Source organism: Oryza glaberrima, chromosome 3 (assembly GCF_000147395.1).
Source record: "Oryza glaberrima chromosome 3, OglaRS2, whole genome shotgun sequence".
NCBI classification, from domain to species: Eukaryota; Viridiplantae; Streptophyta; class Magnoliopsida; order Poales; family Poaceae; genus Oryza; species Oryza glaberrima.
In genome coordinates this window covers 15,895,406-15,960,601 of record NC_068328.1, presented here as the reverse complement: position 1 = coordinate 15,960,601, position 65,196 = coordinate 15,895,406, and the positions used below count along the sequence as shown (strand labels likewise).

General features: G+C 45.0%; 3 protein-coding genes and 1 long non-coding RNA gene across 5 annotated transcripts in view; 1 reads left to right on the top strand and 3 right to left on the bottom strand.

The window, feature by feature from the left end:
- LOC127768251 (3beta-hydroxysteroid-dehydrogenase/decarboxylase-like) overlaps positions 1 to 11,990 on the bottom strand; it is a 12,473-nt gene extending 483 nt beyond the window's left edge. The window contains exons 1-8 of the mRNA XM_052293791.1: positions 11,640 to 11,990; positions 6,687 to 6,776; positions 5,376 to 5,509; positions 4,277 to 4,435; positions 2,982 to 3,104; positions 2,830 to 2,909; positions 2,176 to 2,383; positions 1,483 to 1,548 (exon numbers count right to left, since the gene is read on the bottom strand). Coding sequence (XP_052149751.1) covers positions 1,501 to 1,548; positions 2,176 to 2,383; positions 2,830 to 2,909; positions 2,982 to 3,104; positions 4,277 to 4,435; positions 5,376 to 5,509; positions 6,687 to 6,776; positions 11,640 to 11,925 — 1,128 coding nt within the window. The 5' untranslated portion in view covers positions 11,926 to 11,990 and the 3' untranslated portion in view covers positions 1,483 to 1,500. The remainder of the gene's footprint in view (positions 1 to 1,482; positions 1,549 to 2,175; positions 2,384 to 2,829; positions 2,910 to 2,981; positions 3,105 to 4,276; positions 4,436 to 5,375; positions 5,510 to 6,686; positions 6,777 to 11,639) is intronic.
- Positions 11,991 to 15,078: 3,088 nt separating this feature from the next.
- On the top strand, positions 15,079 to 16,400 carry LOC127766279 (uncharacterized). The gene is made up of 4 exons (XM_052291368.1): positions 15,079 to 15,178; positions 15,880 to 16,004; positions 16,071 to 16,268; positions 16,338 to 16,400. The coding sequence occupies exons 1-4, from the start codon at positions 15,079 to 15,081 to the stop codon at positions 16,398 to 16,400; spliced, it is 486 nt and encodes a 161-aa protein (XP_052147328.1).
- A 20,918-nt stretch (positions 16,401 to 37,318) lies between these two features.
- LOC127769049 (uncharacterized) lies at positions 37,319 to 41,038 on the bottom strand. Of its 2 annotated transcripts, none has more exons than XR_008016648.1 (3): positions 40,860 to 41,038; positions 40,554 to 40,744; positions 37,319 to 37,468 (listed from the first exon to the last, which is right to left on the bottom strand). It is a non-coding gene; the product is annotated as an uncharacterized LOC127769049 (long non-coding RNA). The 2 variants fall into 2 exon arrangements; XR_008016649.1 differs by lacking the exon at positions 37,319 to 37,468 and adding an exon at positions 38,635 to 38,698.
- Positions 41,039 to 61,075: 20,037 nt separating this feature from the next.
- On the bottom strand, positions 61,076 to 61,633 carry LOC127766278 (uncharacterized). Its single transcript, XM_052291367.1, has one exon. It carries the CDS (start codon positions 61,631 to 61,633, stop codon positions 61,076 to 61,078), a length of 558 nt encoding a protein of 185 aa, XP_052147327.1.
- Positions 61,634 to 65,196: the final 3,563 nt, after the last annotated feature.

Sequence of the window (65,196 nt, the reverse complement as noted above, 5' to 3'; positions counted from 1 at the left end):
AATGATAGAAAATGAATAAATATTATACTACCTCCGTCCCAAAATAAGTGCGGCCGTGGGAATGCATGTCCAACATTTAACCATTCGTCGTATTTGAAAAATTTATAAAAAAAAATTTAAAAAACAGTCACACATAAAGTACTATTCATGTTTTATAATCTAATAACAATTAAAATACTAATCATAATTTTTTTAAATAAGACGAACGGTCAAATGTTGGATATGAACAGCGCAAAACTGCACTTATTTTAGGACAGAGGGAGTATTACGTTTTAAAATGTTGGTATACTAAGCAAATTAATACCTAATACAGGTAAGATCATGCAAAGAAGGATTTTGGTAGTAAATCGGTATTTCCTCAAATATAATGCGTAATTGGGACTAGGAAGGGTAGTTGTTTTGTGGATTCATAATCTTTCTCCTTTCAAATGGCAATTCTTTCCATGATAGCCACTGGAATAATAATGTTCACCACACACCTAGTGAAAAAAGATGAATTGGAGAGCTTTTTCATGTTATGACTTTATGTTCCGTATTTGCTTTGCCTAAGATTTGATAGTGCTTCGAAACAATTATAGTACATAGTTGCCTATGCTTTGGTAGTGTTTTTGCATGTGATTTATGTCCCCTTGTTCTTTGATAGTTAAGGCTGCATTTGAGAGAAGAGGAAAAAGAGAAGATTGAGAAGATACATAAATTGAGTATTAATTGAGTATTAATTGTTTTAAATTTTAAAAATGGATTAACATGATTTTTTAAAGCAACTTTCCTATAGTTCTGGAAGCGTACACGCAGAGAACTAGAGAAATCATCTCTCAATCCTCAGCTGCCGAATGCAGCCTAAGTCTTGAAGATACCTTGCAAAAAAGTTTTAAAAGAAGATACCTCATAAAAAATTAAAACATTGTATTTCACATGATGAAAAATTAATATTTATGTATGAGCCACAAGGGGATGTTCATAAACCAATGGTCTTCGTAATGGTGCAGACGTTTATGGATCTCCTTGAATAAACCTCGTATTGTTTGAATGCATAAGTTGTTCCCATCTCTATGTAGATCGACCCAATTTTCATAGTAGCGGTAGTTTCTTTTAAAGACCTATATCTTCACACACTACTCGTTGGTAAATAGTATTCTCACCTAAGTTAAACATAAGAGCTGACGGGCCCTAAGAACTCCCTCGCTAGTGGCTACTCTTCTAGGTTCATATACAAGAATAGGACCACCAACACTTATGTAAATTGTGCGCATGATGTCAATCCATAAAACATATTATTGTTGCACTCTCACTTTCATCTATTTATTGTTTTGATTCCCCCATTATCCACATATTGGTATTCACTAGCATAGCAAATTGTCTTCCACATTGTTTATTTGAACAATTGAGTATCACTGAGTGATCTTTCATGGTAGTGTGCTATAATACACTAATAAAAATTTTAGAGATATTTTGTTTGAGAGGGGAGGAGGGAGCATGTACCTTGCCTTCAATATAGATCTATATCTTTGGAGCAATTACATTGTTGGTTGTTATCTTTATTCCATCCTGTAGAACAAGTTTGCAAAACTTTTTGAGCATTTTAAATAAAAATAATTAAGAGTTAAACTAAACAAATACAGTAAAATGCACTTGCAGTATCCCAAATTGTGAGTTGGGTGTAATTTAGCCATGTATCTTGAAAACTGCTTAAACAAGTCATGTATCTTATTCTGGGGGTGCAAATCTCATTAACATATATAAAATAGGCTATTTGCTACCAAGTTGGACATGGGTTTACCTAAAATGACACGCTTATGAGCCACATGGACAGCATAAACTTAGAATAAAAATACAAATTAGCCCTTATATTTTCCGTGTGTGTTGCTGCATGTGAGAGCCTTCATGAAAAAGTGTTATACTGCTAGTTTATGTGTAGGTTTGTGCATGTCTATGTTTGTGAAAAGAGGCTAGGATATTGTCAAACTTGGCAACAACCATCTTGTAAAAGAAAAAAACATGGCCACAAACAACCAACTTGACATGTGTTTAATGAGATTTGTACCTCAAAACATGATGAGTGCCTTGTTCATCTAACATAGGCAATTAAATTGCACCCATGTGTTGCAACTTGTGGTATCACCAATGTTCTTTACTAAAAAAAATACTATATGTATCAAAATAGTTGGAATTTACCTTGAGTGATACAATTGGTTTGTAGCCTAGTTGTTCAACAGCTCTCTTACAATTAAATGTCCTATTTATTGAAATATATTTCAACCTTGCAGACGTCAACACTCTTGGTTGATGCATTCCATACATACGCAACACTTTGTTGTAGCTCCACTCTATCAGATATGTTATTGGTTTAATAACAGCCAAAGGAATTCTTATTCTGAATTTTCTGCAACAAAATATTGTTATCAACTACGGATTTTGATCACAATGTGGTTCACAAGTCTTACTTCAAAACATAAATATAGATAACCATATGAGCTTATATTTATGAGATAATTAATTAAAATTGAAGCTCACAATTAATAATTCCTTTTGTTGCATTACATAAAAGTAATCTCGTTGATGAGCAATCAATGGATAATTTATCATTAAACATACACATACACAAACATATGTAGTTGAACCTATGATTATACATATAAGAATGGACAGTGATACAAATTCCAAAGTGTATCTGTAGACAAACCCATATGGTGGATATCAAGATGTCTTGAATTATAACATCCAGTTTCTTTTTAATATTACATCAATTAGAGTGTATGGAGACTGCATATTTTAGAAGCTAAGAATATACTTTAGGTTATATGTATGATATCTAGGAAGAAGCATCACCTTTTATATCCAAGTTCTTCCAAAAGCATATAAAGAAAGTCCCACAAGTTCATAGGCTCCATATTAGTTATGAAGTAAGCCTAGAGAAAGTTAAATGCACCATGAGAATTTATCAGCAGTGAAACTAGTGCAATTCAATAATAGTGATATACCTTGCCTCCACTTATCTTTGAACCCTCTTTAGTCGAGAGAGTTTTCTCAGCACAAATGTGGCCATGTACCACATTTTCAACATATACAAAATCATCACAATTCATTCCATCGCCGATAATAAACTGCAAGAAGATATAGAACCCAAGCCCTTTCTATTTATTGTAGAGGAGAAATATAAATAATGTAACATGAAATATTCAATGTTCTTAGATATGCATGTATTAATGTTAGTCCACATAACCACACGAATTTTTAGTTAGCCTTGACCCCAGTGGTGGGTGCATTGTTGGGGATGATTGAGGCTCTAGCCCAACCTCCAATAGCTAGGAGTTCCTTAATATCTTTGCATCCACACTATCAGAGAAATTTACATGCATGCAAGTAGTGATGATGGGATAGTTGGAGAGATTAAGGGGGAAATACAATAAGTATGGGCTATTAGTTGGCACCTTATTAGCCGATAGTGTTGTAATCAATGATCATATTTTATTTATCTACCTGAATAATTGGGTTGGACACTTAATTAGGGGGGATTCATGGCCCCAGCCTCCATGTCGCACAACACAATAGATGCAAAAGTGAAAAACACACAACGGAGTGGCAATCGTGTGCGGTAGAGATGTGTAAACTGCATATATATGCATATATTTCTGAAGAATGCCATGCGTGAAGCGTCATCGGTCTCTTGCTTTATATGTATGTGCATGCGACTCATAACATGATTCTTTATCCGTGGCTTCATATTAATGAAACATGAATTGTATGGATGGTAGTCTGTTGATTTACTGAAAAATTTTGAGTTTCATAGTGCTTATGGATGTAGAGAAATTTATATGACATTGTTGCAGAGAATTTACAATTTATGTTATCATTTGTTTACTATATATTTTTTGCAACGCCGATTATTTGGTTAGTTTCTTACAAAGGGTTAATTAACTAGTTCATAATCTTCATATCACACACAAACCATATGCTTGATAACTGAGTAAAAATAATAATGTACCACAGTTATGGTCTGTATGACTAAATAAATTATGTACATGTTTATTTACTTAAGGTGCACATATGTCTCGTGAACTACCTATATGTATATAATTTCCTACAGAAGCAAACAATGATGCACATGCAGAATTTGGGGACTTCCATGAGATCAATATTTCAAATATTGTATATGCTAATTACTTGAGGTGTGCCCAATCAAAAGTAGTATCATTAATCTATTTTTAGAACCATTTTGTTTAGTATTTCGAAGTATGAGAGAAATTAACACGATATGTACTAGACGGCTACATACCATCGTTCTCCAATTGGAAAGTAAATGTGGTACAATGGTGTCACCAGGGCCAAAAATGCTACCAGGACGTATGGAACAAGTTAGAAGTTCACATATGCCGTTGGAATTTCTCACTAACTTCTCTGCTTCTGCCTTGCTTTGTGCATATGCATCAGGAAACTAACATTAATAAACACATAGTTAAAAACACAAAAAATCAAGTGTGAATTTTATACATACTGAAATAAATAAATATGGCTTAATTAAGTAACTATCTAAAAAAATTAGGCTAGTAGTTAAAAGTAAAAAGATCTCTCTCTGTATCCCTATGTAAATGTGTTGAAACATAGTACTATATATATACTTTTTTTGCAATTATACTTTGGTATTCAAATAGTCGTAGAAATGTTCTATGTTGTAGATCTAGCCCTTGTTCTAAGTATACAAACTACCCTCTTCAACCTACAAGTAGTGATCATCACCATAATATATTTGTTGATACCAACATACAACACAGTCATTCTTTTCTTTGTTGCTTGGAACACATAATAATTAATTATTGGTGCAATCAAGGTACATACATAGAAGGTACTACATCCATCCCAAATATAAGTTTCAACCATTCCTAACGCAAAGACCAAGAAAGAATTTAATCACCTCCTTGGTTGAATCATATCCATACATGCAAACAATGTGAATGTGGTGCTTGATGGAAGACGATTTAAAACAAACTAAATTTAAAGGACCAAGATGTGCTAGTTAATGTATGCAGGCATGCATGCCTGCATGCCTTATATTATGAAACATGGGAAAAAAATGGTTGTGCCTTATATTTTGGGATGGAGGGAGTAACAAATATTCATCATTTAGCTAACTAAAAATAGGCTGAAGGTTAGAGAGAGGTAACTAAAAATACACAGCCAAACTGTTTTGTTAGCATCGATTTGATTAAGGAAAACATTTCACAACATGGGGCATTAATTTTTTTTAGTTCGTGTACCAATGGGTACAACAAGAAATGAGATTCATAATTGTACAAGAAATTTTGTGACTACCTGAGCATCTAGTAGCATGAGCAACCAAAATAAAGAAAAAATTGCATTCAGTCACATAGTAGAACCTTGTTTGGGTATGGCATTGATTCATCTACATCAAAAAGGCCATGAACTCCGTCAAATACAACACCACTGGAACTGGTGTATATCAGCCTTTTAACCTTGCACGTTACACAAGCATCAATAACATTCTTTGTCCCTGCGTAATAACACAAAATGACTCTTTTAAAAACAAAAAAAAGACAAAAATTGAGACTAATCAAATCCAAATAAGGTGTACATTTTTGAATTAATAATAATCATGTTACCGAAGATTCAAGAATGTTATGTCTACTTTCATGCTCGTTGGACAAAACAAGTGGGCAGTGCACCCGTGAAAAAAGAATTCTAAAATTCGAAGCTTCACAGTGTTGTTGTCGCCGCGATGGTCCCACAGCGTCGTTGTCTCTGCCGAGGTCGCACAGCTCCCAAGGAGCAGAGAGACTTATATAAATGAGGAGACACGGAGTGGGAGGAGAGAAATTAAGGAGAGAGATGATGTGTGGCCGACCGATGTGATCTTTTCGATATAGGCCTCTTAACAGGTTCTCCTAGGAAAATAACTTTATTTTCACATATGAACCTCCTAAGAAGCCTGCCTGCAAAATTTAAGGAGACATGGAGAGGGAGTAGAGAAATTGAGAGAGATGACGTGTGGCCAACCAATGTGATCTTTTCACGTGTATATGGGCCTCTAGACAGGTTCTCCTACGAAAATAACTCTATTTTCGCAGATAAACCTCTTAATAAGCCCGCGTGTAAAAATTAACTTTCATAGGCGGGCCTTTTGTGGACACCCCAAAAATTCTTTTACATACCGGTGTTCTTTTAACCTGTTTGTAAAAATAGAGGTATGAAAAATATTTTAGTAATATTTTTTTTCGTTTTTTTAAATTAATTTGCTACAGTTGTGGCATAATTTAATGCCTCTAGAAAGTACTTATTCATTCTTATAGATGTAAAAGTATGCTGTTACATAAATGCCACAAGGCATAGTGATAACTTATAAAATCTCTCTTGGTTTGGTTTCTAGAGACAATTCACCAAAATACATTTACGAGCCATTTTGAAGAATGCCTCATAAAACATTTTAAAAATGACCCTATAGTATTAAAAAATATCTCTACAAGGTTTTTTTTATTGGCGAGAGGATACGAGTCCACCGAGAGGTACCTTAATATCATGTGATGATGCTTTGATGAAACAGTTCTTTATTGCACTTTCTTTATAAATAATAATATTGATGACTATTTCTGAGTCATGTAAGTAATGAGATCATATGCCCATCATGTATAAAGGGGCTTCTCCATAAATGATACATCAATGATTTTTCATACCTTCAACATTGACCTTGTAATGTAGTTGGAAGTCGTTGATGTCAGGGTTTGCAGCAGCTGTGTGAAAAACAACTTCCACCCCTTGAAAAGCTGCATGGCATGGATGACAGATTGAAAATTCTATACTTGCAGTTATAAAAAAAAATTGTTTATAGAGATAAATCATAGATTAGGAAAAAATTAGATATCAATGGACTAATATGTTTGGTGTTCGGGGTTGACACGGTTTATCACGATCATCTTACTTTGATTATAAATAATTTTAAATGATTATATTACGATAAATGAAAGTTCAATCGATAATATAAGTATATCATAAATTGTATGGTCCTATTTTGTATAGATAATATGACATATTTTCAAGTATATATATTTTTTTCTCGCAAGAGAAGTGGTGAAAGATTGAACTTGAATAACTTGTGTCAATTATTTGACAATGGAGTGGGTATAGTGTGTCATAGAAAAAAAATTGAAATATATTTTTTTTCACCTAACCGCGTGTGTGAGTTCGCTAGTTGGTTTGCAAACTGGCTTCCTAATGCTAAATTAACAATGGCCTCACGCCGAATTAAATGTTACTACTAATTGATTACTAACGCTAATTTAAGAAATAACGCTCAATTAATTAATTACTAATGATGCAAATTAATTAATTAATCGCATGGGTTCACTTCGTAGGGATGCGAGTTCGCTTCCGGGCATTTCTGTCACGCGAAGTCGTGCACTCATCACGTGAACTTGTGATGACATCACGAACATGTCACGAGTTCGAGCACTCACCGTGTTAACTCGCCGAGAATTTGCACCTTGCTTCATGGTGGTAACGGTAGTACTTACGCTAATTCTTTCTAGTAATACCGGTGAAAAAAAGGTATACTTCCAAAAGAATTTTGTGTGTGATAAGGATCCATTTAGAAATGATCGTGTCTTTTCCTACTAATGCCACGACTGAAATAGGCGAATACGAGGATTAAGTAGAAAATGTAAAACGAGAAAATAGTACGTGATTAATTAAGTTTTATTTATTACAAATTTAGAAAATGTTTTTTTATATTTTTAAGCAACTTCTATATAAAAATTTTTCGCACAAAATATACCGTTTAGCAATTTAAAAAATATGCTAACGGAAACCGAGATAGAATTTGGATCTTAATCTGCATTGTTTTTTCTTGGTGAAACTGTATGATGTATCAGTCACATACTCTCTCTCCATTTACAAGAGTTAGAAATATTTCCTATTTGAGTTCTTTCAAATAAGTTGTTTTTATTTGTTGTTTCTATGCATGTAAGAATTAAATGGAGAGGTAAGTAATTGTTTCATCGAAACCTGAGGAGTTATCTTAATATTAATGTATTGCATGCGTGCATACACTCTTTGATCTTTGTTTCATGCAAGATAAGTTAATTTCTTCTTTAGTCTTGGTGACAAAAGTAATAGGTGTAATTTTTATTTTTTTTTGGAAGGATGGAGTATTTTGTTTGATTGTGATTTTGAGTGGTTGGCTTATCATAAGAGCATTACCTCATGTCACAGAATAATTATTCTGTTGTTTATCCGCCTACTGTTAGCCCTATACTAGGAATTTAAATCAAAAAGCAAGTCAGAGGATTTTGTTTGAAAGTATTGTTGAAAAAAAGTATACTTTACTTGGAGCTTAGCCGTTTTTTATATTGATAATTGTGACGTTACACAGGGATTGTTGCCCGCGCGAATTTCATAGACTTAATTATTATGGTCCTAGTGCTATGTTTCCTCCATGATGCAACATACTTCCTCGGTTCTATAATAATTGACGTTTTGCACAAGATTAAGGTTAAACTTTTATAACTTTGACCATCAATAACTTTAAAAATATTTAGTTTAAAAAAACTAAAACAACGTATATAGATTTGTTTTTCAAAGCACTATAATAAAAGTAAACATGCATTTATTTATTGTGTATATTATAATAGAAAAATAAGGTCAAAGATATATTTTGTAGACCGTGTCATTGTCTAAAACGTCAATTAAAATGAAACCAGAGGGAGTAACCATTAATCCCATTAATTAATCCAGTTTGTGTTATCAGTCAGGTTCAAATTACAAATCCGGAATGGTAATTAATAAGTGTAGTTTCGCTAACTCATCATTGCAAATTTAAAGATTATAGTATACATGACACACATGAATTTGGACGGAGAAAATTTTATATGAAAATCCTGTAACTTTATAATTGATAACCTTTTTATTTTGGCTCATATTGAATGCCTAAATATTTGCCAAAAGCTTTGGAAAAAGGGTCTAGTTAATGGAAGAAGCATCGGGGGGCCTAATGGGCGATCGATCGCCAGGGCGATCGCCCAGCGATCGGTCCCGGGCCCCCCGCTCCTATAGACACTCCTCCCACTTCTCCCCTTCCTCCTCTTCTTCTTCTCTTCCTATTACAGTACACCACAAAAAAATTTTAAAAAAACAAAAAGTTAGAAAAATTTATGTATAAAAAAACTGAATTCAAATTCAAATTTGAATCGGGTATGTAAACTTTTGACTTATAAACTTTGGATCTATAAATTTTAGGTGTATAAACTTTAGATGTATAGAAATACTATATATATAAAATATGTGAATTATTTGAATTCAAATTCAAATTTGAATCGGGTATATAAACTTTAGGTCTATAAACTTTAGGTTTATAAACTTTAGATGTATAGAAATACTATATATGAAAAATATTTGAATTCAAATTCAAATTTGAATCGGATATTTGAATTCAAATTCAAATTTGAATAAGATATAATTCAAATTCAAATTTGAATCGTCGGATATATAAACTTTAGGTCTCTAAACTTTAGGTGTATAAACTTTAGATGTATAGAAATGCTATATATAAAAAATATTTGAATTCAAATTCAAAATTGAATCGGATATATAAACTTTTGACTTATAAACTTTTGGTCTCTAAACTTTAGATGTGTAAACTTGAGGTGTATAAATTTACTAAAATAGGAAAGTAATACGGTGCCAAAAAAGGAAACCAGGTGGAGGGAGGAGGAGGAGGAGGGGGAGGGGGATTGATCGCTCAGGGCGAGTGAGGGCGATCGCTAGCTCAGTAGCATTTCCGTGAAGCATCTGCATGCTATCTCTGCGAAGCTTGCTTACCACTAACCACCGGCTAAAAAAACCGATTACTGCTAGTAGTTTGAACTATCTCGGGTACCTACTCCCTCCATTCCAAAGTGTTTGACGCCGTTGACTTTTTTTAAAAATATTTGACCGTTCGTCTTATTCAAAAAATTTAAGTAATTATTAATTCTTTTCTATCATTTGATTTATTGTTAAATATACTTTTATGTATACATTTAGTTTTACACATTTCACAAAAGTTTTTTAATAAGACGAACGGTCAAAGATGTTAAAAAAGTCAACGGCGTCAAACATTAGGAATGAGGGAGTAGTTCTGTAGTACCGATGATTTGTTATCCATAGCCATTTTTGTAACCAACTGTGATGCTGTCACGGCCATATGGTCATTGTTTTCTTTGACATTATATTATATCAACCAAATAAATTAACATAACAAAAAGAAAAGCAAAAGCGTATAGACATTATATGTTGATGCCTTAATAATTAATTATTAGTCGAAATTCATGACGTGTACTCCCTCAGTCCTATATTAAAAACAAATCTATGATGGAACTATGAATCTAGATAGAACTAGGATATGTCAAATTTTTATATCTAGATTTATTTTTTTTAGGACGGATGAACTACTTTCTTCAAGCATGTTTTGTATTCACTTTTTTTTTAATGAAAGCATAGCTCGTATTTCTCGATGGAGAGAGCAATTGAATACATAGTTGCTGTCGAAGGGCCACGTTTGGAATTGACTGATTAGCCACACGTATAATTAGAAACGTTATTAGATATGATTAATTGAGTATTAATTAGTGAAATCTTGAAAAATGGTCTATTTAGAAAACATCATGTCATTTTGTACTAGCTAAGTGTATCGATCACCACTGATTTTTCTTGGTGGAACTGTTATATTGTACCAGTCACATATTTTATTTGATTTGATTTTAAGTGGTTGGCTTGTCATTGGAGCATTAGCTCACGTGACATATCAGAGATGCCCAATCAACTTAATTATTCTCTTCTTATGCGGATTTTTGTTTGAAAGTATATATATGGATAATTATACTCCATTTTAGTAACAATCAAACGGTGACTCATTGCACTACACCGTGGCCCACTTTTGCCAGCACTCCTTTATGTAGGGGAAATATTTGCCAAAAGCTTCGGAAAAAGGGGTCTAGGGGAAGAAGCATATCTGTGTGCTATCTCTGAGATGGTTAGCGGTAAGTAAGTTTCTCGCATATCGAGGTTGAGGTAAAAGTTGCTTGACACATCGTATTATTTACTAGTAGATTACTCGTATATACGATTTTTTTCCGTCAAAGAATTCGAATTTTGTAACCCAGTTCATAAACCACAAAATAGCAGTGATATAGTACTATACATATTGTAACTGATGGTGTTATAACCGGCAATTATACCTCCAAGCACAAGCACAATTGTTACTTACTTTGTTACCACCGGCTAAAAAACCGATACTGATATTTTCAAAACTTCTTGTATTTCCTTTTTTTTACATAATAAGCAGCTCGTATTTCTCAATATAGAGAGAGCAATTAAATACAGCGTTGTTGTCTAAGACCCGTTCTAAAGTGCTTTTTAAATGGCCGATTAGCCACACGTAAAACGAGAAATTTCATTAGCATATGATTAACTGAGTATTACTTCCTCCATTACATTTTGCTCATCTCATAATAATCATTATATAACAGGTGTCAATTCGTTTATTTCTGTCATTTTTAAAATAACCTTTTATATAGAAAATTTTCATACAAACCGTGTCGTTTAGCGGTTTGAAAAAAACGTGCGTATACAGTGAGAAGATCGAATTAATTAACCTTTGGTCAACTGCGTTATGTCGCAAACATTGACGGAGTCATAGACGGCGCGGCCGTCGCGGAGGGCCTCGCCGAGGAGCCCCTTCTCCTCGACGGGGTCAAGGGTGATCGCCGGCGCGAGGTCGGTGACCCGCACGCGCCACTCGCCGGAGCGGAGCAGCGCCGCCACGAGGTGCCTCGCCATGAAGCCGCGGCCACCGGTCACCGCGCACCACCGAGCTGCGGGCTCTTCTTCCTGCAGCCGGCGGCCGCCACTACAACCGTTCGCGGCCGGCGCCGTTTCCATCGCTCTTGCTCGACAGAAACGAGGGAGGGATATATAGCTAGCTAATAGCTAATGGTCGTATTGTGTATAGTGCGGTGATCGATTAGTGTGCTGCCGGCCGGTATAGCTGCATTATCGTTTATTTATAGGCACGGCGCTGTACATAGAAATTGCCGCGCGTGGTTCAAAATATAAAATGAGACCCTACTGTTAGGCATTATCAACAACCAGAATAAAACAGAATAGTAAATTAACAGAACAAAACAGAATATAGTGCATTTTACGTTAGGCAGATATGTACATTTTAATAAATTACGGCATTGACTTTTACGTGTGCGTGTTGGACCATTCATATTATTTAACAATACGTAAGATATATGAATAATGATTAAAATATTTTTATGATAAAGTAATTGAGCAAAACAAAATAATTTTTAATCATGCATGTACTTTTTTAAATTATAAGAGAAATTATCAATTATGTATCTAAAAATTAACGGCCGTGCTATCTATTAAAAAACGAAGGCAGGTAGTTTGTTCATCAAAGTTACACACAATAGACCAGTCTATACTTACTTTTTTCACTAAACGGTAAAGACCATGAAGAATTGTGTCTTGATCCAGTGATTTATTTCTTTTGTAAAGCAGGAAAAAAATCTGTAATTCCTAGCACATACGTTGACAGCAGCGTTATGAGACCAGTGGTGTTTGATTGAGTTTTAATTATTGCAAACTTGAAACTTGATTAATCTGATATTTTAGAACAACTTTCATATAGAAAGTTTTCGTACGAAACACACCGTTTAGCAGTTTAAAAAACGTGACACGAATATTCAAAACTTTATCCAGTTTTTGAAGTGGAAACTAACGGAGATATAGTTGTTTAAAGTGGTCCTGTTATCGTCGAACATTTAACCGAGTTCAAGAGAAAAAAGGCCGTTCTAAATAGATAACTAAAGTAGGAAGATCAAAACTTTTGAAAAATGGAAAGATATGTTTTTAAACATGTTAAACCTTATAATTAGCATAGACCACTACTAAAAAAGTATTTTTCCATGTGGTTGGGACACCTGTACACGTACAGATAGAATGTCCAATTAATTGGGGATGGGAGTTGATACCGACATGCTTCAGTTGAAGGCAACAATCCCAGTAACACTATGACAGGATGGGCTATCCATTGTGTCGTACCACTGCCGGTTAATTTATTGTGAACCGACAGTTATAGTCTGGTATGTTTAGATCCTGCCCCAAAATTTTACACTCTGTCACATCGAACGTTTTAATACCTGCATAAAGTATTAAATATAGGCTAAAAACCTAATTGCACATATTGTGACTAATTTACGAAATGAATCTTTTAAGCCTAATTGCTCCATGATTTGGCAATATGGTGCTACAGTAAACATTTGCTAATGACGGATTAATTAAGCTTAAAAAATTCATCTTGCGGCTTACTGACGGATTGCGCAATTAGTTTTTTTTATCAGTGTCCGAACACTCCATGCGACACCCTATATAATATCCGATGTGACACTCCAAAACTTTACACCCCTGGATCTTAACACCCCCTAATTACTGGGGGCTCCTGTTCCGCGCGTACGCGCCAGAAACGGAGGCGGCACGCGTTTTGACGGCGCGAAGAGCATTTAGCGCTAACTAACAGTGCTTATCGCTAACTTTTTTTTTGGTTTTTTCCGAATAAATATTCATCACGCGTCTTTCTTCCTTTTTTTAAGTTGACTGAAACAAACTTTCAATTCCAGATTTGAACTCAGATTTAAAAATTTCAAGTCAAGATTTGAATACTTTCAACTTAGATTTAAAAAATTTTCAACTCAGATTTTTAAATTTGAGTTAAAAGTTTTCAAACCTGAGTTAAGTTTTTAAATCTTGACTTAATTTTTTTTTAATTTGAGTTGAAAGTTTCAAATCTTCATGAAAGTTTTCGAATCCGAGTTGAAAGTTTTCAAGTCTAAATTGAAAGGTTTCAAATCCGAGTTGAAAGTTTCTAAATCTGAATTGAAAGTTTTCAAATCCGAGTTGAAAGTTTTCAGGTATGAATTGAAAGTTTTCAAATCTGAGTTGAAAGTTTTTAAAACCGAGTTGAAAGTTTTCAAGTTTGAATTGAAAGTGTTCAAATCTGAGTTGAAAGTTTTTAAATCTCGACTTGAAAGTTTTTAAATATGAGTTGTGTCGACGGGGGATACCCGTAGACCGGATATAGAGGGTATTGGGGTACGCTGGTATGAGGATCTACGTAGTACGACATCAAGGAAACAGGAGACAGAGATTATACTGCTTCAGGCCCCTTGATAGGTAATAGCTCTAATCCAGTTGGTATGGGATTATATAGTGGAAACCACAAGTTACAAAGGGAATAACAGAACTCGATGATATCAACGAGATCGTAGTCGAGTTGGTTCGACTAGATCACCCGGCGACTTGGCTCCTGCAGGCTCGGCTTCGTAGGCTGTGGTGGTTGTCTTGGCTATGAGATTCGATGCCCTAGGTCCTCCCGGGGGGTCCCTTTTATATCGCAGGTCGGGTGGTTTCCAAGTAGAATTCGGAGACATCGGACCCTGCATGATACAGTGACGACCCAGTCCTATACGGGTAGGAATCTTCCCATCGGTGAACTTCGTGATGAATTTCCTTAGCGCATATAGAGAACGTCCATACTCGCGCGGATATACCATATTGTCGTATAGCATATATCCAAGGGTGGAGGGTATGCCTTATCCGTAACCCTGACAGTAGCCCTTGACTTCTGCTTAAATGAACTCATGTAACCGATCACGACTTCTGATGTCAGAGTTGTTGTCGTTCTCGACTGGTCGATCTCGGTGTAAGAACCGTAGAGACAAAGAGTAGTCGACAACACCATGCGAAGTTCAACGGTTATGAGTGAATTTAAATTGATGTCCAAAAACTGCCGCGCGTAACGGACCTGGAAATTTCCGGCGGCCATCTCTCTCCTTTCCTTGGAATTCGCACCGTTGGTAGTGCGCCTATTTAAGGGAGTTTTGGGAATCCATTTTAGTTTTGGGAATCCATTTTAGAGTCCGCCTGTTACGAAAACTTTCTAACCTCTAAACGCTCTTCGTCTTCTTCGCTTCCACACAAAACCTAGCTTACTCGCCTCGGTCTCTTCTCCGGCGATCCCCGGCGGCAATGGACCTCGACAAGTCCACTTCCACCAGCGCGTCCCTGAAGAAGTTGCAGGAGGAAGGCGCTCTCCCCGGTCGTGGGACCATGGAGAGGGAACCAGGAGGTACTGAACCTGAACCCGTCCTAGGCCGCATGGTTGCGGTTGAGGACTATATTCTCTACGGTTTTCTTCCTCCGCCTTCTGAGTTTTTTCTTCTCGTCTTGAATTTCTACGGTCTTTCTCTGCTCCATCTGAACCCCAACTCCATAGCCTTCCTCAGCATTTTTTCACACCTCTGTGAGGCCTACATTGGGGTAGAGCCGTTTCTTGACCTGTTCCATTTCTATTACGAGTTGCTCTGGATGGAACCTAAAAAGGTATCCGGGTGTGTTGGTTTCCGACTTCGGGATGGCCTGAAGTCGCGATACATCCCCTTCCAGTGCCCCTCTTCTTGCAGTAAATGGCGGGCGAGATGGTTCTATCTTCAAATAGAAGATTCAGATCCAGTCTTCGTTGTCCCTGAGGAACAACCAGACAAGATTTCGTCTTGGACCGCCAAACCCGCCTTGACCTTATCCCTTCAGTCTTTCATCGATATCATCGATGACCTCCGAGAACGATGGTTGTCGGGTTATGAAGTCGCTGCCGACTTCATTGGTAGACGGATCGAGCCGCTCTAGGCTCGAGCCCATCCAGCCTTTGACTACTCTAGGCCGGAGGACGCGACCCGGGTTTCTCCTCAGGGTATTTTTCTTGCATTCCGGGTTCCCTTCCTTATGCGCACATTCCTCCTGACTTATCGGAATCTGGTTCTCAATCTACAGGTTTGAACAGCACAACTGTGGAGCGCCGTGTCGGCCAGGTGATTGTCAGCAGCCCCATGACGGCGAGCAACGTCCCCGCCCCTCTTTGTGAGAAAGGGGTGGCTGAGCGTGAAGCTGCAATCAACGTGAGTGTACTCGATGACCCTTTATTTTTTCCTTTCTGAATCGCATCGTGACTTCATGTGGTGCAGGCTCTCCCTCTGCCTGACGTCATTGGGCCGCTTGTGGACCACCAGGCGGCGGCTTCGTTGAAGGAGGGTGTCGCCCAGGAGGCGTCCGACGTGGCCATTGCTGCTGCTGCTGCCACGACCAGTGGCGGCAATGTTCTGAGGAAAGGGAGGAAGTTTTCCTCCGTGCTCGGCAACCGCCGGAAAACGCCCACCCCATTGGTAAGCCTTCTTGGTTATCGATTGCGTAGTCGGAAGATGTCATCCTCACATCGTACTCGGTTTACTTAGGCCTCGGATGCGTCTCCCCCACCTCCGCGACGGCAGAGGCTGGTGACACTTGGCGAGAAGTAAGTGGACGAAATTTGAGGTCCTTCACTTGATCAAATTCTAGCAGCTCGTTTTGATGGCCGACATGGCAATCTTTCGTAGCGGCGCGGGCGAAGGCGGCGCAAGATGGGTCCGGAGGGAACTCCAGCGCGTCTCCTGCGATGGCCTCGACAGATGTCGTGGTTGTGCCCAGGTGTCGTGAGGTGACGCCCAGCAGCCCTGCCAGCGGTCTTGTGCCCGCGCGAGGCCCGCCTGCCGATGTCCTCACCTGGGAGGAGCTCCAAGTCGAGATGGGGCGCATCATCGAGGCCGGCGCTCGCGGCATAGGTCGCGAGATTGCGGAGGCGAGGGCAGCGGCGACGTCGTCGGCGAACGAACGAGCTGACAAGCTGGCGCGTGATTTGGCGGAGGTTCGCGAGGACCTCCAGAAGATGAGGGAGCTGGTGGCCGGCAACGAGCGGCAATGGCAGGGGCTCGGGAACCGCATGTGGGAACTCGAGAACAACCTATCGGAGACCCGTGGTTCGCTGCGGGTCACCTACACCGGCCTACACCAGCTTGCCGGGGAGTGTGGTGTTACAACCACGATCCCGGCGAACCCCGATGAGTTCTCGCTGACGACTTCGCTCGCGGAGCTGGCGACGGCGATGGAGGTGATCCCCTCCAAGCATGCGGCCAGGATCGGGGAGGAGACATCCAACGGGATCTACACCGGGGCGTGCCACGTCCTCGCGTGCGTAAGGTTGGTGCACCCTGAACTCGATCTCCAGAGGATCTTGGATCAGGGGGCTGCTAACGACGCGCGTAAGGACGTGATGGAGGAAGTGGGCGATCTGGGAGAGTCTGTTCTCCCACTTTTTGAAGAGTAGGACTTCAGTTCGCCTGTACTCTTTAATCAATCATGCTCTGTAAAACTTTCGTCGGTTCCAACTGCCTTTGTATGTGTTGTTATCACCTTAGTTTTCTTTAGCATTTTGATTCCGAGTACTTTATTGTTGTGTATAGAGATGTCGATGTCGAGGATGTCCAGCAGCGCGGGCAGCCTGAGTTGCCTGTACTCGTGCTGGCACTTGCACTTGAGCCGTATGTGCCACAGGACGGCGTGGACCAGAATCTGCCCGTGGACACGGGCATGGCGACGACTTCCTTAGGTTGGTCCTTTTTGTTTCCACCCCCTTCGCTCTTCTATCTGGATTAACTTAGTTTACCATGTTCTCAAGAGAGGCAGACAGCTTGAATCAGTCGTTTCCATGCTGAGCAGACCTCGAGAATGCACTTGCCGACCGAGATCGTCGCATCCAATACTGGAGGACGAAGTTTGAGGTGGCAGAACTCGAGAGGACTATGCTAGAAGTGAAGAAGGATCGGGCCGTGGAGGCACTCCGAGGTCGCGAGGTGTGGTTCAACTCGTACCTCCGGAGTGGTTGTGCAGCCATGGCGGGAGTTTGCAAGGAACTCCGAGTGCCTCGTGGGGATCCCGAGGAATCTGCGGCCGGATACATCTCGTGGCTGAATGGGGCCTGCGCCCAGCTTGAAGGTATCGGCAAGCGTATTGACGAGGCCTTGAAGCAAGAGTGTCGTCGGTCGAGCCGATAAGCGGGAGGGCATGTGCTGGCCTGTATACGAGATCATCGTCCGCAGCTGCACCTCGCGTTCCTTCACGAAGGGTTTGCACGTTCTCAGAGGACTCCCGCGGAGATAGATCAGCTGGCGAAGTCGATGGCGCCGCTTGCGGAGAAAGTCTTCCAGTCGATGGACTAGTGTTGGCCTTCTTGGTAGTCTCTGTATCCTGTGACAAGTATCTCAGGGTAGAGTGTAATATATTTTGAATTCTTGTGTGATGTAAGAAATACATGAGAAATTGAAAAGAAATCTATCTAACTAAGCTTTCTTACTCTGGATGGAGTGTGTACGAGTGTCTTCTCACTTCGCGACTTCGATCAGTCACTTGAGTCATACACTCTCCCTAGCCCCCAGCCTTGTCATCGGAGAATTCTTCTCGGGAGATAAGGCTCTTGGGCCTTTGACCTACCTTAGTTGAACAACCACTGATCCTAGCCCCCAGCCGTGAAGTTGGAAAGTCCATTTCCAATTACACGGCTTGGTTAATACGCACGGCGAGAACTCTTACACGACCAGGTCTTACATGGTCTTTCGTCTCTACAGGATCCGACAAGGCCTTATCAGCTCTGGGCGTTCCCAGCCGAAGTTCCCTTAGGTTCCTCGGAGGCCTTGTCAAGACGGCATAAAGGGACATGAGGATAGGTTTCAACACTAGGTGTCATCTGGGTAAGGGATCATTGGGAAGGGACACTTTGATTGAAATCTGTACCTGAAAATAGGCTTTATTGAAGTTGTAAGATGTCTTACAAGTAAGGATACTATTGACTTATACATAGAATTTGCGCAATTGGTCAATGTTCCAAGAATTTGCTAACTCGCGACCATTGCCGTCTACAATCTTGAATGCGCCTGGCCGCAAGACTTGAGTGATCGTGTACGATCCTTCCCATTTGGGTGAGAGTTTGTTTTGCCCTTGGCTTTGAACTAGCCGGAGGACGTAGTCGCCGATCGAAAGTATGCATGCTCGGATGCGCTTCTCGTGATACCGGCGAAGGGCCTGTTGGTAGCTAGCTGCCCTGACGGCAACTCGTTCTCGATGTTCCTCGAGTAGGTTCACGTCATCGTTTTGCTGTTCCTCCTAATCATCGTCAGAGTACTTCTGTACTCGTGTACTCTGATGTCGTAGCTCAGTAGGGAGCATTGCTTCTGAGCCGTACACGAGAAAGAAGGGTGTCTCCTTGTTCGACGTTGTCGGTGTGGTGCGCACGGCCCAGAGTACGAAGGGGAGTTCTTCGACCCACTTCTTGTCATGTGACATGAGCCTGTTGTAGATACGGGTCTTGATCCCTTGTAGTACTATGCCATTTGCCCTCTCGACTTGTCCGTTGCTCTGAGGGTGAGAAACTGAGGCGAAGCAGATCTTGACTCCCAGTCCGATGCAGTAATCCTAGAAATCAGCGCTGATGAACTGGGAGCCGTTATCCGTTATGATGCGGTGAGGAAATCTATATCTGTAAAATATCCCTTTAATGAATTTGATGGCGTTTTCGGCCTTGATTTCCGCCGTGGGTGTTGCTTCGATCCATTTGGTGAATTTGTCGATCACCACGAACAGGAATCTATAGCCGCCCTATCCTCATGGGAATGGTCCGAGTATGTCGAGCCCCCAGCACGAGAACGGCCAAGTGAGAGGGATGGTTTGCAGTGCTTGCGCTGGTAGCCTTGTGTGTTTGCTATGAAATTGACAAGCTTCACACCGTTGTACCATGTCGCAAGCGTCTTTGAGGGCAGTTGGCCAGAAAAATCCTTGTCAAAATGCTTTTCCGACAAATGTACGACCGGCGGCATGTGATCCACAGATCCCTTCGTGTATGTCGAGGAGGAGGTGTTTGCCGTCGTTGGACGAGACGCATTTGAGAAATACCCCGTTTGGCGCCTTCTTGTATAGATCGTCGCCGATCATATAGTAGTTTTTTACTTGACGGGTTATTTTCTCGGCTTCTGCATCATCCTCGGGTAACTCGTCGCTACTTATGAATTTAATGAGTGGGGTCTGCCAGTCGTTCGTAGTCTCGATGTTGGCAACGGCACGTTCTGCCTCTGTAGCCCCCGAGCTGATGTCTGGGGCGACTGGACTATCTTCGTTGTTGGCCTCTCTCACTGATGGCTTTGTCAGGATGTCCAGAAAGGTGCTGGGTTCGAGTGGCTCTCGTTTGGACGCACGCCGTGCTAGATCGTCTGGCTCGATGTTGTCCTTGCGATATACGTGTCGGACCTCGATCCCATCAAATCTTTTTTCCACCTTCCTGACTTCTGCGAGATACTTGGACAACTCGGGGCTGGAGCACTTGTAGTCTTTGTGCACCTGGTTTGCGACTAGCTCGGAATCCCCTTTTACGATCAGTCGCTTGACGAAGTTAGAGGACCAAGGCTCAGACCTTAGTTGAGTTTTGCCTGTGGAGTGGAGCTGAAGCCCCGCTAGGATCGCCTTTTTTCCGCTGCTGTCGTTCTCTTTCGGTGTGAGGACTAAGTGCCTCTTCTGTAAGTATTTTACGCTTTATTTACGTTTGGATCTGTTTATTACTTGTCGTTTTGTGTACCCTAGCTAGTCCTGGACAGGGATTTAATACATAAAATAGTCTGGAAATTTGGGCTAAATTTCTGGGCGTGATAATGTGGTATTAGAGCCAACTCGACTGTAGGTTGAGCCAATTGGTCAAACCCTAAGGACAAGCTTTTAGAAAACCCTATTTGCAAAATGTCTCCTCTCGCCCTTCGGCATTTCTTTGTGAAACGGTTTTTCAAAATTCTCTTCCCAGTCCCTCCAATTCTCATAGTTGTTAAACCCTGGAGGACAAACCGTCAGCTTCATGCCTGTTCGGAAGTCAAGTCAAGCTTCGTGCAAAGAGCGAGAAGATCAGTTCAGAGTTGTTGTTCCGAGAAGATCAAGTGAAGTTTTCTCGGAGTTAACCTAAACCCAATCTTTCCTAGAAGAGTAGTTTCGTTAGCTTCTAGATCGTGTGTTGTTTGCTTGTGTGTAGGGGTATGATTTGCATCATTGGTTGGGATGCGACCATACTAGGTTCTTTGCTTAAGCAACTTGAACAATAAAAGTCTACTCACAACAGATCAGTAGGGAAGTGGTTTAGAACCTTATCTTTAGCAACCCCTCTCTTCCACCTCTCTTTCGTCCTAGCAGCAGATGGTCAGAATTAGAGAGAAGATCAACAACATCAATGACGGTGTATTAAAGTTGCAGATCAATGGATCAGTTAAAAGCTACAAGGTACCCCAATGCCAGAAGAACCCCAACCCGTGATCAACCTTTGGTGTCAAAGAATAGATGATTGGTGCATTGATGCAAGAGGCGCAAAGCTCGATGCAAGGTCAAGTATAGCGGAAGTAACTCAAGCAGTAGTGTGTTGAGGTCAAAGCTATTGGATCAATTCAAGACAACAAGCTACCAGTTGAACTTAGAGCACCTCGCTCTGGTCAGATTCTGGTTAGTTAAGGTCAGATGATGGATGTGTCGTATGTTGATGCAGCCACTGTAGAGTCCGAGGCAGCAGATGCAACGGCAGTGTCACCAACAACAGATGCAAGCTCCGATGCAAGCCCAGAGTCAGAATCAAAGTCAATGGCATTGTTTTCCAATGCGAGCGCCTTCAGCTCTTGCCGGTGTACAGTCGACATCAGCAGACCAGCATAGCTAAGCCACCACTAATCCCAGAAGCAACAAGTGCTACCTACAGTGGTTATGGTTTTTAAGGACAGTTTTTGCAATATATCCAACCGTTCATGGAAGATGTACGACATGTCACTTCTCAGAGGATTGTTCAACGGTAAGACGTCAGCGTCATCACATCAACAACTTTATTTGCAGCACCCCAGCTCCTCAAGTTGCGTCAATTCCAAAGTAGAGTCGGTCAGTTTAGTTTTGAGAAATCAACTATGCAACACGACACCGAAGTCAGGGCCTTCTATAAATTCGAGAAGTGTTGGTGATTTTTCAAGGACAATAGTTCAAAGGTTCCCAGTCAGGCGAAAGTATGGCTTACCTCGTCGCTGTTTCACTTGAAGGATCAACCTAGTGCAACAATTTGGGAAGTACTTGAAGGAGCCAGTTGCAAGGTGTTAGCAGAGTTATGCCGATCCCAGGTTATCCGATTGGATTCTAAGGTACACCCGTGAGGCCAGGTCAATAGTTCAGCTTAGAGAAGCAGCATCGGGGGCAGTTGCAGTTCAGACGGAAGACAGGTCAAGCAGCTTTTCGTGGAATTACTCGTCATTCGAGTCAGGACAAGTCCAAGCGGATGTAGGGTCAATGAGTTACAAATGCCAGATGCAAGTTTCATGAACAACTTCATCCTCTTCTAGCCAGCATGGTGAATTGTCAGGTTACCACAATTGCCAACCTCAACAGTTCAGTCCAAGATAAATAAGTTCCTTAAGCATCCGCAGTACTGGTCTGGGTCAGTTCAAGTAGAACCAGTCGATCAAGTCTTGGCAAAGCATAGGAACAGAAAAGTTAAATCCCTCAGTTGATCAGTCGTGCAGGTTTGGTTCATCGAGCAATCAGTCAGTTGAATCAGAAAGAGGCAGCATGTGTCAGCAGATCAGTCAGACCGCCCGCCTACACCAGCTATCTTTCTAGCCATCCCAGAATCTCGGGACGAGATTCCTATAAGGGGGGGTAGATTTGTAACGCCCCGATTTTCGGTCGGGATTAAAAATCAATTAATAATGCATTTTCTAGAATTTAAATAAAAGTTAAATCAATTTAATCAAGTGAAATAATGAGGGAATTAAAAATTTCCTTTAAAAATCATTGGTCGAGAATATTTTGTAATATTCTTTGTGCTTTAAATATTCTTTGAAATTTTCCCGTGAATTTTCGGAGCTCAAGAAGTAATTTTAATAGCACAAAGTTCATTGAATCAATTAAATAAAATGAAAAAAAAATTAAAAAATCCCCTTCCTCCTCGGGCCATTTTTGGCCCAAGTCCCTTTCCCCTCCCGCGGCCCGCGCCCCCTCTCTCCCTTCTCTCCCTCCTCCTTCCCTCCTTCCCCTCGGGCCGATTTCCTCCCCTCGGCCTGCCCTTGCAAAAAAGTCTACTTTTTCCCCCCGGTCCTCTCTCTCTGACCGACATGTGGGGCCTCAGCTTCACCCCCTTCCTCCAGCCGGCCGGCTTCAACTGCCAAAGCCGCCATTGTCGCCCCACGCCGCTGCCAAAGCTGCCGCCTCCCACCTTGCGTGCGCACGTCGACCGGGCGGATGTGGTTGCCGCCCACTCCTCCACCACTTCCCCCTCTTTTCCCCCAAAACCGGCGGCGGATCGACCCCCACGACCCCACGCCGCTCCCCCACTCCGGCCGGCCGATTCCGCCTCTCCCGGGCTCGATCCCGCCATTCCAAGGCTATAAAAAGCATCCCTGGGGCTCCCTCTCCCATTTCCCCCTCCACCCCAAGCTCGCCATGCCACCGTGCTCCCTCTCGCCGCCGCTCGCCGGCGACTTTCAGCCGCTCGCCACCGTCGCTATAGCCGTCGCCGTGCTGTGCCGCCGCCACCACCGGCTTCGCCGTGCCTCGCCGTACCCCGACCCCTGCTCCGTGTCCCTATTCTATCGCCGGAGCACCACTACCACCACCACACCCAAGCCGCCTCACCTCCACCGCCTCCAGCCGCACCTCGTCGCCGTCCTAGCAGTCGGCGCGCCACGCGACAACCTCCACCGGCTTCGCCGCTGCAAGGGCAAGCCTGGCCGCCGCCTCATTCCTCCCATTCGTCACCGGAACCACCTCCCCCACCGCAAGCCCGAGGTCGCCACCGTTTTTGCCGCCTCCGGCCGCCGTTTGGCGCTACTCCCAGTCACCTCTCGCCGCACAACCGCCTCCCACAGCGTCGCTGCGCCCTGCTGTGCCCTGGTCTCTGCTCCAAACAACCAGAAACCCACCGGAGGTCCATTCCCCTCTGTGTTCGCCAGTGGTTGTCGAAGCTCCGCCGCGCCGCCCTCCCAAGGGGCCTGCCGTCGTTGTTCCTTGCCGCCGGCCACCTTCCCGTCGCCTTCTCGCCGTTGCACGAGCTCGGTGAGCATCCCTCCCTCTCCCTCTATCTCCCCTTTGCCGGCCGCCTCGCGATGCGCCGTCGCCGCCGAGTCGCCGCTACCGTGCTCCGCGCCCGTGCCACTGCCGGATGTTCCAGGCAGCCGGCTGCCGCCTCCCCTTGCCGCGCCTCGCCACCGAACCATCGCGTGCGCCGCCGCTCCCCGCGCCGTCACCGGCTGTTGCCGTCGGTGGTCGCATGCCACCGCCGCGCCTTCGCTCGGCTGGGCCAGTCTCGGCCACGCCCGTGCCCCAGCCGGTTGCCTCCCCCTCAGCCGACCGATCGGCTTGGCCAATCTGGGCCGTCCAACCCGTGGACCGGCGGTGGACCGTCCTTGTGGTCCCGGTCCACGGTGGACCGCCTCCTTGTCTCGCTGACGTGTGGGTCCCGCTTGCCGGCGCCGCCCCTCCCCCTTTAACTGTTTGCTTAGCAATGCTTAATTACCACTAGCTCAGTTGATGGGATAATTACAGTTTTAGACCTGTTAGTATCATGACGAGCTGCGTGCTCGAGACACCCGACCATGTTCTATTGGTCGTAATTATCCAACTAAAATACGACTGAATGGTGGGCTGTAGGTACATGGTTTTGCTAGTCGCACCCATGGCAATTAAGGACCGATTCACAGGAAACCCTGGAAGACTTACAGTGCTTACCACAAGCAGGAGTGGGTAACTGCTTGATCTGAAGTATAGCTCGACCCTTTCCTAGGCACCGGTGACGAAGGTGGGCGTGATGGAGTTGGGTCGGCCAGGGTGTCCGGTTGTCCAGTTGTCGGATTCACCGTGGCACACGAGGGGACTGCCCGCTGCCTTGTGAGGAGTGGGGGTGAAACCTTAACGTGGTGTGGATGGTTAGGGGAGAGTTATATGAAGGGTCTTGTCACAATCACTCGACGTGGTGACGTGTTCATCATGGGCACATGGTGACACGGTGACATGGCGGTGGATTGTGTCTTGTGGGTACAGTTGTGCACCTCTGGCCAGAGTAAAACTATTCGAATAGCCGTGCCCGTGGTTATGGGCGATCGACCAGATTCGCCGTGATTAGTCTCACCCTTAATAAATCGACCCAATGCACTATAGTACAGGTGGGTTGGTTGGGTCTGTTCAACGTGGTGTAGCGTTGATCAGTGGAGATCTAATTTACTTTAACTACTCAACTATTTTACTTGTTTTGCTCAATAAAATGTTTTACAACTACCTTTATGCAAATAGCCTCAAGCCATTCTTGAATCCCCTTGCACGTCTGCATCGTTGGTGTGGCTTCCTGAGTATGGTGGTTGTACTCAGCCTTACTATTATTCCCCTTTTCAAAAGTGTAGTGCTTCTAAGCTGAAGACGAAGTTAGAGGACCAAGGCTCAGACCCCAGTTGAGTTTTGCCTGTGGAGTGGAGCTGAAGCCCTGCTAGGATCGCCTTTTTTCCGCTGCTGTCGTTCTCTTTCGGTGTGAGGACAAAGTGGCTCTTCTGTAAGTATTTTACGCTTTATTTACATTTGGATCTGTTTATTACTTGTCGTTTTGTGTACCCTGGCTGGTCCTGGACAGGGATTTAATACACAAAATAGTCTGGAAATTTGGGCTAAATTTCTGGGCTTGACACATCGGGAGACTGGCTTCAATGTCACTGCTGCGGTCGCCCATGGCATTTAGGTCCGACCGCGTCAAAAAAGGGCCTCCCGTCCGCCACGTCAGCACAACAAGTTTCCTTTAGACGGTGCGGTGTCCATCGGTAAATATCTACGTTTATGAGATGTCTTCCCTCAAAACTTTACTTTCGCGGTGTCCCTGAGCTAAAACCACACAATTACAATGTCATATAGTAAAAGCTAAAACCACACAATTGCGATATCCTGTAGCTAAATTTGTCACGTTTGATTTGTCTAAGTGTCGGTACAGTATGCATCTTGGTGGAACGGGCACCTGTGTGCCACCGGATCGGAGATCGATCTCTATGTGCTGACTGCTAATTAAAGCAGGGAAAACTACCGGACAATGACAAAAGGGAAACGTACCGGCCATCGCTTTGTGCTAACTGCTAATTAAAGTAGGAAAAGATACCGGAGAATATTGATAATTAGTAGGGAAAATAGAACTGTACAATGATGGGAATAGTACATCAAATTATCAAGGAAAAAGTACTAATTACCCCGAACTATCGCGGTCGACCGAATTACCTCATTGAACTACAAAACCGGATATTCTTCACCTCCAACTATGCAAATCAAATGAATTACCCCCCTCGACTCAATCCGCAGTGGTTTTGGTCCACGTGGTGTACACGTAGTATTCCAGTTAGCATTCTATTTATAAAACATGTGAGACACACCTGTTATACTCTTCCACTCTTCCTCTCTCTCACGGGCGGCAGGCGGGGGACACAGAGCGGCGACGGCTGGGGATGAGGAGGCCACCGCCAACGACCGCGAGGCAGAGGAGGCGGAGGCGAATACAAGGCCCGTGAAGATGGAGGCGGAAGCGGCCACCGCCGCGCACGTGGCGGCCCCAACGGCCTCGGCTAGCGTGGCCTCGCCGGAGTCGGACATCACTGCAGCGAAAGAGGAGCGGTAGGAGAGGTCACGCAATGTGGAGGCGAGGCGGGAGAGGTCGCGGTCTGAGTGGGCGCGCACACAGCGCGACGGCGAGGCAGGTCGCGTTGTGGCGTCGGAGCGCGGCGTGGGCCTCGGCGAGGAGCTACTTGAGCACCAGGAGCGACTCGCGGAAGCACCCGTGTGCGCCGAGTGGCCGCCTCCTCATCCCCCGCCGCCGTCGCTGCCATTTGCTGCTGTTCCGTGTCCCCCGCCTACTGCCCGTGAGAGAGAAGAGAAAGGGGAAGAGTGAGTGGAAGAGTATGATAGGTGGGTCCCATATTTTTTTAATAAATAGAATGCTGACTAGACTGCCACGCGTACGCCACGTAGACCAAAACCACCGTGGATTGGGTCGAGGGGGGTAATTCGTCCGGTTTGCATAGTTGGAGGTGAAGAATATCCGGTTTTATGGTTCATGGGGATAATTTGGTTGACCGCGATAGTTCGGGGGGTAATTCATACTTTTTCCAATTATCAATCAAGTATTAAGTATGTGAAGCGGGTGTAGCAAAGTAATCTTCACCGCCAAAGTATGTAAAGGGGATATAAAACACTTATGTCTAGGTACGCTATCATCTAAAAAAATGTCTAGGTACAATAATGAATTAAGTGTAGCAATTAATCTTCAACGCCAAAGAATGTGAAAAGAATAGGAAACTGTGCTCTTTTCCAACGCAAGAAACAGAGAAAACATATGAATAGATTTCCACGTACTATATGCATGCAAATACTATAGGATTTCGTAACAGAGTAACGCTCGAGACAATCTGTTTTGAACTCTGGATGGTTCCCAGAAACTTGATAGTTGGGCTAGTCACCCAGAACATCCTCTAATCAATTAAAATTCACCAAAAATTAAGTTGTTTTTATATGATCATATAAGAAACTAAGGCGGGAGAGGAGAAGGAAGGAGCGAGGTGCGAAAAAAGAAATGAGCCATTTTCAGTTTTATTGCTGCTTGGTCATAACTTATTTCTTGGGACCATAAAACATCAATAGCAATAGCAATATCAGATATCCGTAACAACGTCCTCCCCTAATAAAAATGAGAAAGATATTCTCCCTCCATCCCAAAATATTTAACGCCGTTGATTTTTTAAAAAATATTTGACCGTTCGTCTTATTAAAAAAATTTAAATAATTATTAATTCTTTTTCTATCATTTGATTTATTGTTAAATATACTTTTATGTATACATATAGTTTTACACATTTCACAAAAGTTTTTGAATAAGATGAACGGTTAAACATGTTTAGAAAAGTCAACGGAGAGGGAATACGTAACAGCGATCTTCATGTTACTGCCATTCCGGTGCTAACCACCATCCACCGGAGATCGATTCACGTACGTTGACACTATTTCATCGGCCCAGAATCGAATTATTATTTTTAGCTTTTAGACCTTTCTAAATTAATATTTTATTAATAGACCCTACAAAATTTTATTTCTAATTCTGAACATTTTGACCCAGTCAGAAAATTTGATGTTGCCAAATAATACTGCCACGTGGCCCACGTCATACGCATGAGCGTGACAGGAGTACCACACTGGAAGGTTATGCCACGTCGTGATCTTGTCACGCCATGATTCCTGCGCGTGGCAGACAGATGCTGCAACGCCACATTGCTCGGCGTGGCAAAAATTGGCACTTGTATAATTTTGTATTGTCATGGGCTTCTGGCGTGGCTATGCTTTGCATGCCTGATGCGCTAGTGTTTGCACTAGCTGTCAGTCTGTCACACGTGATAATTTCGCTTGCTTGGGTCTTTTATCCATGCGTATTTACGTGAGTAATTTTAATAGTTCGTTTTATTTTTAAAAAAAAATTAAAAACAGAAGTCATGCATAAAGTATTACTCATATTTTATCATCTAATAACAATAAATATGCTAATTATAGAAAAATTTTAAATAAGACGAAAAGTTGGACACGGAAACTTATACTCTCTTTGTCCCATAATATAAGGGATTTTAACTATTTATTTGTACTGTTTGACCACTCTCGTCTTATTTAAAAAATTTGTGCAAATATAAAAAACGAAATGTTGTGGCTCAAAGTACTTTAAATAATAAAATAATAAAGTAAGTCACAAATAAAATAAATAATAATTTTAAAAAAATTTAAATAAGATGAATGGTCAAACAATACAAACAAAAAATCAAAATTCATTATATTATGGGATGGTGGGAGTAGTTGCTCTTATAATGGGATGTAGTACTACGTACTCCTACTCACTCCATACTCCCTCGCTGTCACAACTCACAAGCTCGATGAGTACTTGAATCAATCTGACAAGAATAAAGGCACTAGACATGCAAAGCAAGCAAAGCAAGGCACTACCGCACTACTAGACCGCACAAGATCTGTCGCATGCACTTGTCGATAGTCCCAAAAGTTTTTATCTTTGGACACCTAACAATTTTCTTTTCACGAACTAAACATGTCCAAAGGAAAACGCTAGATAAGACGGTTTTGCATCATGAGGCTGCATCGCCACACATGATGGCTTGGCAAGACTTTGACCTGGCATAACCTTTCAAGTTCCAACATCACGCCACAGTATTATTTAGCAACGCTAATTTCTTTGGCGTGGCCAAAAAATTTAGATTTGAAAATAAAATTTTATAAGGTCTATTAATAAAATATTAATTTAAAAGTCTAAAGAAAATCCCTTCAATCCCCATATGAAGATGGATAAGCTTTACAAATAGACAAGCTCCCTTAGGATCTAGCTGCTAATTAATTGAGTCAACCGCGATCAACCTATGAAGTTAGACTGTCTCCAACAAGTGACCCATAAGAGCACCCAAACCCAAAATGGTCTCCGATAGTACTATATCAGCCTCTAACAGAGTATCTATACAGAAGACCCATTTTACGTGCTATAAGAGGCATAACTTAAATCTGAGTATCCTCCCTCCTGAAGACCTATTTGCAGTAAGGGTTCTCTTTTAGGTCTTATTGTTGGAGAAGACCAAAAATAGGTATTGAACTCTTTGACTGTAGCGCTATGCAAATATGAAATGGGTCTTGTATTTTAGGTTTCATTGTTGGAGATAGCCTTAGTAGAAAACAGCTTTCCAAATCATCGAAAGAGTTGATTTTTATCGGTTTCCGAATATTCGGGAGGCGTTACACTTGGTTTTGCTGTTAAGATAGATAATTAGAGGAGCAAAAGATGAGAGATGTAAATTAGACTTAATCCTAATAACAACCATGAACGAATTCTTAAGGCCTTCTAAGGGCCCATACATTGATTTCCCTAAAGGAATAAGTTCACTCTAGGTCCCTTCATTTGTCGTTCAGTCTGATTTTTATCCCTGAACCGAAAAATCGGATACAATGCATCCCCCAACTTACAAAACCAGTGCAAAGGAGATCCTCGACGGTATTTGATCCCGGTTTGGCTGATGTGATGCCTACATGGATCTTTTGAATAGATTTTTTTTAAAATAAAACGCATGGAGGAGCCTTCCATGGTAAATTATATTAAAAGGAAAGAGAATAATAGATTACAAAACATCAATCCATGATTGAACCATGGGACGATGAACCTCTTTGAGCCTAATTAAATGTAGGGCCTGTTTGGCACAGCTCCAGCTCCAGCTCCACCCCTCCTGAAGCTAGAGCTCAACCAAACAGTTTCAATTCCACCAAAACTAGGAGTGGAGTTGGGTGGAGCTCTCTCACAAAATGAACTAGAGTTGTGGAGTTGGGTTTAGGCAACTCCACAACTCTACTCCAGACCCAACTCCTGGAGCTAAATTTAGGAGTTAGAGCTGTACCAAACAGGCTCGTAGACTCAAATCCATCCTCAAATTCCTTCTCCAAGAAGACACACTGGGCAGAACGCCATTGAAGATCAAATTATTTCTTTCCTTCCAAATGTTCTAGGTAGCAAGAAGGAGTTCCATGAAACAGGGATTTGCAAAAGAAACACTCTGAGACTGAATCATCCTGTGAAACTCCAAATTGGAACTCCAAGTCCAACCCAGAACATTCCAGCATTGAGCACTGAAGATACAAAAGAAAAAGAGATGCTCCTTCGTTTCTCTGACCCCCTGAGAGCAGCAAGAGCACAGGACTGTTGCATTGATCGGCTTACAGTGCTTCCTGTCCAAAAGATCCCTTGTATTGACTCTGTCCATTAAAAGGAGCCAAGCAAAGACCTTTATCTTCATATTCAGCTTACTTCTCCAAATCCATCCAAAAGTAACCGGAGGTGACATTGACGTGGCATTGACGTGGCGTCTACGTGGCAGTTTGATCCCAAAAAATAAATAAAAATAGCAAAATTGAAAACTAAATAATTAAAAAATATGCGGGCCCATATATCAGTCAAACAAAAAAAATTAAAAAAAGTGGAACCCACATGTAAGTGGGTCCCACTTCCTCCAGCTCATCTTCTATCCGCGACTCCGCCAGCGCCCAAAGTCTATGGCGAGGCTGGCAAGCGGAGTGGGAGGAAGCGGGGAGTCCGGCGAGGAGAAGTGGCATGCGGGAGAGGAGCGGCGGTGGGGCGGGTCGCAGAACGCCAACTCATCGTCATCCATGTTGTTGTCATTGTCCTCCACCGCCTTGCCCCTTGCCTGTGCCGCAGCCGCTGCCTGCTGGAGCTGCACGTGGAGCGCCACCACGGTGGACTGGTCAACAAGCGCCACCCATCTCCCTGCCAACCTCTCCACCCCACCACCCATCTCCCCACTAGTCTCTTTGCCTCGCCTCTCCCTAGAGCCCTCCCCCTCCAACTCAAACGACAAGGATACGCGGGTATGGAGTAGGAGGTGGAGAGGGCAAGGAGATTGCGTGCCGTGGCCACTCTGCTCTGCCCTGCCGCCAGAACCGCTCCGCCCACCGGCGGTGGTTCCAGTACTCCCGGTCGCTCCTCGCCGTGCGCCCTCCCATCCTTCTCCCCGCCATCACATGCTCCAACCTCGTCTTCCCCATCTTCCTCAGCTCCACCTTCTTTTCCACTACCTTCTCCATGCTCGGAACTCAAGCTACCTCTTGCTCTGCTCTGTGCTCCTGCGTCTGGCGAGGCGCGCCGCCGAGGGTGAGGCGGTCGGCGAGGACCACGAGTGCCGGGGGCCTGGGACAAGGGTGAGCGCCGCCTTGACAAGTGGCCACTGCCGCCTCTCTGCTCCGCTGCAGATCGCTTGCCACCACCCATCGCTCGGGAAAGAGAGAGAGGAAAGAAAGAAGAGGGAGGTGTGAGGATGACATGTGGGGCCACATGGGCCCCATCATTTTTTATTATTTTGTGTATTTGGCATGTGGGTCCCACGGTTTTTATTATTTTTGGGTATCGAATTGCCACGTAAGCGCCACGTCAATATCACATGGGACGAAAACATAGTCAAAGGAGCAACGTAGGCGCCATGTCAGCCAAAACCGAGCACAATGCTGCCGAGGGACCTCGTTTGCACGGTTTTGTATGTTGGGTGATGCATTGTATCTGATTCTACGGTCCAAGGGTGAATTTCAGACTCGCCGACAACTTGAGGGACCGAAAGTGCACCTTTTCCTTTCTTAAAAAAAAATTAGGCCCATTACCGGTCTAGAATTTACACATCCGTCACATCCATTGGAAAAAGTACACCGAAGGTCCCTCAACTTGTCATCGAGGTAGAAAATCATCCCCCACCTGCAAAACCAGATATATGACATTTCTCAACTTAAAAAACCGTTCATTTTAGATCCTCCGGTGGTTTTGATCCTGGTTTTATCTAACGTGGTGGTTCAGTCAGCGTGGGACCCACACGGGCCCTACATGTCAGGGTGTCCACGTCAACACCTTATCTCTTTCCCCTCTTCCCTCCCTTCTCTCTCTCACTTCTCTGCGCAGGGGCGCAGGCTGGCCGACGGGGCGACGTGGGAGAGGAGGAGGGCGGCGGGACGAGACGGGACCACCGCGGCACCAGAAGGGCGGCCAGAGCAAGCGAAGCGGCTCTTTTCTTTCTGCTCTTCTCTTCTCTTGTCTTCAGAGAGCGAGGCCACCGGAAGCATAGGGTGAAGCGGCGGCGGGTGGAGCAGCAACGAGTGAGCACGGTAGCGGGCGGTGGGTGGAGTGGCGGCGGGCTGGTGTGGCAAAGGGCGGTGAACGGGGAAGCGGGCGGCGAGCGGAATGGCGCGACGGGCGAAGCAGTCAAGGGGTGGTGGGCGTAGCGGCGCTCGTGGGCGCGTCGTCACAACCGCGTTGCGTTGCCTTGCCGTTCTCTAGGGCTTGCTCCTGCTGCTGCTCCTGCGAACTTTAATCTGAATCAGTGAACATGCATTTGCATTTGCGCAGACAGAAAAATTTTAATTACGGGGTGTTTAGATCCAGGGGTGTAAAGTTTTGGCGTGTTACATTAGATATACAGACACACATTTGAAGTATTAAACATAGACTAATCTGTCGTCTGTTCGTCTTCATCGACCTCCTACGCCCCGTTCCGGTGCAGGCGTCGGTGGGAGAGTGCGGCTGCAGAGAGGCGGCGTCGATGGGCGAGCGCGGTGGCGAAGAGGCAGCAGCCACAGGTGAGCGCGACTGCGGATAGGGAGCGGTGGCGCCGACGACTTCGCGCCGCTCGGCCTCATTGTCGTCGGTGGCTTTGTGTGCGGGCAGAGTAGAGAGGCGGGGGGAAGCGAAGCAGAGAGGCAGGCGAGTGGCAGAAGGGCAAGCGGCTCCGAGCGGTGGCTAGGATAGGGCCGACGGGAGGGACCCGAGTCATCGTCGTTTCCCTTGTCGCCGACTGCCGCCCGTCGCACCAGCCCTCCTCTCAGTCGTGCTCTTCCCTCGCCGGCCACCGCCCGCCGCCCGTCACGCCGGCCTCCTCTCTATCGTGCTCCCCCTACCGGCAACCGACCGCCGAAGGCCACCCGTCGCGCCGGCCTCCTCTCCACCATGCTCCCCCCTACCGGCCGCCAAAGGCCATGCCAGCCCTCTTCCCCCGCCGGCCGCCGGACACGCTCACTGCGCCGGCACTCCTCCCGTGCTGGCCGTGCTCCTTGAGGGGAGAAAAGTGAGAGAGAGAGAGAGAGAGAGAGGGGAAGGGAGAGGAGGGGAAAGAGGGAGGGCGCTGATGTGGAACGATGACATGTGAGGCCCACGTGATCCCACGCTGACTCAGCCACCACGTCAGATAAAACCAAGGTCAAAACCACCTAAAGGACCTAAAGTGAACGGTTTTGTAAGTTTAGGGACTCTAGATATCTGGTTTTGCGGTTGGGGGATGATTTTGTAACTTGATGACAAGTTGAGGGACCTTCGGTGTACTTTTTCCACATCCATTTGTGAAGGCGATTAACAACCCATGTTTCGAATTTGGAATAAGCCCACTTAGAATCGCACTTTCATCAAAGTTTGATTAACACTACTGGAGAAGTGATCTTTGCTGGGTCAGGTGATTTCGACAATAGTCCCGGTTAAAAAAAATTTGATCTTTCGTCCCGGTTGGTGTTTTAAACCGGGACTAAAGATTATTTTTAGTCCCGATTCATCGGCATGTCAGGGGGCCGAGGATCTTTATTCCCGGTTGATACTACCAAGCGGGACTAAAGATTATCACTTTAGTCCCAGTTGGTACTACTAAAAAATGATCTTTAGTCCTGGGACTAGTGGTAATCTATAGTCCCGGTTGGTAGTATCAACCGGGAGTAAATATTTTCTCCCATCTCTGATCGGTTAAGTCCGAGAGGAGATATTTAGATAAGATCGGATCATCCCCTCTCCTCCTCCTCTCAGATCCGATCCCTTCTTCCTCCACTCCCTCTCCTCCCCTTCCTCCTCCCCCTCCTCCCCTCCCATCCGGCGGCCAGCGGTAGGCCCAGCTGCGCGCAGGCAGGCCGCGGGGCCGGCCGTGGCCATGGCGAGCGGCGGCCGGCAGGGCCGGCCGTGGCGAGCGGTGGCCGGCGCGCATGCATCATCCTCTTGTTTTTTTTTTGATAATTTGTGATTCACTAGAGTTGCATAGTTTCTTTTTTTAGAATTTACGATTCATTGCATGGATCTAAGATGTACAATCTAGGTGTATTTGGTCTGTGTGTAATTTTTTTTAAGGATTTGTGATGTATTTGAGTTGTTTGCATAAGTAACTTAGGATTTGCGATGTGAATGATTTGGGATTTGGGATTTGTGATGTGAATGATTTGAGATGTTACTTTACTCCCGGGTATTTGAACGGGACTAAAGACCACCATCTTTAGTCCCAGATTCTCCCTCCCGGTTCGCTATACGGAAGTAAAGGGGTTACGAACGGGAAGAGATGAGTACTTCTCCAGTAGTGTAACATCCTTTATCCCAATAACAGAAATATTTGCCTGTAAATTATATAAAACCGTACAACTTTAATCCTACAGCAGTATAGACCCTATTTTTCTCTGTTTTTTCTTAGGTTGCATATGTCTGGGTCCACTTGTCACCAGGCTGAGCACCGTCTTGCTGCGGCATATCCCCTCTGGCACCCCTGCCACGGGTCCGCGCTAGCTGGTTGCCGTTGCCGATTCGCAGAGGCGACGTAGCGACGGGCGTGGCCGGCGGCTTCAACAACACTTCATTGTGCTTCTCCATTTCTCAATATACAATATACAGTGCCTCCCAAACCCAGAAATGCTACTGCTCGCCCTCGCTTGCCCAGAGCGATCGGGTAGCCCTCTTGACCTGGTTTTCTTTTTTGGCACCGTATTACTTCTCTATTTTAGTAAATTTATGCACATAAAGTTTATAAACCTCAAATTTACACATATAAAGTTTAGAGACCAAAAGTTTATAAGCAAAAGTTTATATATCCGATTCAAATTTGAATTTGAATTCAAATATTTTTTAATATATAGTATTTCTATACATCTAAAGTTTATACCTAAAGTTTATAGACCTAAAGTTTATATATCCGATTCAAATTTGAATTTGAATTCAAATATCCAATTCAAATTTGAATATGAATTCAAATATTTTTCATATATAGTATTTCTATACATCTAAAGTTTATAGACCTAAAGTTTATATACCCGATTTGAATTTGAATTATATCTGATTCAAATTTGAATTTGAATTCAAATATTTTCTATATATAGTATTTCTATACATCTAAAGTTTATACACCTAAAATTTATAGACCCAAAGTTTATAAAAAGTTTATAAATCAAGAGTTTACATACCCGATTTAAATTTGAATTTGAATTCAAATTTTTATACATAGATTTTTCTAACTTTTTAGTTTTTTAAAATTTTTTGTGGTGTACTGTAATAGGAAAAGAAGGGGAGGAGGAAGGAGAGAAGGGAGCGGGGGGCGGCAGGACCGATCACTGGGCAATCGCCCTGGCGATCGATCGCCCATTAGGCCCGCCCCCCCCCCCCCTCCCAAACCAGTCCAAATCGATTTGTCACTCAGCCACATAATCCGAACGAACCCACCCCAGGCCGGTGCATTGTTAATCGAAACCATAAACAAACAAAAAAAAAATATGTTCAACCCATTCTCAAACCAAAAGGAAATTAAACTAGCAGCAGCTGTTCGCTGGTGACCTGGTGTTCTCTAGTCTCCCTGTTTTGCTGAACGTTGTTGGCCTATCTGCCCAGCTTGATGGCACTGGCTCTTAGCACGATGAACGGACGCCACCAACTCAATGTAGCACATGCATAGCAACCAATAGAACTGAATCACTGGCCAAGCTTGCGCCTGTGTTCAGCTCCGTCGCGTCCAGCCAACCCAGCATGTAGTTGAAGATGAGCTCCTGATGAACTTCTTCCCGTGGGAGCCTCGGAGGCCTTGCCGGAGAGCTGTCTGTGAGGAGCCCGGCCACTCTCTACGCCGTCGCCGCCTGCAGGTTCTTCCTCCTGACCTTGACGGCGGGGGCGGAGCGGACGCCAATAAGGCGCTACACGTGACGTGAGTACCGACGCCGCCTACGCCGGGCAGTGGCCCTGCGTAGCGCCGGGACGATGATGCGATCGTACGCAACGAGGATGGCCATGCGAAATGACAAGACATCCTGTGGGCAGCATTGGACGTACGGTTAGTGATATGTCCTAAAGGCAATTATAGAGATGATTATATCATATACTATGTTTACATATTTATTGGTTATGTTTCTTGAAATAGATAACTCATTATTAGTTAATGAATATGTGATTATGAATATTGGTTAATGAATATGTGATTCTTTCATAAGACTCTTTATGTTGTTTGTTACTATTTCTAAAGGATCCCTGATCAAATATCATATGTGGAACAAATATGTTTAGATGATCAGCATATGTATTAATTGATGATCATGTCTCATGGATCATGGTATAGAGATACCAAATTTATAATGTTGACACATGTTGGGGAACATGTTATTGGATAGACCGAACATAAGACGCTGCAAAAGCCATATGTGTTGTGTTATCAGTGATCTCATTTAGTGTTGGTGTTGAATCCTTAGACCTGAGATTATCATGGTTCCCAACATATGTAGTAGCTTACTTAGAGACTACTAAACGCTACTCCGTAATTAGGTAGTTATAAAAGAAGTTTTCGGGTATGCTGTGAAACATGTAATGGTGTCGGGACCCCAATTAGGATCCCTCTGTGTATAATGTGCTAGTCCCAGATCAACGCTAGCACACACAGGAACAAAAGATAATATCACAACCACATCACGATTATATTAATAAATAGGAAACAAATATAATTTTTACATTGGTCTTATGACCAGATTTTACAATTTATTTGCCACGCAGGGCCAAATGAAAATAAACAGTGGAAAAAAAAAGCGAGAGGCACCAACGTCACACCACAGGCAGTCAACTAGGGCACGCAACCTATTCTACATCCTCAGCACCAGAACTTCTGGAAACAATTGGCCTTCTCTGAAATTTTGGTGAGACAACAAGGGTGAGTACATAAAGTACTCACAAGTGTACGGGAATATGTAATATATGATACAAGGCTTCAAAGGAAGGTTAGGGTTCATTTGCATAAAGGCATTTGCGAATTTAAATACAATAAATAGATTTAAATTTAATTTAAATAACCTTTGCAATCACGATATTTTTAACCACCCAACCCAAAAAGGATATTGCGTCCACACAGGACCACACAACTATATTCATTAATTTATCCTGCACACAGCTCTTTCCCAAAAGTTCACAAATCTACCCCTCATGTGAAATCACCGAGCATGTCCATAACTGAGGACGCGGCTATTCGAATAGATTGACACTCTGTAGAGGTTGTACAACTTTACCAACAAGATACAGTTCGGTGCCGCTAAACACCAAAGAGTAACAAAGCGTTTCCTCTGCCTCGCCCAAACACCGGCTTCCCCCATGGGCGGTCCTCCCTTCACCACACAGGTGAAAGGTCCCATGGTACAATCCAAAAACCTATCATCTAGCCACCTGGGCCGCTAGTGCCAGAGCTAAGCAGTGTACTAAGCTAGGTCCTTCCCACAAGGACATGTGGTTGCACGGTAAGGCTCAGATCAATGGCGCACGAAGTGAAGTCCTTAACTGACCAGGGCGACTTGCCTAAACTAAGGACCTCAAGCACACAGCAAAAAGGGACCATACAGCTTAGGAGCACACAGCTCAATCGACCACACAGGTCAACGGTAAGCACGCACACAGATGGCTTACCTCCTAGGTTCACACAGATCCACCATCGCCCCGGTCTAAAACATTTTCCACCAGATAGTTACTACATGGTGCAACACATGCCACCAAGAAGATAGCACACAACCACACAGTTTATAAAAACAGTGATAAGTCGATCATTAGTCAATATTATATTTTGTTTTGTAAAAGTGTGAGCAGGGCTAAGCAAATCTAACTACCTTGAGTCAATACCCATATCTGACTCACATATTGTCTAGGGTGACAAATAATCAAGGATAATCAACAATAATCAAGGCATGGAATAATTAACAAGTAGGTCATAAGTACCCACACGATAATTTGTAAAACAAAACAATGCATATAATTTAAAATAAGATAATTTTGCAAGTTAGGATCAACATGTTCAAGGGTACACTCGCCTTTACCCACGAGATCTTCAGATGAAACCTTCACCTGCAACAGCAACCTACTCGGCAACAATGTCTACACGATCGAAAAAGGAGAAAACAAATAAACAAAAGAAAAAAACAGAAAAATAACATCAAATGAAATAACCAAATAAATCAGGAACTAGAGCTCAATTTTAGAATTATTTAGGAAAAACAACGGGTCAATTCGGAGTTTGGATGGAAGAGATGTGACCTCTGGAAGTTTCAATTATTAGAGAACTGTGAATAAAGAAAGAGAAATATTTAGAAAACATTATCTGGAATTTATGAGACAAAAGAATTATGTTTGGTGGACTAACGGGTGGGGTCCACTCGTTAGTAGGATGATCAATGGAGAATTGTTTATAAGGAGGAGAGTTGTGGAATGATTATGTGGATGGTTGAGATTTATTTGTGGGGATAGACAACTTGGATTGATTTTGGGTTTTAAGAGGCCGGCCTGACCAGAATGTGTGTGACATGATGACTCGCAGCGTGGACATCAACGGTATGGTGATGGCAAAACTCCGGATTGAAGTGGGTGAAAGAAGCAAGAGCATACCGGGAGAAGATGATGGCAGGCTGATGAAAGAGAGCAGTGATGCTGATTGGCGAAGATATGATCAACAAAAGATTGAATTGGAAGAATGGAAAATAAGAAATATTTTCTGGCATTTGTGGATTTTATTAGAATCATTTTCGTGTCTAAAGGATGGGGTTCACTGATTGATGGGAGTGATATAGCGTACATGCCATGCCAGACTTCGAGACAATGACAGGGGGTGACGGTGTGACGTGGGTGCTGACCTAAGGCAGCGAGAGGACAGCAGCTGCGTTGGCCCTCCGAAGTGGACGATACGACGACGACGACATGGTCACTAGTAGTTCGGTAGCAATGGGAGCATAGAAACAATGCGACGGCATCTCAGCATGTGGGAATAAAAATTAAAGGGGCACCGGCGCTGGGATGAAGAAGAGACACCGGGTTCATGGTAGAGGATGACGATGTTGGATGTAGGAGGGGAGGAATATTGTAGAGACAACACCGGAGAAGTAGAGGGGCGAAAACGGATGCGATGCTTATGCAACAACTATTGCTTGAGCTCGAGGTTGTTATCAACGCCAAGAAAAAGCCACGAGAGAAGATAGAGCAGAGCAGGGTGTATGCACTGATTGTGCTCCTGCTGGCGTGGACTACTCCAGTGAAGAAAACAGTGATGGCGGTGCAGTAATTTCGGAATGGAACCGTGATAACCACAACAGACAAGTGGTAGGAACACCGGATCGTTTAACAGTGAGGCGGTGGCACCGGCAGACAATGGCAACTTGACGAGAGATTGTGCTGGAGGCAGGTGAAGACGATGGAAGCGAAGGATAAGAGCAGCGGTGCTGCTAGGGCCTTGGAGATTACCGACCGCAGCGACATTCATAGAAACGTGATGGCGACAATGTGGTTCAGCTCAGGTTCCATTGCGACAGCAACCATCGTGGTGCGCAAACAGATTGGTGATGACTGACGGCCACCTTTACGATCACAAGAGAGAGGTGGCAGCAAGAATGGAAGATTGAATTAATAGAAGATAGAAAGGAATATTCTCTCGTGTTTTCAGGTTGATTGGAATTATTTTGTGTACCAACTGGTATGGTTCATATGTCATCTAAAGAGAGAGATTAACAGTGGTGCACGCACATGCACAATGTGGGCATGGTGGCCGAGGCAAAGTAGCAGTACGACAACTTTTGGACATGTGCGAATGAAAAGAAAATAAGGCAAGGGCTCTGTTAAATACATATAAAGGAGGAAGGTTGACAGGGGCTGCTTTCGTGATGGACGAAACAACAACATATAGTGCAACCACTGGGTGATAAAAATGAAAGGAAATAATGGAGGATGAACATCAAGAGCTCACCTGTAGACGTGGTCTCAACAAGATGATGGCATGGTAGCAGCAGCTTGGGTTCCAAGGACGGCGATGACTTCTTTGCTTGCAGGTGGCGTTAATGGTGACAGAAGTTGGTTTGGAAGGGGATGACGAAGGAGCAGCGTTGGTTCACTGATGATGGCTGCGACGATGACGACGTGGTGGCGGAACTCAACATCCTGGTTGCACAAAGTGGAGCAGCAGGGGGGCATGATGTCTCAACCTATGGGAACACCACATGATGAACGGAGAGGAGGAAATGATGAAAGACTTTTATGGTGTGCAACTGCTTACCAACCGTAGCAGAGAAGAGGCGGTACAACTTTCCGATGTAAGGAGCAAAGAGGAGACGGTAGTAGCAGGAAGATGATGGTGCTGGAAACGGAACGATGATGGTGCAGGATTGATCCTCCCACGCAGCTGCTTGTTCTCGCATTGATGGTTTGATATATCTCCGTGCCAACAGCACGACATGGCCGTGGCTGGGATTTCGAAAAACAGATCAAGCCCGTCAATTTGATTTGATTTTTGGTATAGATGAATGGAAATAGATGAGAAGCGGAAGGGACGAGCAGGGGATTGAGGGAAGCATCATGACCTTCATAGGAAGCAGAAACATCGTGCTTGAAGATGAAGCAGTAGCCAACATGGTGACTTTGGTTGCACATGGCACTACATGCACGCACACGGTGTGTCATGGTTGGCGTGGAAGTAAAGCGGGGCGGTGGCTGCGCTGGTTAAACAAAGAGGAAAGGAGGAGGGGTGCTGCAGCTATATATAGAGAAGAATAGGAGCTAAGCAGCCAGGAGATGAGGAGTCATTGGCTATTACAAAAATGGCTCATGCTCATGAAGGTGATTTAATTTTTGGTGTTAAATAATGAGATTGGTGAGGGAGAGGGAGATATTTATTAGTGGGAGGAGGAACTCGAGGAGACAGCTCAGATTCTTGGAAGATCAGAAATGTGGCTGAGGGAGGACGAAGATGGAGAGTTGAGAGAAGAGACTGGGAATTGGAAAAACATATTTGTCTCATCATGGTGATTCAATTGGAGATAATGCAGTGTAATATTATTTGGTTCTTGGTCTGCTTTAGTTTCTTGGTTGATGATCAACAGATGATTAAATTCATGGTGGATGGAAAATGCAATCAACTGGAGATTAAATGGCTAGCATTTGCATTTGATCAGGAGATGTAAAGGCTGGTGCATGGCGAGGTGGATAGGAAGAAGGTGGAGATGTGGCTGAGATGGAAAACTGATTTGGTTCATGATGGTGATTCAATTTTTGTCATTCAAGTGGAAAAATTAATTAGGGAGGAGAAGAGATTGCAGAGATAGAATGACAGGGAGAGAGATAGACAGAGAGAGGCATCGGCCTGGAGGGAAAAGGAAAAAGGAAAAGAAAAGGTGGGGATTTTTCTGGACTTGGGATTTTTTTTCTTGGGATTTATGGGAAATAATGAAATCGAGCTGCGCTTCAAAAATTCAAATAAAAACCAAGTAACTCTAATTAACAAACAATAAAATAAAAGGGTGACTTAATTAATTTATTTAGTAAAATTAAACCCTTTTTCATTTATTAAATTATCATTAAGCTATTTTAGGCGAATAAACGCGAATGTTAATTTTCAAAATTAAGCAAATTAGAAGACACAAAAAACGGGACGTGACAAGTGGGATATGAATAATCAAGATGAGATTTGCCCCTCCTATGGAGAGATATCTCTGGGCCCCTCGATGTTATAGATTATGGAAGTGTATGGCCATGCCAAAGGTGATTGAGGAGTCAATCACAAGTTATATAATCTATCACAGGTTCGAGTGAATGATTGAGCTATTAGAGGATGGCACATATCTAGCCTTGAGCTTAATCGATATCGTGAGGCAAAGGGGTTCATACAAGTATACACTAGAGGTTTAGCCGATTTGATCTTTATGTATGCCCGGTGGGTCAATACGTTCTAGTAGGGACCGCTGTTGACACGTGGACCGAAAAGGAGTTTTCGGGTTACAGCCGAGTGTACATGAACCTACAGGGTCACACGCTTAATCGGCCGGAATAAGGGGATTGGATGGAGATCCAATATTAGCTTAATTCAGATAGGGATCCGAATAGGAGTCCTAAGGGCCATGGAGGCCCGAGTGATGGATTTTATATATTCGTGAGGGGTGTGATCGGCGGAGGGATTGCATCACGTGAGAAACCCTAGCCACCACTCCCTTCCCGAGCAAAACCCTAGCCGCGCGCGGGTGCTAGCACATCTGTGCATGGCGTTCCGTCCCTGTACGTGTGGATACCGGTAGAGGCGCCACTGGTTTGCGGTGCTGATCGGCGTGGGAGTACGGCGAGGAGAACGCACGAGGAGGAGATGGTCGAGCCGGTGCGATCGACTACTTCCTCTACATCGACGCGCGCTACTTCGCGAGAGTTCCTTCGACTTCTTAGCGTCTTCTTCCGCTGCGCAACGCGTCGAGTGGTAACGATCTATGATCTAATACTTGCATGGTTCCTGGTTTACACAGTAAAAAAATTTTGATTTATGCTATCGTAGCCTACGCATATCCCAACAGTGGTATCAGAGCCATCTTGTATAGTTTATGATCTAGATCATTGCATATAGTTGATATGCGGGTGTAGTAGATGAGATCTATTATGTTGTATATGAGTTCTTAGATGATCGGAACATTAGATGAACTGATAGCCACATGGGTTGATGAGATCAATCGGTATGTGTGTTGGTGACTTCACTGGAATGTCTAGTACTCACCACGGCCGAGCGCGATTGTGTTCATCGGAGAGTCCGATGTCCACTGGAGCCGCACGCCAATGAGAAAAACGAGCCAATGAGATTGACTCAGTTTCAGCATAATTTGATTACGCCGTTGTTGACGAGAAAATCGAACACACCGGCCTGGGAGATCTGCTTAGCTCCTGTGCATGTCCAAATATTGACGAGATGCGAGCGTGCCAGTCAATTTGATCCTGCAACTGACAAGATATGCAAATAGTAGATCAAAACAGCCGATCGGCTGATAAGCCGATGGAGTAGTTCCAGCCGATGCTGATAATAGCCGATGCCGATACCGGCCGATAGCGATAGGGTTTAAGCAAGATGCTGATAATAGCCGATGCCTATACCGGCCGATAGCGATAGGGTTTAAGCAATCGGCTATATGTCCAATGTAGATAATGATATAAAGTCAATCGGCTGATGATGATGTAATAAAATAATAATATAATCCAGTATAAACCAATCTTTGTTGTCATCGGCTAAATCCTACTTATATGTATATGCAATCCTTATGAGCCGATGCAACGTCCATATAACTCACCGGCTGAAACCCCGATGAAACCCTTATTGGCAGTCAAAGGCAGGCTAGAGATTATGGTTCTAAGCACGACTTAGTAGATCAAACTTAACTGATGCAGCACTAAGTATGAAAAGAAACACAATATCTAGACAATCAAGCCGTCGACTGAATTTTCAGGGTGGTAGATGTCTAAGCTAATCTAATCTAGCAACGCGATTTAGCCGATACCGGCAGAAACCCTAAAACGAGAAGCAGCTGATAGAGCTAAATTGATATGCTAAGACTAGATTAACAGAGACATATAATAAATAGGTAGGCAAATATATCATCCAAACCAGAGCAATCCAAGAGGTCGAATGTACTGATGCAGCCTTGAACGACGCTGATGTAGATGAGACAATTGCCTGGGCCGATAAAACATTGGACTTACCCCTTTGCCGGAGATCGAACACCGATGCAGCCCCGCGTCAAGTGCCAAGTCCCGCCGGACGATAAAATAAAGTAGAAAAGGTAAAAGGTGGCGATGCGCCGAATTGTATTGATCGTGAAGATAAATTACATAGACCCCGTGTGTACATATTTATACCCATGGGTTGATACAAGTCCTTGTCGGACAAGAAAGAAACTTTCCTAAAGATAAAAGGAAAAGATAAAGTCCTTATAGGACACTAAACACACTTTCCTAAAGATAAAAGGAAACTAACAAACTTTCCTAATTAATAGATAACTTTCCATGCCGCATTCTCTTTGAACTCGGTCTCTTCTGGATAAGCTTCCTTTAGTAGATCAATTTCCTTAACCGAATACAGCAAGAATTCGACAACTGACGACTTGGCAACTCTCATCGGCTAATCTCAGGACTTCGAAGCCGATGCTGACTCTAAGCCGATGATTACTCCGGGCTTACTAAATTTCACTGTTAACAGCCGTTAAGGTTTTCACATGGCGAATCGTAGATGAGATCTATGTACCCCGTGTGCGTTGCCCCTTGGATTTCGCTTGGGGTTTTATATCAATGAATAGAATCTGATTCTATGTCTAGCATATGATGTTTATCTATCTTACTTTATTGCTGTTGTATATTTGATATGACATGGTAGGATAGATTCCTCAGAAAAATTAAGTTTAATTTATGCTCTTCCAATAATTGCACCTATTACGGTTGTGATCATAAGTGATGGGTTTGCCATAGCAAAGTGTCACTTTTTATCATGATAAAATAGGATAGATGTCGGACATCTATATGCGGAGATTATTGGTTTACTTGACAAGGTTATCAAAACGGTTTTGGACCTTGGGGCATAGGTTGGGTTGGACATGAAGATGTCACCCCAACAGCACAAGAGTCACATATGATGTGATTAGCAAGGTGTTGCTTACCTATTTTGATAGTTGTCTAGCTGTGATGCCAAAGCTCACTAGACACTAATAAAATGAGGATCTTGACTCACTATGTTGTTAGAGGGAATTCTGTTTCACAATACATAGTGGGAGTATCTTTTGGTAAATTGTTTAATGAAAGGTTAAATGTAGACATATATATTTCTATTGTAGATCATGGTAGCTTCTGCAACATCCAATTTTAACTTGTGGTTTATTCTTAAGAAAGAGAAGTTGAATAGAACAAACTTCATGGATTGGTATCGCAACCTGAGAATTGTTCTTAGGCAAGAGCACAAAGAGTTTGTGCTTGCACAACCTTTTCCAGCTGACTTGCCCAACAATGCTCCTGCTGCTCAACGTAGGGAGCATGAAAAGCGGTGCAATGATTATTTTGATATAAGCTATCTCATGCTTGCTACTATGTCCCCTGAGCTTCAAAGGCAATATGAGGCATTGGATTCTCATACGATAATCACGGGACTACGTAACATGTTTGAAGACCAAGCAAGAACTGAGAGGTTTAATACCTCAAAGTCCTTGTTTGCGTGCAGGCTTGCAGAAGGTAATCTAGTGAGCCCACATGTGATCAAAATGATTGGTTACACCGAGAGTCTGGAAAAGCTTGGTTTTCCCCTTAGCCGAGAGTTGGCTACTGATTTGATTCTCCAGTCGCTCCCTCCCAGCTTTGAGCCGTTCATATTGAATTTCAACATGGACAACATGAACAGGACCTTGGCCAAATTGCATGGGATGCTAAATACAGCCGAGGAAAGCATTAAGAAAAACTCCAACCATTTAATAGTTATGCATAAGCGCAAGCCCAACAACAAGAAGAGTGGTCAAAAGAGAAAGCTAAACTCTGATGAGATTACGAGTACTAGCAACTCTAAACCAAAGTTCAAAAGACAGGGCCCGCTAAGGATGCAGAGTGTTTCTTTTGCAAGGAGACAGGTCTTTGGAAGATTGTTCCACCTCAGGTATTAATGTTATAGAAATTAATCTTGCTACTTCCTCTACTGATTCTTGGGTATTTGATACCGGGTCAGTTGCTCACATATGCAAATCGTTGTAGGGGCTGAAAAGAAGTAGAAGTTTAGCAAGAAGCGAAGTGGACATTCGCGTGGGCAATGGAGCAAGAGTTGCTGCTGTTGCGGTCGGCACTATGCCATTATCTTTACCGTCAGGATTAGTTTTGGAGTTAAATAATTGTTATTGCATTCCAGCTTTGTGTAAGAACGTTATCTCTGCTTCCTGTTTGCAAGCATAGGGTTATGGTTTAGATCTGTGGACAATGGTTATTCAGTCTATTATAATGACATTTTCTATTTCTATGCACCCATGATAAATAGCTTATACATTGTGAATCTTGATAGATGTTCAGTCTATAACATTAATGCGAAAAGGCAACGTCCCAATGATTTGAATCCCACTTTTATTTGGCATTGTCGCTTGGGTCATATAAATGAGAAACGCATGGAGAAGCTTCATAGAGGTGGACTTCTACACTCTTTTGATTTTGAATCATTTGAGACATGCGAATCTTGTTTACTTGGCAAAATGACGAAGGCACCTTTCACGGGTCAAAGTGAAAGGGCAAGTGAACTATTGGCACGTATATACTGATATATGTGGACCAATGAGCTCAACTGCTAGAGGTGGTTTTGGGTACTTTATTACCTTTACCAATGACTTTAGTAGATATGGTTGTGTCTACTTAATGAGGCATAAGTCTGAATCCTTTGAAAAGTTCAAGGAATTTCAGAATGAGGTACAAAATCATTTGGCAAGACAATCAAGTATCTACGATCTGATTGTGGTGGAGAATACTTGAGCCTTGAATTTGGCAATCATCTAAAAAAGTGTGGAATTATTCCACAACTCACTCCGCCAGGAACGCCTCAGTGGAATGGGGTGTCTGAACAGAGGAATCGTACATTGTTGGACATGGTGAGATCAATGATGAGCCAAACTGATCTCCCGTTAAGTTTTTGGGGTTACGCTCTAGAGACAGCTGCGTTCACACTAAACAGGGTTCCATCAAAATCTGTGGATAAGACACCATATGAGATATGGACAGGGAAGCGTCCCAGATTGTCTTTCCTAAAGATTTGGGGCTGTGAGGCCTATGTAAAATGTTTGCAATCGGACAAACTCACACCTAAATCTGATAAATGCTTCTTTGTGGGGTATCACAAGGAAACGAAAGGATATTATTTTTATAATCGGGAAGAAGGCAAAGTGTTTGTCGCTCGACACGGTGTTTTCTTGGAAAAAGAGTTTATTTCAAGAAAGGATAGTGGGAGAATGGTGCGACTTGAAGAAATTCAGGAATCACCGGAAAATGCTTCAACATCCACACAACCACAACAAGTTGAGCAAGATGTTGTTCAACAGGTTGAATAAGTTGTTGCTGAACCAGTTGTGGAAGCACCGGCTTCACGAAGGTCCAAAAGGATACGGCGTACACCTGCGAGGTATGCGTTGTTAACTACAGGACGACGTGATATATTGTTGTTAGACAACGATGAACCTACTACCTATGAGGAAGCAATGGTGGAACCAGACTCTGAGAAATGGCTTGCAGCCATGAAATCCGAAATAGAATCCATGCATGTCAATCAAGTTTGGAACTTGGTTGAACCACCTGATGGTGTAAAAGCCATTGATTGCAAATGGGTCTTTAAGAAAAAGATAGATTTAGATGGAAATGTTCACATCTACAAGGCATGATTGGTGGCGAATGGTTTCAAACAAATTCAAGGTGTTGATTATGATGAAACTTTCTCACCAGTTGCCATGCTAAAATCTATTCGGATTGTTTTAGCGATTGCTGCCTATTTCGATTATGAGATATGGCAAATGGATGTCAAAACAGCTTTCCTCAATGGAAATCTCGATGAGGATGTGTACATGACACAACCCAAGGGATTTGTTGATCCACAATCAGCTAAAAGGATATGCAAGTTGCAGAAATCCATTTATGGGTTGAAGCAAGCATCTCGGAGTTGGAATATTCGTTTTGACGAGTAGTCAAGGCGTTGGGCTTTGTCAAAAACGAAGAAGAGCCTTGTGTATACACAAAGATTAGTGGGAGCGTACTGGTGTTTCTAATCCTATATGTAGATGACATATTGTTGATTGGGAATGATATTCCTATGCTTAAATCCGTTAAGTCATCGCTGAAAAATAGTTTTTCAATGAAGGACTTAGGGGGAGCAACATATATTCTGGGCATAAGGATCTATAGAGATAGATCAAAGAGGCTAATTGGATTAAGCCAGAGTACATACATTGACAAGTTGTTGAAGAGGTTCAACATGCAAGATTCTAAGAAAGGTTTCTTACCAATGTCACATGGCATTAATCTTGGCAAGAATCAGTGTCCTCAAGCGACTGATGAGCGAAACAAGATGAGTATGATTCCATATGCTTCGGCAATTGGATGCATCATGTATGCTATGCTATGTACACATCCAGATGTTTCATATACACTTAGTGCAACAAGCCGATACCAATCAGATCCAGGTGAGAGTCACTGGATAGCTGTAAAGAATATCCTGAAGTACTTGAGAAGAACAAAGGATATGTTCCTAGTCTATGGAGGACAGGAAGAGCTTGTTGTAAATGGTTACACTGACGCAAGCTTCCAAACCGACAAAGATGATTTTAGATCGCAGTCTGAATTTGTGTTCTGCCTGAATGGAGGCGCTGTGAGTTGGAAGAGTTCCAAGCAAGATACAGTCGCTGATTCTACAACAGAAGCCGAATACATTGCTGCTTCTGAAGCAGCAAAGAAGGCTGTTTGGATAAAGAAATTTGTTTCTCAACTGGGTGTGATGACTAGTGCTTCCAGCCCTATGGACCTCTGTTGTGATAATAGTGGTGCCATTGCGCAAGCCAAGGAGCCTAGATCGCATCAAAAGTCCAAACACATTTTACGGCGGTATCACCTCATTCGCGAGATAGTGGGTAGAGGGGATGTGAAGATATGCAAAATACATACGGATTTGAATGTTGCAGACCGTTGACAAAGCCACTCCCTTAGCCTAAGCATGAGGCACACACTAGGGCAATGGGTATAAGATACGTTCATGATTAACTCTAGTGCAAGTGGGAGACTGTTAGTGATATGCCCTAGAGGCAATCATAGAGATGATTGTATCACATACTATGTTTACATATTTATCTGACTTTGTTCCTTGAAATGGATAACTCATTATTGGTTAATGAATATGTGATTCTTTCATAAGACTCTTTATGTTGTTTGTTACTATTTCTAAAGGATCCCTGATCAAATAACATATGTGGAACAAATATGTTTAGATGATCAGCACATGTATTAATTGATGATCATGTCTCATAGATCATGGTATAGAGATACCAAGTTAATAATGTGGACACATGTTGGGGAACATGTTGTTGGATAGACCCAACATTAGACACTGCAAGAGCCATATGTGTTGTGTCATCAGTTATCTCATTTAGTGTTGGTATTGAATCCTTAGACCAGAGATTATCATGGTTCCCAACATATATAGTAGCTTACTTAGGGACTGCAAAACGCTAATCCGTAATTGGGTAGTTATAAAAGTAGTTTTCGGATATGCTGTGAAACTTGTATTGGGATATGAATAATAAGGATGAGATTTGCCCCTCCTATAGAGAGATATCTCTGGGCCCCTCGATGTCACTACAAGATAATTGAGCTATTGCCACCAATTTATTACAATGAAAAATGATTCGTGGCAATATATTGTACTATCGCAATAATAATTTTTCTGTGGCAAATAACTATATTTTTGTTGCAATGATTTACAATCGTTGTTTTATTCTGTATTTTTGTTGCAATAGGAAATGAGCTATCGCCACAAAAAACATTACTATTGCAAAAAACATGTTCTATCGCCACAATTTTAATTTATGTGGCAATTTGCATAGTACATGGTACTTTTCACTATTTTCTATTGCCACGATAAACAAATTCGTTGCAATAAAAAATTTATCATCTCATAATTTGACTTATGCTTTTAATTTGAACACAGATTAAGATAAATTTTGTATGAATTTTAGAGCTCTACAACTTAACTTTTTCATTTAAAATCTTTTAAATACTCAAATTCATGATTCAAATCTCAGATAGGCAGGCTCAGATATGCATTTTTAAACAAAATTGATGTGCAGGTGAGTTGGTAATGGAGAGCGCGCATGAGGGAGAGATCTTTGGTTCGAATCCTAGCCATGACAAGATATCAAATATCAAAAGAAAATAGTTAGGATGATAAATTAATATTGAAACATTTAATTTGGTACGTAGAACTAATGCCACACATGGAGTGGAGGCAATAGTTATCTATTTCAATGATGTGAAGTGTTGCAATATATTTTTTTTGCCACATCCATTTTATGGCAATATCAAAATTTGCTACAACTAAATAAAAATCGTTGCAATAATCTATTACCACGCTATTTATTACCACGGCTAGCAACGATTTTAAGATTGTGGCAACATGTACCTATTGCCACAATATTTGCATTGATGCTACGATTATTTTTATGGCGATAAATTATTTTTCTAGTAGTGCATGTTATAGATTATGGAAGTGTATGGCTATGCCAAAGGTGATTGAGGAGTCAATCACAAGTTATAAAATCTATTACAGGTTCGAGTGAATGATTGCACTATTAGAGGATGGCACATATCTAGCCTTGAGCTTAATCGATATCGTGAGGCAAAGGAGTTCATACAATTATACACTAGAGGTTCAGCCGATATGATCTTTATGTATGCCCGGTGTATCAATACGTTCTGGTAGGGACTGCTGTTGACACGTGGACCGAAAAGGAGTTTTCGGGTTACAACCGAGTGTACATGAACCTACATGGTCGCACACTTAATCAGCCGAAATAAGGGGATTGGATGGAGATCCAATATGAGCTTAATTCGGATAGGGATCCAAATAGTAGTCCTATGGACCTTGGAGGCCCGAGTGATGGATTCTATATATTCGTGAGGGGTGTGATCGGCGGATGGATTGCATCACGTGAGAAACCCTAGCCACCACTCCCTTCCCGAGCAAAACCCTAGCCGCGTGCGGGTGCTAGCACATCTGTGCGTGGCGTTCCGTCCCTGTACGTGTGGATACCGGTAGAGGCGCCGCTGGTTTGGGGTGCTAATCGGCGTGGGAGTACGGTGAGGAGAACGCACGAGGAGGAGAAGGTCGAGCCAGTGCGATCGACTACTTCCTCTACATCGACGCGCGCTACTTCGCGAGAGTTCCTTCGACTTCTTAGCGTCTTCTTCCGCGCGCATCGCGTCGAGTGGTAACGATCTATGATCTAATACTTGCATGGTTCTTGGTTTACGCGGTAGAAAAATTTTAATTTATGCTATCGTAGCCTACGCGTATCCCAACACGTACGGCGCGGAGGCGGAAACGGCGGCCTCAGCCTCCTCAAGGTGGCGGTTTCTTACCATGGTGCTATCGAGCTCACCGCTTCGTCGCCGACATCCACCCTGGTCATCCCCGAGCCGCCAACCCATCCTCATCCCTCCTCACCGAAAATATCACTATTTTTCCTTATAAATTTGGTTAGATTTAAAGCAGTTTGACTCTAACCAAAATTAAAACATCTTGTAACCTGAAACGGAGGGACTGAGGGAGTACAGTTTAGTGGTGAAGATTTATTGTATTTGGGATTAGGATGTCGATCAAACTTGAAGTAAAGTTGAAGGATGATAAGTGAACTTATTCCTTCGAATTTATTGACCCATTTGGTGATTCATCAAATACGAACATTATTCAGCCCATGTAGGATATACTCTGTGCCCTTCGTCGGCCCACTATAAATCTCTAGGCCTATAGCACAGCCCATAATAGACAATTTCCCAACCCATTTTAGTCCATGCGTACCCGATATATGAAATGTCTTTGCTTGCAAATTTTCCACTCCTCTACTAAAATGTTAGGCCCAACGGCAGCCACGTCGACGGATCAGGATCAGGTACAGTCACAACAGTGATTACTGAGACTAACTTCGGTAGTACCAACTGATCTCACCATCCAATAACCAAGGAACGATTAGGCACTACTACATAGATATTTTTCTGGACGAGACCCTTATTAGGCTGCAGATAGATAATAACGGACTGTGTCTGCAAAAATCGGTCTTTATTTTCGTATACAACTCATTAAGAGACCCGCATGCAAAAATCGATTTTCGCAGCCGGACCTCTTAAAGATCTGCGTGCAAAAATGAAACTATTTTTGCATACGATTCTCTTAAAAGGCCCACATGTAAAAATCGATTTTCACATGTGGGCCGTTAAGTGGTCCGCATGAAAAAATATCTCCTATTTTTTCTCCCCTCCTCCCTCTCCCTCCTTACCACTCCAATCATTTTCCACCCCTCTCCTCTCTCTCTCCCTCTCTAGATATTATTTCTTTCTCTCCTCTCCTCCCACTCTCCAGTCTCCTCTCCTCAATCTCACTCTCTCTCTATCTCTCTTTCTCTCCAAGTGGGTGGCGGCGGGCGGCTTGGCGATCTCGGGCGGCGCCGCCACCGCCATCCCCATCCCAACAAGGTGCCGTCGCCGCCGATGGCGACGATGACTAGGAGGCGGCTAAGGGCCCTCGCCCAGCCGATGGCTGGCGGCCTCGGGTGTGGCGTGCAGTAGCGAGCGCGGCCAGCCGGCCGACAGCGGGATTCCTCGAGCATGGCGGTCAGCGGAAGGCTTCCTCGGGCATGGTGGCCGACGGGGGGCTTCCTCAGGCACAACGGCCAACGACAGGCTTCCTCAGCGTGGATCCGGCGGCGGGCGGCAAGCGGCTGGTCTACCTTGGCGTGGATCCGGTGGCGGGCCATGAACGGCTAGGTGTCACGCCCAGAAATTCCCGAATAGAATTCCAAGCAGAATGTGCATTAAAATCCCCGTCCAGGACCGGCCGGGGTACACAAACGACAAAGTTGACATACAGATCCACGTCTTATAAACATCATAAAAGTCTTACATAAATGCAGCAGAAAATTAAAAGATAAATGGAGCTAAGCCTTGACTTGGACTGCAGCGGGAACACCACTCCACAGGCATCCTCGACGGCCCGGACGAAGCCTACTCCTCGGAGAAGCCACCATCTGACACGTACTCAAACTCTGGGGTTTGGGGGAAAATAGAGGAAGACTGAGTACAACCACCGTACTCAGCAAGTTATACCGGAATAGGGGGTATGATGCAGGATATAACCAAAGGATAGCTAGAGCGGTTCAGTTGCATAAAGCGAGCACTTAAAGGCAGTAGTTGAAAGCAGTAAAACAGTTGTAATAATTCATCAATATTAACCATCCACTGTTCAACGCTACCCCACGTTGCAACAGGCCCAACCATCCACCTGAACTAATCAATTCCATTAGACTAAGCTAGGGTACGACTAATCACGGTGAATCTGGTTGACCGCCCATAACCGCGGGCACGGCTATTCGAATAGTTTTACTCTGATCAGAGGTGTACAACTGTACCCACAAGACACAGCCCCACGACACGTTTCCGTGCGCCGACATGCCACCACGACATACCGGAAAGAGGCCGTGACAGGACCCTTCGCATAACCCCCTCTAGCCAAGCACACCACACCTCAGGTTTCACCCTCGTCCCCAGCGGGCAACGGGCAGTCCCCTCTCGTGCCTAGGTGAATCCGGAAGCGACAGAGGCCGTCGCAGGGCCCGCCGCAGGGCCCGCCCCGCTCCATCACACCCACCCTTGCCTGGATGCGTCAACTAGAGGAAAGCTACACTACAAGCCTAGCCGTTGCCAACGCTGGCTTGTGGTAAGTACGATAAGTTCTTCCAGGGCATCCCGTGAACCGGTCCTTTAAGTGCCATGGCCGCGACCATCGAAACCATGCACCCACAGCCCACCATTTAATATATTTTAATTAACCAACACCGGAGCGGTGGCATTAACCAACATCATTACTAGAATCTGATATCTATGCATTAATGTAATTCCCCCATTGTGTGCTAGTTGAACTAAGCATGGCTAAGCAATCCCTAGTCCAATATCTAGTCATGTTATATCCCAAGCTAACAAAGGAGCATGGTACAAAAATAGTATGGGTGTACAGTAGATAAACATTCCATAGTAACATTATAAAGCAATGCAGTATTTGAGGGAAAACGATAGAGCATTTGCAATATAGGATCAACATGTTCAAGTGACAAGCATGACTTGCCTTGCTCTGCTGCTAGAGGAACCTTGGCGACTATTTCAAAGTACACCGGAGCGTTGGGAGAGCCGGAATCTAAGCGACATACAAAGCAAACAATACAAACAGGCCATAAGACTACTGAAACAGAGAACAAAACCATTTTTAATGGATTCTATGCATTTTTCTTGATTTACTGAGACTTGAATGGGCTTAAACGGAGCTCGGATGAATTAGATATGAATTTTAGAAGATTCACTGTTTTATTACTATAAACAGAAAAATCCTTAATTGAATAATTGCGCAATAAATAAAATCCTGGAGAGAGAGGGGGCGGCGCCGACATGCGGGCCCCACATGGCAGTGACTCGGGTGGCGGTCTGTGGTGGACCGGGTCCACGGACCGGGGAAGGAGGCGGCTCACCACGTGGCGCTGACGTGGCACCGACGTGGCGCACACGTGGCAGCCACGCGGGCGGCCGAACCGATGGCGGCGGGAGCGCGCGGCCGGCACGCACGGGCGGCTCAAGCCAACCCGGCGGCCATGGCGCACGGCGGCGCTACCGCGGGGCGGCGGCAGCAAACGGCGGCGACCAACGGCGAGCGGTGGCGGCGCGACCCCGAGCGGCAAGGGGCGGCAGCGCTAGGAGGGGAGGGGAAGGACGACAGGGTTCTCACCGAGGATTCGGCCGGCACGTAGTGGCGACGGCGAACGGCCGCGAGGAATGACCGGGAGGCGACGACGAACGGCGGATGGTCTCTGGAACCACCTAGCGGACATGATAGAAGGTGTTAGAGAGAGAGAGAGGAGGAGGATGGAAGAGGACGAGGACGCCGGCCGAAGGCGGCGGCCATGGCGGTGCTCACCGGCGCACGATGCGGAGTGGGTTCCGGCGGCGGTTTTCGACGGAGGAGAGGTGGACGGGACGGCCTGCACGACGGCGAACGCAAAGGCGTCGACGGCATGGCTCGGCACGGGGGCTAGCGGTGGCTAGCTGCGGCCGGAGCGGTGGCAGCGGCGGCGGAGCGGAGGGCGACGACGCTAGGGTGGTGGAGGGCACGGGAGCGGGTGCTTGCAAAACGAAATACAGAGAGGATGAGACGGGGGCGCTTTATATAGACCCGGTCGATCGTGGCCGGGATGGCCGCGATTTCGCCGGCGGAGTGGGGAGAGGTGGGGAGGAGAGAGAGGCGGGATTCAAAAATTGAATCCCGGCCGTCTCGAGCGCGGGCGCGGGCGGGAGAGAGAGGGAGTGGGCGCAGGGAACGCGGGGGAAGGCAGCGACGTGGGCGACGTGGCCCGGGAGGCGCAGGAGCGAGCGGGCAGCGGTTGCGGGAGGCGGCGCCGGCTGGAGGTGGGAGACGGGCCCGACAGGTGGGCCCCACCTATCGGCGACCCGAAGGGAGGAGGTAGGAGGTGGCCGGCTGCTGGGCCTTGGCCTTCGGCCAGCCCAGCGGGGAGGGGAGGGGAAGAGAATGGGCCGGCGGCCCATTCGAAAAGGAAAAGGAGGGAAAAGAAAAATAAAACGAAGGAAATGAATTTCTAGGGATTAAATATTGCTTGTGCTCATTTTTAATTGATTAAAATTATTTCTAGAGCTCTAAAACTTCCACTAAAAATCTTGTTAGCACATTTCGACATGTAGAACTCAAGAAAAATTCCACATGCCAATTCCGATTATTATTAGTATTAATTTATTAGGGTTTCGCTCTTGCTTTTACACCGGTATTTTCTTGAGGCCATTTATAAATTCAATTTAGGCTTGGGAAAAGAACTTCAGGGTGTGACAAACCTACCCCCCTAAACGGAATCTCGGCCCCGAGATTCGGAAGAGCTGGCGAAGAGGTGCGGATGGACAGCCTTTAACTCATCTTCCCTTTCCCAGGTTGCTTCTTCCTTTGAGTGGTGGCCCCACTGAACCCTGCAGAACCTGGTGACCTTGTTTCTAGTCCTCCTTTCAGTGGTCTCAAGGATGCGAACTAGCTTCTCCATATAAGTCAGATCTTCTTGGATGTCAATGTGCTCCGAATCGGCTTGTTCTTCGGGTACCCTCAAACACTTCTTTAACTGGGACACATGGAACACGTCATGGATACCGATCATGTTGGATGGAAGTTCTAGCTGATAGGCAACTTCTCCTCTTCGTTCCAAGATTTTGTATGGTCCCACGAAGCATGGTGCCAACTTGCCTTTCGTCTGGAAACGGTGTACTCCCTGGAGCGGAGTGACATGAAGGTACACATAATCCCCGGCTTCAAAAGTGAGCTCACTTCGGCGGTTGTCTGCGTAGCTTTTCTGTCGAGACTGTGCAATTCTCAGCCTCTCTCTGACGGTTCTGACTTTCTCCTCTGCTTCCGTTAGCACTTCTGTTCCGAACAGTTGACGTTCGCCTGTTTGATCCCAGAAGAGAGGTGTGCGGCACTTCCGGCCATACAACGCTTCGAACGGTGCCATTTGTAGACTGGCCTGATAGCTGTTGTTGTAAGAGAATTCAGCATAAGGCAGACTTTTATCCCAAGCTCCGCCAAAATCGAGCGCACAGGCTCGCAACATATCCTCCAAGATCTGATTGACCCTCTCGGTTTGGCCATCTGTCTACGGATGGTAAGCTGTGCTAAAATTCAAACGGGTACCCAATTCTTCTTGCAACTTCTGCCAAATTTTGAGGTGAACTGACTCCCTCGATCAGATACTATCTTTTTGGGTACTCCATGCAAACACATGATTCTTGAGAGATAGAGTTCTGCCAACCTTTTGCCTATATAAGTAGTATGCACTGGAATGAAATGAGCAACTTTGGTAAGTCGATCCACGACTACCCAGATTGAATCATGGCCTGATGATGTCCTGGGCAGGCCTGTTATGAAATCCATTCCAATCTCTTCCCATTTCCATTCCGGGATTTGAAGAGGTTGTAACAATCCTGCGGGCCTTTGGTGTTCTGGCTTAACTCGCTGACAAACATCGCAGAGTGCGACGAATTCAACGATTTCTCTTCTCATACTGGCCTACCAAAATTTCTCTTTGAGATCCTGGTACATCTTGGTACTGCCTGGATGAATGGAGTACTGAGTCTGATGAGCCTCGGTGAGTATCAGATCTTTCAGCTCTTTGTCATCAGGTACACACAATCTTTCTCCCAGCCAGATTGTGCCATGTTCATCCTCAAGGAAATCCTGGGCTTTTCCGACCCTCATATTCTTTTTCAGTTCAGCTATCTCAGAATCATTTACTTGAGCTGCTCTGACTTGATCCATGAGCGTAGGCTGTGCCTCTAGGGTAGCCACATACCTGTGTTCCACGATTCCCAAGTTGAGATGTTCAAGCTCCTGTTGCAATTACTTACACATGCCTTCGGTGCACAAAGCATTGCAGTAGCTCTTCCTGCTTAATGCATCTGCCACCACATTGGCTTTGCCCGGATGGTAGTGAATGCTCATGTCATAATCTTTGATTAACTCCAACCATCTTCGCTGTCGGAGATTCAGGTCAGGTTGGGTGAAGATATATTTCAAACTCTTGTGGTCCGTATAGACTTCGCAGCGGTTGCCAATCAGATAGTGCCTCCAGATTTTCAAAGCGTGAACCACCGCTGCCAATTCCAGGTCATGTGTTGGATAGTTTCCTTCATGTGGACACAACTGCCGCGAGGCATAAGCGACCACTCTGCCCTCTTGCATTAGAACACATCCAAGCCCGTGACGGGACGCGTCGCAATAGACTTGGAAGTCTTTCGTCTGATCGGGCAGAATCAGAACTGGAGCAGACACTAATTTCTTCTTGAGCTCCTCAAAACTCTTGTCACACTCGGCTGTCCACTTGAATTTCTCGTCTTTCTTAAGAAACTGAGTCATAGGTCTAGCAATTCTGGAGAAATTTTCAATGAACCGACGGTAATAATCCGCAAGTCCAAGGAAACTCCGAATCTGTGACACTATCTTAGGTGGGGTCCACATGGTAATTGACTCCACATTCGATGGATCGACTGCCACGCCCTGAGCTATAATGACGTGACCCAGGAATTTGACCTCTGATAACCAAAAGTCGCATTTGCTGAACTTGGCATAAAGCTGGTGCTCCTGCAACTTCTCGAGTACCAGACGAAGATGTTGCTCATGCTCTTCTTCCGACTTGGAATAGATTAGAATGTCATCAATGAATACCACAACAAACTTGTCCAGAAATTCCATGAACACTTTGTTCATCAGGTTCATGAAGAATGCAGGTGCATTGGTAAGTCCAAAAGACATAACCGTGCACTCATACAACCCATACCGAGTGGTGAAGACGCCTTGGGAATATCCTCTTCCCGAATCCTCAACTGGTGATAGCCTGATCGCATGTCTATTTTAGAAAACACCTTGGCTCCTTTCAGCTGATCAAACAGATCATCAATCCGCGACAAAGGGTATTTGTTCTTGATGGTGACCTCATTGAGTGCGCGATAATCGACGCACATTCTCTTCGTCTTGTCCTTCTTCTCCACAAAAATGACCGGAGCACCCCAAGGTGAAGTACTTGGTCGAATGTACCCTTTCTGCAGCTGCTCATCAACCTGCTTCTTGACCTCTGCTAGCTCGTTGGCTGCCATTATGTACGGTCTCTTGTAAATTGGAGCAGTACCCGGTGCCAAATCAATCTGGAATTCGATCTCCCTCTTGGGTGGCATGGTAGTAAGGTCCTCAGGGAACACCTCTGGATACTCGCAGACTATGGGGATATCTTCCAATTTCCTCAAACTCTTCTCCTCGGTGACCACCGGATTTTCCACCTCAATCTGATTTAAGGAGATTCCCTGCTTCAATGCAACTGGTGACTTGTACACCACCGTTTCCCCTTTCTCATTAGTCAAGGTGACCGTGCGATTCGCACAATCAATGACACCCTTGAACTTGGTCAGCCAATCCATCCCAAGAATGACATCTAGGTCTTTGGATTCGAGAAGGATGAGGTTGGCTGGAAATGGTGATCTTTGGATTTCTATTGTTATAGAAGGACTGAATTGAACCGAGGTGGAGCTATTCCCGGGGGTATGAACCCGCATTGATGTACTAAGTTCTTCTCTTATTAACCCATGTACCCCAACAAACTTCTTTGAAATGAATGAATGCGTTGCACCAGAATCGAAAAGTATTGTTGCAGGGATTGAGTTAACAGGAAACGTACGCAGTACGACCTCTAGTGCTGCTTGCGCCTCTTCTGCGGACGCATGGTTAACCCGAGCCTGGACAAACTTGGGTCCAGCGCGCCTGGGCTTCGGGCACTTGTCGGTTAAGTGACCGGATTCACCACAATTGAAGCAGGCTCCTGGCTTGCCTCCGGTGTCCTTCTTTGGTGGAACGGGTGCAGTTTGCTGAACTAGCGCTATTGGCGGGCGTGGGGCTGCGCCGCGGTTGTGCTGACCTTGGCCATGATGGCTGCCACTGCTGCCGGGGTGGAAGTTGCTTGGGTTGTAAGGGCGATGCTGTCGAACAATCATGGTGGTAGGCCCACCCTGCTGTCCGGGAGTGAAGCGAGGTCGCTGGTGACTTCCTTGGTTGGACCGGAACTGAGCTGCCTTCCTCTTCCTGTCCATTTTGTTACGCTGATCCTCCTGGCGGATTGCCTTGTCTACCAGCTTCTCGAAGTCAGCGTAATCCCCGGAGATCAACTAGTTGGTCAGCTCGTCATCCAGGCCTGCTAGGAACTTCTCCTGTTTCTCTACGTCAGTGCGGACATCCTCCGGTGCATATCACGCTAGGCGATTGAACTCATGCAGGTACTCAGTTACTGTCCTGTTGCCCTGGTGGAGTGCTCGGAATTCTCTCTTCTTTTGTGCCACGACCCCGTCTGGCACCTGCGCCTTCCTGAAGCTGCGACAGAACTCCGCCCAAGTGACTTCTGTGCCTGGCGGGCGGGTAGCCATGTGATTGTCCAAGCTGACGCGGGACCCTGGAGCTGGTGTGTGGTGAAGGCAACCTTCTCCTGATCATTGCACTGCAGAAGATTGAGCTTCTTCTCTATGGCATGGAGCCAGTCATTTGCCTCCATGGGGTTGGTGGTGTTAGAGAAGGTGGGTGGCCTGACGCGTAGAAACTCCGGCAGCTTGGATTGAGGGGGAGGGGGACCAAACTGCTGCTGCTGCTACTCGGCTTGCTGCTGCATCCTCTAGTGCATCTGCTGGAGCTGCTGCTGCATCTGCTGCATCATGGCCGCCATCATCTGAGTCTGATGGGCCATCACTTGTGCAAGAGTCGGGTTCTCAGGGAGCGGTGGCGGACCATTGCCAGAGGCGCTGTTGGGATATCCACCGTCGGTACGTTCTTCGCTGTTGCTGCCCTCACCTACTGCACGGCTGCCATTCCTGGTGTTGACCATCTGAAGGAAGTGCAGACGGAGGGGGTGGAAAAGAAGAAAAACAGATGCTCAGGAACTAAGCTTTATTATATAGGAATTTAAACTGCAATTGTCCTTATCTGAATTAAAACACTTAAAACAGCAAACAAATCCTTATTAAGACAGCCACATCATAGGCACATGATGTCGACCGTCGACTGATCCACAAGCGAACAAACCTAAACACACAAACTAACAGGCAATTACTAAGCAGTCGATAAACTAAGGGAAAACAAGCCTAATGCTCGGAACGGCTCCTGCGGTCGGTGGAGTCAAAGGCGTCCTCCTGCTCATCGCTAGGTCCCTCTGAGCGGCTCCTGGAGTCTGGCAGATACGTCTCGCCGCTGCCCGGCTCTGAGCCACTAGAACTGCTGCTGCTATGGTCACGGCTGCCACTGGGAGTAGCAGGCAACCAACCTCCGTTGCCACTGGCTGGACCCCTGGCGGCTGACGCTGGAGCGAAGGAGAGAGTGGACGCGGGAGCTGACACTAGAACGGGAGCTGGGACTGGAGCTGGAGTTGCGGGCGCTACAGGAACTGCGGGAGGTACTGGAGGAGCTGCGGGAGGAGGTGGGTTCCTGGGCGCAAGCTGAATGCGCACGGGTGCAGTCGTTGACTTGCGAGGCGTGGTACGGATCCAGACTCCTCCTGGCGCTGGGAGACCCTTCAATTGAGCGTTCTCCTTCTTCAGGTGTGCTATCTCATCCTTCAGAGCTATGATCCTCACAAGCTTCCCATCATTCAAGGCCTTGGATGCCTTGTGCAGGTCAGAGTGCATCCTGTCCATTCCCCTCATCACGGCTCACATGTGGCTGAAGGTGGTGTCGTTCTCGCCGGCCGTCGGGCAAAAGGTGCTGACGTCGTCGCCACTTGCTCGGCGAGGGTGGAAGCGGTACGCTGTGTTGCAAAAGATGTAGCTGTGGCGATCACGAAGCCTGGCCATCATCAGGTATGCTGCCTCCTGACAGGCGTGATCTGCGGTGCCCCCAGAGGCCTCAACCACCATGTTAGCAAGGCAGGTGCCCACAAAGCCATGAACCTCCAGACGAATACGGTGGGGAAGCTCGCCACTGAGCGGCGGAACGGTCGGGTACTCCGGCACGTTGGGGTAGCCCACCACCAGGGTCATGCGAGCCAACTCTGCCACAAAATCATCCATGCCTTCTCCGCGGTGGTTGGGTGGGTGGTCGGCCATCTAGAGAAGGCAAAGAAGTAGGATCAATGCACGCTCAAATCCAATTTAAATAAAGCAGTAAAGGACTCAAATAAAATGAACGAATGAGAGTGGAATTTTGTGCATAGATCATTTTTGCATGAGAGCGAATAAATAAGACGGACTTACATAGCGATAAAATAATGAGAAATTAGATACATACTAATAATAACAATAAGAGCATAAATAACTTGCAACCCATATTCCTGAGTTAGGACCTAATGCATTCCACCCATCAAATCCCGACTGACTGTCAAATCAACCTCAAATAATTTTACTAAAACCCTAGACTGACCTGATTTGATAAATCTCACTTAAACGAGCGACCAAGATTTTTCCCTTGAACCACAGAAACAAATCCTAATTTTCCCGGAACAAATCCAATTGCAAAGAACATATGCAATGAAAAGGATTCAGAGGGCTCTTAGGTTTTCCATTTGGCTTGTCCTACGGTCAAGGTCGGCTTTGAAACCAACTTGTCACGCCTAGAAATTCCCGAATAGAATTCCAAGCATAATGTGCATTAAAATCCCCATCCAGGACCGGCCAGGGTACACAAACGACAAAGTTGACATACAGATCCACATCTTACAAACATCATAAAAGTCTTACTTAAATGCAGCGGAAAATTAAAAGATAAATGGAGCTAAGCCTTGACTTGGACTGCAGCGGGAACACCACTCCACAGGCATCCTCGACGGCCCGGACGAAGCCTACTCCTCGGAGAAGCCACCATCTGACACGTACTCAAACTCTAGGGTTTGCGGGCCCCACATGGCAGTGACTCGGGTAGCGGTCTGTGGTGGACCGGGTCCACGGACCGGGGAAGGAGGCGGCGCACCACGTAGCGCTGACGTGGCGCCGACGTGGCGAACACGTGGCAGCCACGCGGGCGGCCGAACCGATGGCGGCGGGAGCGCGCGGCCGGCACGCACGGGCGGCTCAAGCCGACCCGGCGGCCATGGCGCACGGCGGCGCTACCGCGGGGCGGCGGCGGCAAACGGCGGCGACCAACAGCGAGCGGCGGCGCGACCCCGAGCGGCAAGGGGCGGCGGCGCTAGGAGGGGAGGGGAAGGACGACGGGGTTCTCACCGAGGATTCGGTCGGCACGGAGGGGCGACGGCGAACGGCAGCGAGGAATGACCGGGAGGCGACGACGAACGGCGGACGGTCTCCGGAACCACCTAGCGGACATGATAAAAGGGGTTAGAGAGAGAGAGGAGGAAGATGGAAGAGGGCGAGGACGCCGGCCGAAGGCGGCGGCCATGGCGGTGCTCACTGGCGCACGATGCGGAGTGGGTTCCGGCGGTGGTTTTCGACGGAGGAGAGGTGGACGGGACGGCCTGCACGACGGCGAACGCAACGGCATCGACGGCACGGCTCGGCATGGCGGCTAGCAGCGGCCGGAGCGGTGGCGGCAGCGGCGGAGAGGAGGGCGACGGTGCTAGAGCAGTGGAGGGCACGGGAACGGGTGGTTGCAAAACGAAAAAGAGAGAGGAGGAGACGGGGGCGCTTTATATAGACCCGCGGGGGTTGATCGTGGCCGGGATGGCCGCGATTTCGCCGGCGGAGTGGGGCGAGGTGAGAGGAGAGAGAGGCGGGATTCAAAAGCTGAATCCCGGCCGTCTCGAGCGCGGGCGCGGGCGGGAGAGAGAGGGAGTGGGCGCGGGGAACGCGGGGGAAGGCGGCGACGTGGCCCGGGAGGCGCGGGAGCGAGCGGGCGGTGGTTGCGGGAGGTGGCGCCGGCTGGAGGTGGGAGACGGGCCCGACAGGTGGGCCCCACCTGTCGGCGACCCGAAGGGTGGAGGGAGGAGGCGGCCGGCTGCTGGGCCTTGGCCTTCGGCCGGCCCAGCAGGGAGGGGGAGGGGAAGAGAATGGGCCGGCGGCCCATTCGAAAAGGAAAAGGAGGGAAAAGAAAAAGAAAAAGAAGGAAATGAATTTCCAGGGATTAAATATTGCTTGTGCTCATTTTTAATTGATTAAAATTATTTCTAGAGCTCTGAAAATTCCACTAAAAATCGTGTTAGCACATTTCGACATGTAGAACTCAAGAAAAATTCCACATGCCAATTCCGATTATTATTTACATTAATTTATTAGGGTTTCGCTCTTGCTTTTACACCGGTATTTTCTTGAGGCCATTTATAAATTCAATTTAGGCTTGGGAAAAGAACTTCAGGGTGCGACACTAGGCTACTTCAGCGTGGATCCGGTGGCGGTGGCCCATCCCTGTGCAGATTCAGCACTAGGGGGCCCTCCCTCGCTTGGATCTGGCATCGGTGGCCTGTCCCCTTGCAGATCTGTCGCGGCGACGACAGAGGGTGGTGGGAGCGGCGGATCCAACATCGATGGCACGTGGTGGGGCCGGGAGTGGGGGCGCCGACAATGATGAGCGACGGATCCGGCGCGGAGGACGGCAGGCTCGGGCGGCGGCAGGGCCGTCCGGTGCGGATCCACCGACAAGAGATTTAGCCCTCACGTTGTCCCCTCTGATAGATCTGGAGTCGCCTCGTCCACATCTCCTTTGTTGCACCAGGCAAGGCTCGTCCCTGGGACCGACCATTAATTGTCTGGAGGGCAATAGGTGCGCAAACTTGTCCAAAGGTCAATGCCCCTGCCCCCTCCCACTGATCTCGCCGCCGGCCATTGTCTGTTGGACAGTGGGCGGGCGGACTTCTCCACTTTGAACAGCAGCACAACAACAACTCAACAAGTGACCCCGGTTGAATTTCTCTTAAATTTTCAAATCCATGTGTTGAATTTTGTAAATATTGATTATGTGATGTGTTGATCGATTTCGTGATCTGTTGATTATGTGAAATTTTTTTGTTCGATATCTGCTTCATTCTTCGGGTATTCCAATCATCAACTCAATTTCATCGAGCCATTTTTTCTGGGGCTCCTGGAGGGCCATCGGTGCCAGTTCTCACATCCGGCACCGATGAGTGCCACGTCAGTGCTGGCAACAAGTTGCTGGTTTCAGACCTGGAACTTTTGGCGATTTTAGAGCAGGCACCTTAGCATTTTATTCATAGTGTAAATCCAGAATTAATAAACATAAAATTGAACTCAGCTTATAGTCTTTATTTCAGTTTTTTTCGAGATTCAATAAATCATAATTATTGCCACATGGTTTTGTTGCGCAC

Coding starts and splice junctions, on each gene's coding strand:
- LOC127766279 (XM_052291368.1), top strand. CDS start 15,079: ATGGACCTCGACAAGTCCACTTCCACCAGCGCGTCCCTGAAGAAGTTG. Junction 15,179..15,879: donor CATGGAGAGGGAACCAGGAG/GTACTGAACCTG, acceptor CTCAATCTACAG/GTTTGAACAGCACAACTGTG. Junction 16,005..16,070: donor AGCGTGAAGCTGCAATCAAC/GTGAGTGTACTC, acceptor CATGTGGTGCAG/GCTCTCCCTCTGCCTGACGT.
- LOC127766278 (XM_052291367.1), bottom strand. CDS start 61,633: ATGAGGGGAATGGACAGGATGCACTCTGACCTGCACAAGGCATCCAAG.